Source organism: Phacochoerus africanus, chromosome 4, assembly GCF_016906955.1.
Source record: "Phacochoerus africanus isolate WHEZ1 chromosome 4, ROS_Pafr_v1, whole genome shotgun sequence".
NCBI lineage: Eukaryota > Metazoa > Chordata > Mammalia > Artiodactyla > Suidae > Phacochoerus > Phacochoerus africanus.
The window spans coordinates 84,102,698-84,163,645 of record NC_062547.1 but is presented as its reverse complement, the minus strand read 5'-3'; the positions used below and the strand labels follow the sequence as shown (position 1 = coordinate 84,163,645).

Here is a 60,948-nt window from a genome sequence, read left to right as displayed (position 1 = left end):
AGATAGAAACTGCTGATTTTTTTCCCAGCAAGCCTTGCACCTAGCTCCATAAACTTTAAAATAGAAACTGGGGCTTGGGAGTGGTGGTGGGGGATAAACACTGGGAAGGTAAAAGACATGATCTGTGATCAAAGACTGATTGTAATCTAATAGCTGGTGCATCTCGCCAGAAACTTGATAAGGGGGGCTGACGTTTCTGTCTGCTCAGCCCTGCTCAGGGTGTGTGTAGCGGGGGTGCAATTATAGGTCCTCACAGCCACCGTGATTGGTCGAAGGTGTGGGCACATGACCTCAACTAGGCCAATCAGAGTTCCTGGGACTTTTCAGATTCCTCCCAGGGGATGAGCACCTCTTCTTCTTCTTTGATCACAAAAAAGATCACCAAGGATATGGGCCTACTGGCCAAGGGCAGCTTTCTGCTCTTCCACCTGGACAAGTTTGTTCCAGCCAACGAAGTTAAGCTAATGTGCCAAAAAGGAACAGAGAAGAAATAGGGCAGGACAAAGAGAGTCCACAGGGTATTCAAGGCAGTGAATCCAGTCTTTGCTGAGACCAGCTCTACCCTGCCCTCTGGTCACAGCCTAGTTACATCTTTCCTTTTGTTTATGCAAGATTGAACTGGGTTTCTCTCCATTGTGTTCATGAATTCTAATTGATACATAATCAAAAGCTATCAAACAAAACATTAAAATAATTTTATGATGGAAAGTTGCAAACACCAAAGTAGAGAGAAAGGCGTCATGAGTTCCCACATTCCTCCATCCAGCCTCACAACTATTAACATTTTGACAATCTTGTTTCATCTGTATATTCCTTCATCCTTTTTTTCTTAGAAATATTTTAAAAGAAAATCCCAGACGTTGTGTTGTTTCACATAACCCCTGCACTCTACTATGCTTTATGCCTTGGTCCTGGTAAGATGTAGATAAATGTGTATTTTGTTCTTATTTAAGCCACATGGAATTACTGTTTTTACAGATCAAAATATAGGTATTGGCAATAGTAGATGTCTTGACCTGATACCTCAATATGAATCTAACTGCTAACACTGACTCCATTTTCAAAATTTCCCAATTGTATCAAATATATCTTAGTATCCATCATTTGTTTAAATCAAGCTCCAGACAAGGTCCGCACATTGTTGGTTAAAATACCTTTTTAGTGTTCTCACTCTTATTTAGCACTCTTTTTTTTTTTTTTTTGCTTTTTAGGGCCGCAATGGAAACTCCTTTATTTACCACTCTTGAAGGAACCTAGAGAGGTGACATGGAATGGTTGGCAATCTTCAAACAGGAAGAGTCGGAACAATCAGGTCTCAGCTCCTTGTTTGTATTATGTAATATACATGTATGTTACATTAAATAATATACCACATACATGTGTGTATACATGTGGATGTGTCCACGTCTCACTATGCCAGGCATGTTGCTCTTTGCTTCGCATTTTTTCATTTACCCTTATGAGGGGATTACCAGTATCACCTTTCTTTCGTTTTGTGTTTTTTTTAATTTATTTGTAATTTTTTTGTTTTTTTGCTTTTTAGGGCCTCACCTGTGGCATATGGAAGTTCTCAGGCTTGAGGTCTAATCAGAGCTGCAGCTGCCAGCCTACGCCAGATCCAATCTGCATCTGTGACCTACACCACAGCTCACGGCAACGCCGGATCCCTTAACTCAATGAGCAAGGCCAGGGTGGAACCCACATCCTCATGGATACTAGTCAGGCACATAGCACAGAGCCACAACAGGAACTCCCATTATCTTTATTTTGTAAATGAGAAATCGCTCCAGCTGACTTGCTGAGCATCACTAGCTGGTAAGTGGCAGGGCTCAGGTTGGAATGCAAGCTGTGTGGCTCCAAAATCCAAGCCTTGGCCCCGGCATCTTACCTGTGCTTCATGCTCCAGTCCTAGTGAGCAGCAAAGTGTCAGACGCATGCCTATTATTATTTTATTCCTTAAAGCACTGAGATCTTGTAGGGAAAAAAGGCAACCAGAGCTGATGGAAGTCCACAGTGAGCCAGGGCTGAAGGACTGCATCCTTGCAGCCCCAGGGGAGTCAGGATTTGGGACCACCTGTTGCATTTCCTCTCACTAGTCACCCACTCACAGGCACTCCTGTTTGAATCCACCAGCTTCACTGCCGTGCACCTCCTCCCCCTCAAGTGACGTTCTCTGGCTTCCTTGCCTCACCTCCTTATTCCCAGTGGTCATTCTTCTTGGCCTTGTGTCTTATTTGCTTTGCTGAAGTCTCTCCTGCCTGCTTCCATCCCCGGCCTCCAACTCTTAAAATTACAGCATATGCAATTAGACTGATTTGACTCTGGTGGACCCTGAAGCTGATGGACCCAGTGTGGGTGTTTCAGACAAGAGCCCCCAGCCCCACCCCCACCCCGCCCGCTGGGTGATAATTCTCTCCATTTTGAATATATTATCCTTGGGGAAGCACAGCAGGCACACCATCTATGCGGGCTGCTTTGAACTTCTCCGTGGCCATCATGTGATCAAAAGGATGCCCGGTTCACTTCCCAGGGAGGTGGCTGCTTCGTGAGGACAACCAGAGTGGAGGGATAGGAGGACACAGCATCAGTGCTTCTCAGGCTTTTTTTCTTTATGGCTGCACCTGTGGCATAAGGAAGCTCACGGGCTAGAGGACACTTTGGAGCTGCCCCTGCCGGCCTATGCCACAGCCACAGGAACACAGGATCCTTAACCCACTGAGCGAGGCCAGAGATCAAACCCGCATCCTCAGAGATACTGTGTTGGGTTCCCGCTGAGCCACAACGGGAATTCCTCAAATTTTGATGTGCATACAAATCCCGTGTGGATCTCGTTAAAATGCAAATTCTAATTTGGCAGGCCTAGGGTAGGGTGCAAAATACTGCCTTTCTAACAAGCTAACAAGTGTTGCCAATGCTGCTGGTCGATGGACCACCCTTAGCGCAGCAAACATCTAGATACCGATTCTCAACACCAATTGCACATGAGAACTTCCTAAGGTGTTTCTAATTAAAGGAGAGCTAGATTCAGGGAGCTATAAAAGCTCCCCAGCAGATTCTAATGAACAGCCAGCATTGAACACCACCGCTCTGGAGGCTTAAGCAGCAGCAGGAGTTGGGTGGCCAGTTCGCTGAATCTTGGGCTAGATGGAAGAAGTGGGGTGACCCCAGGAAGGTGAGGCTTCTGAATTGTAAGGGTCCCCATCCTTGTGCTTCCCGCCTGTCCTTGCTGTCCCTTACCTTTTCTCTCCCTTTTGTTTTTCCCCCCATCAATCCATCTACTTTCTAAATCCTCATCTCAGTAAGAAAAAACTGAGCGAACTGAAAATCAACAACTCTTCTTAGGTCCCTCGAAGAATGGAGGTCCCAAGGCAGCCATCACCCTGAAAACTGGAGAGACAAGAAAATACAAAGAATCACAACTTACAAAGGAAGACACGTCCCTGGCTGGAGCCACTACCCGTGGAACCACTTGAATTGTAAGTGACAAATGGATGGAGGCTCAGGGTAGACTGGCTTGGAAGTTAATTCCAAGGGCAGGGGTAAGGATGGAGGGACTTCTGGGGGACTTCTACTCTTTTCTCTCTCTAAGCCCCACCAGAGTCTCAGAGCGAATTGGACATAAGTCCCCTCATGCTTCCAGCCAGTAGAGGGGAAAAGAAGGTGTGGCTTCCTGGAAATGAATCTTTCTGAAAAAGATGCTGGAATTAGAAAGCAACCTTTGGAGTTCTCGTCGTGGCGCAGTGGTTAACGATTCCGACTAGGAACCATGAGGTTTTGGGTTCGGTCCCTGCCCTTGCTCAGTGGGTTAACGATCCTGCGTTGCCGTGAGCTGTGGTGTATGTTGCAGATGCGGCTCGGATCCTGCGTTGCTGTGGCTCTGGCGCAGGCTGGTGGCTACAGCTCCGATTCAACCCCTAGCCTGGGAAACCTCCACATGCCGCAGGGGCGGCCCAAGAAATAGCAAAAAAAAAAAAAAAAAAAAAAAGCAACCTTTGAACTGAGCACCCAGTTTTTTATTATGTATACCCAATAGCACACAATCAGTGACAGGTTATTATATGCTAGATGCTAGGGATTGTGGATGAATAAGACTGGCTTCCTCTCCTCCAGGAGCAAGTGGGCTAGTGGGAGATGCACATGTGCAGTCAAGGATGCCAGAGATGGATCCTGCCCCTCACATCTCATCTCAGCTTCTTCCATACTAAGAGAACTCTCCTTTTCAGCTGAGCACACGCCCCCCATGTTACTGAAAACTGGGCTCGCTTCTTAGTGGGTGTCGAGCCAAAAGATACAACCAATCCAAAGATGGGATGAACGGAGGATTTATCATTACTTGAAGCAAGGAGAACCCTGGAGATCTTTTCCAAAGCAATGTCTCTCTGAACAGCAAAAATAGGGATGTTTAAAGCTAAGGGTACATGCATATTCATGAAGCGGCTTGAGCAGAGGAGAATTCGGAATAGAAGTGGGGCAAGAGTTCTCTTCTGGTGCAGCGGTTTAAGGATCCGGCACTGTCCCTGAGGCTGCTTGGCCACTGCTGTGGTTTGGGCTCCATCCCTGGCCTGGGAACTTCCATATACTGGGTGTAACCAAAAACAAAAGCAAACAGAAACCCAGAATAGAATGGGGCAAAGGTCAATAGAATCCAGGCTTTAGTTGATTGAAGTCAGGAGGTTAATGTTCCAGATTTCTCCATCTGGGTGGGGCCTTCGTTCCTGCAGAACTCGAAGATAGATGATTATAAATACCTCTTGAGGAGGACCTGAGACTCTGCTTTATCCCTGCACTTTTGCTTGATTGCCTTTTCTCTGTTCCTGCATTTCTTTGTTGCCTTAAGATCATTAATTAGTAAGATCCGTTCAAAGGCATGCAGTGTGGCCAGGCTTAGATCACAGAATGGCTTCTCTTTCTCAGGAAAGCCATTCCTGATTCTCTTTCTTTGGGACCCTCCTAACTCAGTGCTTACCTGCAAAATAAAGTTTTTTTCATTTTGTTTGTCCTTTTAGGACCGCACCTGTGGCATATGGAAGTTCCCAGGCTAGGGGTTGAATCGGAGCTGTAGCCACCAGCCTATACCACAGCCACAGCAATACCAGATCTGAGCTGCATCGGCAACCTACACCACAGCTCACAGCAACACCAGATCCTTAACCCACCGAGCGAGGCCAGGGGTCGAACCTGTGTCCTCGTGGATGCTGGTCAGATTGATTTTTTGCTAAGCCATGATGAGAACTCCCCGAATAAAGTTTATATTTCCCAGCCTCCCTGGCATTGTAGGTGTGGTCCTTTGACAGAGCACTGGCCAGTGGGATGTAGTGTCCTGACATTGAGCAGATGGCCAAGCCCTCACCCCAGTAACTGTAAATATGACCTCATTTGAAGAAAGGGTTTTGCAGAGGTGACTGAGTTAAGGATCTTGGGGTGAGATCAGTCGGGACATGAGGGGGCAGCAGCTCTCTGTCTCTGCTTTCCTCTTGTGTACTAGCTAGAAAGCAGATCAATAGCTGGATGAAGCAGACATGGTAGACAATAATAATTAAGGTGGAAGCCTTAACAGAAAGCTGGCTTCCTGATGACTGCAAAGTTGCCAAATTAAGTCATAAGGACCCTGCTGAGTCTCTCTGCCTTGGTGGGGAGGAGTCTTTCCCATTCACCTTGGAGCAGCTGAATAATGTCCAAAAAAAAGAAAAAGCTACAGTAACAGAACAAACTTTTTTTTTTTTTTTAAATTGAGGTATAGTTGGTTTATAATGTGTTAGTTTCAGGTGCATAGCACAGTGATTCAGAGAGAGAGATATATATTTTTTTTCCCCTTATAGGTTATTATAAAATATTGAGTACAGTTCTTTGTGCTATAAGTATGTCTTTGCTGGTTATCCTTTTTTTTTTTTTTTTTTGGTCTCTTTAGGGCCACACCCACTGCATATGGAGGTTCCCAGGCTAGGAGTCAAATCAGAGCTGTAGCTGCCGGCCTTCACCAGAGCCACAGCAACTCAGGATGTGAGCCTCATCTGTGACCTACACCACAGCTCATGGCAACACCAGATCCTTAACCCACTGAGCAAGGCCAGGGATCAAACCTGCATCCTCATGGATACTAATCAGATTTGCTAACCCCTGCGCCACGACAGGAACTCCAGATTCTTTGCCTTCCTAGTCCCAGGTATTTCCATCTGTTTTTTGTTTGTAGCCTCCTTCCTTATCTATGGACTCTTTCACTTAAAGATTTCTGTTAATTCCTGCCAAAGGTGGCAGATAGATTTTGAGCAAGGAAACTTGGGGTAAAGATGGGGGTTGGAGCTCTGCGAGCAGAGACCTGGAGCAGCCCCGGTCACAAGAGCAACAAACTGAGAGAGGAATAGCTGTCTAATTCCATGAAGCCTTTGTGATGTTGAAATCTCTGTCTCTCGTAGCAGCACCTTTATTGAACAAATATACCAGCTAACCACAATAAATCTGCTTCTTTTTAGGCCTCTTGTAACTATTCAAAAGAGAGAGCACTCTATCAGGCAAGTTCTATTTCACTTAGAATAAAATAACTCTTGGACGTGTGTGCTTGTCCAATCTCCCCGCAGGCCACCCTGCTCCGGCGGGCACAGGGTAGACAACAGCCTTGCACGTCCGTTCTTGGATTCCACAAACACCTCGTGAGGATCTTAACGAGCTCGGTGTGCAATGAGCACACAGTGGCAAAAACCAGCAGTAGAGCCTGCCTTACAGCCAGCTTTTCATTTTTTTTTTTTTCCTATTCTGCTTATAAGCCAATTTCTTTGTCAACTCAGAGCCTTGACCCATACTGTTGCCTCAGTCTAGGGCAAGGTCGTCCAATAGAACCTCCTGCAAGGATGGACTTGCTCTGTGTCCACTAGCCTTACATAACTATCAGGTACTTGAAATGTGGTTGGTGTGTCTGAGAAATGGAATGTTTTTTCTTTTTAAAAAACTTGTATTGAAGTATAGTTGATTTGCAATGTATTTCTGCTGTATGGCAAAGTGGTTCAATTACATAATATATATTATTTTTCACATTCTTTCTCATTGTGATTGATCACAGGATGTTGAATACAGTTCCCTGGGTTACACAGTAGGTTCTTAGGGTTTATCCATCCTATACATAATAGTTTGCATCTGCTAATCTCAAACTTCTGCTCCTTCCCTCTTCCACCTTGGCAGCCACAAGGGTGTTTTTTATATCGGTTGTGTCTATTTTTATTTTGTAGGTGTGTTGATTTGTGTCATATTTTAGATTCAACATATAAGTGATGTCATGGTATTTGTCCTTCTCTTCCTGACTTCACTTCACTTAGTATGATGCTCTCTAGATCCATCCATGTTGCTGCAAATGGCATTATTTCATTCTTTTTATGGTTGAGTACTATTCCATTGGATATATGTACCACATCTTCTTTATCCAGGCCTCTATCACTGGACATTTAGGTTGATTCTATGTCTTGGCTATTGTAAGTAGTGCTGCTGTGAACATAAAGATGCATGTACCTTTTCAAATTATAGTTTTGTTGGGGTATATATATGCCCAAGAGTGGGATCGTTACATCACGTGGTCATTCTGTTTTTAGTTTTTTGAGCAAACTCCACACTGTTTTCCATAGTGGCTGCACACATTTACACTCCCACTAAGAGTGTAAGAGGGTTCCCTTTTGAGAAACTGAATTTTTTTTTTTTTGTCTTTTTGCTATTTCTTGGGCCGCTCCCTCGGCATATGGAGGTTCCCAGGCTAGGGGTCCAATCGGAGCTGTAGCCACTGGCCTACGCCAGAGCCACAGCAACGCGGGATCCAAGCTGCGTCTGCAACCTACACCACAGCTCACGGCAACGCTGGATCCTTAACCCACTGAGCAAGGGCAGGGACCGAATCCGCAACGTCATGGTTCATAGTTGGATTCGTTAACCACTGCGCCACGACGGGAACTCCCTGAATTTTTAATTTTACTTAAATTTAAACTAATTTACATTTAAATAGCCACATGACTCTAGCTGCTTCTAGGATGGACAGTACAGATCTTGAGCCCCTCTACTCCCTGGGACACATGGCAGCTAACTCCTTCAGGTGGTTTTGGAAGGCAGTCATAAAGTTTTCCACACATCTCTAACTGAGAGATGGGGTCTCCCTCCCCTTTCCTTGAATCTGGTTGGACAGGTGACTGTATGACAGAAGGGGTTTTCATGTGACTTGTGAAGCTAGGTAAGAAGAGGCTTGCAGCTTCTGCCCTGGTCTCTCAAGGTCATGTTCCTGGGAGATGGGCTCTCCGGAAGCTCCATCACAGAGCCTAGTCATCACACTAGGAGAAGTTGAAGACATGCAGAGAGGCCCTGGGGAGCTATGTCATCTTTTGAGTCATCCCAGTCCGGGTACCTAACTTAGTACTATGGCTGCCATGATGAATAACCACCAACTTGGTGGCTTAAAACAACAGAAATCATTCCTTTGCAGTTCTGAAATCTGCCAGAAGTCTGAAATCAAGGTGTCAGCAGATATTGCCGCCTTCTGAGTCACTGAGAAGCCGTTCCATGTCTCTGTGCTAGTTTGCAGTGGTAGCTGGCAAGCCTTGACAGTCCCTGGCTTGTCAACACATCTCCCCAGTCTCTGCCTCCATCGTCACGTCACTCCCCCTCCTTTCTCTCCTTAACTCTCTCCTTTCTCTTATGAGGACACCAGTTACTGGGTTTAGGACCCACCCTAAATCCAGGATGATTGCATCTCAAGGTCCTTAACTGTAATCACATCTACTAAAAAGAGCCTTGTTCCAGATAGGTCATATTCACAAGTCCTGGGGATTAGGATTTGACATTTCTCTGCAGCTACCCTTCAGCCTAATACACCCCAGCCAGTGTGTGTAAGGAGCCTTAGAGATGATTCCAGCCCCACTGTTTGAGTTAGTCCCAGACCCTCACATTTTCCTGGCCGAGACCCTAAACATGGTAGAGCAGGAATAAGCCACGATCAACCATGTTTTGTTCAAAATCCCAACTTATAGAACTTTTGAACATAATAAAATATTCTAAGCCACTAAGTTTGAGGTGGTTTATCATACATTAATAGATAACTGGAGATTCCTATTCATCTTTTTTTTTTTTTTTTGGCCACATCCATGGCATGTGTGAAGTTCCCAGGCTAGGGGTCGAATTGGAGCTGCAGTTGCTGGCCACAGCCACAGCAACTCCAGATTTGAGCCTCATCTGTGACCTAAGCCACAGCTTGCAGCAAACCTAGATCCTTAAGCCACTGAGTGAGGCCAGGGATCAAACCTGCGTCCTCATGGATGCTAGTCAGGTTCGTTTTTGCTGAGCCACAACAGGCATTCCCCTATTCATCTTTTAAGTCCTGGATCAAATAACATTTCTTCAAAGAGGCCTGCCTGGATGCCTCCTCCAAGTCTCAATTACACTCCCCACTTTACTTTCCTTTCTGGCATATATCACAGTTATATATATCATGATATGTTTATTTTATTTTATTTGTTTATTTAGCGTCTTTGCTTTTTAGGGCCACACCTGAGGCATATGGAGGTTCCCAGACTAGGAATCAGAGCCACAGCTGCCAGCCTACACCACAGCACAGCAGCTTGGGGTCTGAGCCACATCTGTGAAGTATGCCACAGCTCACAGCAATGCTGGATCCGTGACCCACTGAGCAAGACCAGGGATCAAACCCGCATCCTTGTGGATACTAGTCATATTCATTTCCACTGCACCACAACCGGAATTCCCTATTTTTATTGTTGTTACATTTTTTTATTTTTTATTTATTTTTTGTGTGTCTCTTTAGGGCTGCACCCATGGCATATGGAGGTTCCCAGGCTAGGGGTCTAATCGGAGCTACAGCTGCTGGCCTGCGCCACAGCCACAGCAACGCAGGATCCGAACGGCGTCTGTGACCTACCCCACAGCTCACGGCAACACTGGATCCTCAACCCACTGAGTGAAGCCAGGGATCGAACGTGCAACCTCACGGTTCCTAGTCAGATTCGATTCCGCTGCGCCACGACAGGAACTCTGGAATTTCCTATTTTTAAATTTCTTTTTCTTTTTTAAATGTCTCCCCAACTAGACTTAAGTTCTGTGAGGCAGGGACCAACTTTGATTTCCTTCAGCCCTGTGTCCTCTGTGTAAGCCAGGCACACAGTAAACACCCAATAAAGACTTGCTTTCTGTGACTGAATCTACAACTGACATTTCTTTGTCTTCTGAAACTGAGGCAGCTCTAGGAAAACATTGCTTATTTTGCCTTTTGGCTCTCAGCAGATTAAATAAGCTAGAAGGCAGCAAGTGGGAAGCAAAATGTTCATTTTCCAAGGTTCAAACATCAGTTCTTGCTGTTTCATTTCTTCACATTTGAATAATGGCTGTTTTTTTTTTTTTTTTAATTGTGGTGAAAACAAATGAACCAAATGAACAAAAGGCAGAGCTGATCAGATAGCCAAGCTATGAGAGAACTCTGCAATTTTGAAAAAAACCCATCTGTAAGTTCACAGAATGAACCTTAAACAGTCCTTGTTTGTGAGTATGAACATTCTTGCATGAGACGACAGCTTAATCACACATCAAAAGGAAAAGACTCTTCCTGACATCTTCGTCATCATCCGTCGTGTTCTAGGAAATCCACGGGTACACATTTTTTTATTTTTTTCTTGTAACATTAAAAAAAAAAAACAGGACTTGGAACATTAAAAACAAAACAACAACAAAACAGAAAGGAAAAGCAAAACATACTAAGTAATACCAGGAATGGTCAGATAAAACTTGTAACCAGCTGTAACTTATAACCAGCTGTACAAAGGAGCATAGGAACAGAGCATACGGTAGATCAGAAGATGATGGGAATTTTAAAAACGGAGTACAAGCAATTGGCACTTACCTTTGTCACTGTGATACACATCACTATGGTGACTGGAAGGATTCCTGATGCTCCCAGGTACATCCAGCTTTCCCACTGTAGGTATTTTAATGTGACCTGCAAGACCCTACATGTGATCAGGTTCTGTGTTTTCTGATTCTGTGTTTTGTCTGTTTGCATCCATTAATCACAGTGCTAAACTAACACCCAAAGTTGCTTTTTTTTTTTAATTAAAGTATAGTTTATTTACCACATCGTGCCAGTTTCTACTATACAGCAAAGTGACCCAGTCATACATATACATACGTTTCCTTTCATATATTATCTTCCATCATGGTCTATTCCAAGAAACTGGATATAGTTCCCTGTGCTGTACAGTAAAACCTTACTGTTACCCATTCTAAATATGATAGTTTGCATCTACTAACCCCAAACTGCCACTCCCTCCCACTCTCTCCCACCTCCCCCTTGGCAACTACAAGTCTGTTTTCTATGTCGTGAATCTGTTCCTGTTTTGTAGATAAACTCATTTGTGCTATATTTTATTTTATTTATTTATTTATTTGTCTTTTTGCTATTTCTTTGGGCCGCTCCTGTGGCATATGAAGGTTCCCAGGCTAGGGGTCGAATTGGAGCTGTAGCCACTGGCCTACGCCAGAGCCATAGCAACGTAGGATCTGAGCTGCGTCTGCAACCTACACCACAGCTCACGGCAACGCCGGATCCTTAACCCACTGAGCAAGGGCAGGGACGGAACCCGAAACCTCATGGTTTCTAGACGGATTCGTTAACCACTGCGCCACGACGGGAACTCCCATTTGTGCTATATTTTAGATTCCACATTTAAGTGTTACCATATGGTATTTGTCTTTATCTTTCTGACTTAGTTTGCCATGAGACTCTCTAGTTGCACCCATGTTGCTGCAAATGACATTATTTTGTTCTTTTTTACAGCCAAATAGTATTCCATTGTATACATGTACCTCATCTCCTTAATGCATTCATCTCTCAGTGGACATTTAGGTTGTTTATTTGTCTTGGCTGTTGTGAATAGTGCTTCAGTGAACATAGGGGCACATGTATCTTTTCCAGTGAAAGTTTTGTTCAGATATATGCCCCGGTAGGATTGCTGGATCATATGGTAACTCTGTTTTATAGTTTTCTAAGGCACCTCCATACTGTTTTTCATAGTGGTTGTACCAATTTACATTCCCACCAGCAGTGTAGAAGTGTTCCCTTTTCTCCACACCCTCTCCGCATTTGTTATTCTTAGACTAATTAATGATAGCCATTCTGACCTGTGTGAGGTGGTACCTCATTGTAGTTTTGATTTGCATTTCTCTAAAAATTAGTAATGTTGAGCATTTTTTCATGTGCCTGTTGGCCATCTGTATATCTTCTTTGGAGAAATGTCTGTTCAGATCCTCTGCCCATTTTTCAGTTGAGTTGTTTGTTTTTTTGCTATGGAGTTGTATGGGTTATTTGCATATTTTGGAGATTAAGCCCTTGTTGGTTGCATCATTTGAAATTAATTTCTCCCATTCCGTAGGCTGTCTTTTTGTTTTTTGGTTTTTGGGGTTTTTTTTTTAAAGTTTCCTTTGCTGTACAAAAGCTTATAAGTTTGATTAGGTCTCATTGGTTTATTTTTGTTTTTATCTCTGTTGCCTTGGGAGACTGACCGAAGAAAACATTTATAGAATTGATGTCAGAGAACGTTTTGCCTATGTTCTCTTCTAGGAGTTTTATGGTGTCTTGACTATGTTTAAGTCTTTAAGCCATTTTGAGTTTTGTGCATGGTATTGAAACTGACAGTACTAATAGCCTAAACCTAGCCAGAACACAGACTGGGACTTGAACGCCGGGACTTGAATCCAGCCTAAACCCAGATTGGGACTTGAACCCATGGTTTTAAATTAGACTCACTCACCCTGTGTCTGGACTCTTTGAGGTTCAGGTTCTTCGTGTCTCCATGGAGAAGAAATTCAGCGAGAGACAAAGCGACAGGCAAGAAATAGATTTATTAAGATAGGATCCTTGTGAGAGGTGCCAGCGGGCAGGCATGGAAGCTCTGCCCGAAGGATCCTGTGGGCTACAGTTTTATCATCCAAGGGTAGTGGGAGTCAGAGAAGACTTCCTCTTCCTTTCTGGAAGTAGTAGTTCCTCCTTGGTATCCTGTAAGGTGTGTATTCAATCAAATCAGCAGAAGGGTGGTCCTCAAACTCTTGTCCTTGGTCAGAATCTGAATACAGGCCTCATCCCATCCCCCACCCAACGACCTGAGGCAGTTCTCTCGTCTCCACTAGTCAAGCAAGGCTGCCTTGTGCTGGTGGCTTTCTTGAGTGGTTATTAACTTAGAGTGATCTCCCAATGTCCCCTAAGTTTCCCCCTTTATCTGTGGTCCTTTCCTGGGACTCCTACAACTACCTGTGCCTATTCCATCCCTGTCAGTGTGAGGGTCTGTTCTAGTTTCATTCATTTACCGGCAGCTTCCAGTTTCCCCAGCACCACTTGCTGAAGACACTTTTTCCCACTTCATCGTCTTGCCTCTTTGGTTGAAGATGAATTGACTATAGGTGCTTGGGTTTACTTCTGGGCTCTCTCTTCTGTTCCATGGTCCATATGTCTATTTTTGTGCCAGCAATGTTATGGCAGCTGCCCAGCAGCTCCGTGGCCGCAGTGTATCAGCTCTAGCGACAGCCCTGTGGCTATAGTGTATCAGCTCCAGCAGCTCTTTTACCTGGCAAGAAACCAAGGCAGCACTTGGAGAGGTGGAGAACTCAGGTGTATTACGCCAGCAGGCTCAGAGGAGGAGGAGACCGCTCTCTGGAGCCTGAACCCCGAAAAAGGGTTTCACAAGGCTTCATAAGGCCAGCTCTTCTTTTTTTCATGAGTCTGTGCTTGGCTGGTCGGACCAGAGTGAGAACAGGCAGAGTCGTAATTGCGGAAGCAACTTTACAGAAGCAGATGTGGGGGGGAGGGGTGGTGAGGGGCAGTTGGCTGGACTTTGCTTAGTCATCATGGCCGAGGTCTCTGCTTTCTTTTTATCGGGACATTTTCTCCTACAGTGTCACACGGTCTTGATTACACACCTAAAGTTGTCTACACCTCACTGTGACCTGGAGACCACACTCTGAACCACCTCCTTATCTAACCCTCATACACCAAGCCAATATTTCCCCTGCCCTACGTCACCCCAGAGCCGGTGACCAAACAGCCAGGAACTACCTACATTATTCAAACTAGCCACACCTTTGCTCTTTGTTCTGCTGGGGCTTGACATCCCTGTAGAAACCTCAGTCAGGGCTCTGGCCTCAGCCTCTCCTCCACTTCTGTCGCCTGACCGGACCTGGTTCTTCCCCAGCTGGCCCTGCATGGGGTGGCATGCACCACCCCCCAGGAGCTGGAAGCAGTACATTCTTTTTTCTATGGCATTAGCATTTCCATGTCATCACTCGGTCACCTTCATCAGTTCAAATCCCATGGGTACAACTACAACGGATCAACCTTAAGGCCTTTGCAGTTTCTGCTTCCTCTGCCGGGAATACTCTTCCCCCTTAACCGTGTGGCTTCCTCTCTCACTTCACTGAAGTCTTGCTCAAATATCACCGCGTCCAAGCAGGCTTCCCTGACCACCTCATCGAACATACCAAACCCTCCCACCTCCAGATGCCTCTATCCCTTTGCCCTTTGCATGACTTTTTCTTTCTTTTTTTTTTTTTTTGGCTTTTTAGGGCCACACCCACGGCACCTGGAAGTTCCCAGGCTAGGGGTCGAATTGGAGCTGTAGCTGCCGGCCCACACCACAGCTATAGCAACGCAGGATCTGAGCCCCATCTGCAACCAATGCAGGATCTGAGCTGCATCTGTGACCTACACCACAGCTCATAGCAACGCCGGATCCTTAGCCCACTGAGCAAGGCCAAGGATCTAAACCAAATCATCCTGGATACTGGTCAGATTCATTTCTGCTGCTCCACAACAGGAACCCCATACTTTTTCTTAACAGCTTTCATCACCACCTGACTCTATATATATTTATTTATTTATTTATTTTCATCTGTACCACATGTCACATAAGTTCTGCTAGAGCAAGGTGTAGATTTTTGTTTTGTTAACAGCAAAGTTCCTACTACTTAGAAAAATGCCTAGAATGCGGCAGGTGGAAAATATTTCTTGATTAATGATTGAATTTTATTTTTCCAGAGCACCTGGCCTATTAATGAGTCCATGAATGGTCAAAGTCCTCTTCACACTGATAACTCTTTTGATAACTTGATTATCCAGAGATCCATGAGAAGCTTGTGCTCTGGATCAATAAGATATGAATTTCTAAAAGTGAGTAAGTGGTTCAAAAACATATCCTGGGTCATTCCAGAGATAAAATCCCATGTAAGTGGGTTTGTGGCATCAATACTGGGGATTAGGACAAGTGAGCAGTTACTATTCTGAGATTATCTGGCTCTCTGCCATGTCTCTGAAAATCTGCCTGTCATTGGTGTTGGGCTCTGTGACTTGGTTGGGGGGGCCAGGAGGTTGAAGAAAAACACTCTCCTTTATCATATAGGAGTAGCATCCTGCCCTCTCATGAGGTTGCAGCAGGGTCTAGGAAGCATCTTAGCAAAGGTTGGCCCAATCACCCTTCAGTGGGTGCCAGGGGCTTTTCCTACAGACAGAGCCTAAATTGCTTATCTCTACAGTAGCAGCTCTTCAGTCGTACATCCCCACTCAGTCCTAGGGTACACCCATCACTGGCAGTCTTCTCTCCCGATGGGCATAACCACTGCCAACATACTTCAGAGGAAAGCTGCAAATTACAAGGTGCCTATAATGTTGTATCTCAGATCAGTATACCTGTAGGTAAAGAAAAAGGAGGTCTAGGAGTTTCCTGGTGGCACAGCGGGTTAAGGATCTCGCATGGTCATTGCTGTGGCGAAGGTTCGATCCCTGGCCTGATAAAGTCTGCATGTCATGGTTGCAGCCAAAAAGAAGAAGAAAAAGTTTGGTCAATGATGACCAAAACTACAGATGCTTAAAACAAAGAAATAAGGGAGAGGAGGAAAGGGAGGAAGGCAGGAATTTTAGCTCTCTGAAAGACAAGGCAGCATGTGTTTCTCATTGATATGTCCCAGGGCCTCAGTGATAAAAGCCCCCAAATAACTTGCATGCAGACTGATCTCAGGCTGATCTGCTATTAACTCAGAACTACTTCCCTTTACTAACCCAAATGCTATCATGCAGAACTAATATTTATTCAATTTTTCTCTCCTCACGGAGTTGAATGGCATTATCAAAGGCTATTGACATGAAGAAAGAGAAAGGAGAATTGGAAAATAAAGAGTTTGTGGGTCTCTCAGACCGACAGGGGACAGCGCTCTAACAGGCGGAACTCGGCAAGCTCTGGTCCTGGTGGGTCCAGGTCAAGGTCTATTGGCACCCAGCCAGGCCATTTGTTTACATGCTATCTGTAGCTGCTCTGTAACCCAGGAGCTGACTGGTTGCAATAGAGATCGCCTGCAAAGCTGAAAACATTGAATATCTGGCCCTTGACAGAAAAAGTTTGTTGATCTTTGGTAGCTATTAAAGGAACAGGGTGACTCACCAGGCTATCATCACTGTCTGACGGAATTATTTCTGGGAACTATGAAATGCCCATTGCTTTGGCCTCCTGTTTATCAAGCAACCTTCTAAAGGTGATGAGACCTCTGGAGCATGTTTCTCTGTGAAAGAAAAGAGAATGTGTGGACGTGGTACATGAATTTCCATGCATCCTGGACAGTTGTCTTTCTCAGTATAAACTATCAAACTGGCCTTCAGGTGCAGTCGCTTATAAATTCACTTGGTAGATCAGTTTTCAGGGGGGCTTGTATCCCCCTCCTTTTTTTCTTTTAAATGAAAGCAAGTTTATCTAGAGATAAAATATTTCATAGGCAAAATGCAGAGGGTCTCAAGTGAGAGAGGCATAGCAGCCCTTTGTGTTAATTCCAGAGCAGCAGGGCTGGGGGGCCATCCTCTGGACTGAGCTGACCCCACAGAGCCCGAACCCCGTGCTCTGAGCTCACACAGTGTTCACACTCCCATTCCTTGGGGGATCAGGGAAGAATTGGTGCCAGGAATGGGTTTGGTATTTGTGAACTTCAATTTCTAGCCCTCTTTCCCTTGTAATTATTTTTTGTTTTGCTTTATTGAAGTTACAGGGTTACAACAAAAATGATCATCACCTCCTTCAAGGTCCTCCTGATGTCCTGTTCCCACTACCCATTTTCAAATCTTCTTATTGTTATTTTTTCATATTTGCTTTCCTAATTCTAAATAATATGCTAAATGCTCTTTGCAGGACAGTCATATCACATGAATAATGAGATCTCCTCCCTCCCTCCTTTTTCTCCAATTTTTTTTTTTAAACAATTTCTTGGAGTTGTCCTACTCCCTGACCTGCACTGAATGATCTCCGGGGCTGCTGGACAGCTGTAACCAGTGTAGCTTCCCTCAACACTGTTTCCTACCACTTCCTGTTTCCCCACTCCCCCAACCCTAGCTTTTTAGGGCCACACCCACAGCACTTGGATGTTCCCAGGCTAGGGATCCAATCGGATCTACAGCTGCCAGCTTACGCCACGGCCACAGCAACACAGGATCCAAGCTGCGTCCGCGACCTACACCACAGCTCACGGCAACGCCAGATCCTTAACCCACTGAGTGAGGCCAGGGATCGAACCCACAACCTCATGGTTCCTAGTCAGATTCGTTTGGGCTGTGCCACAACGGGAACTCCTGTTTCCCCATTTTCTAGCCCCGAGTCGTAAATGCAGCACCAGTCTTGGATCTGGTGTTGCCATAGCTGTGGCATAGGCTGTACCTACAGCTCCAACTCGACCCCTGGACTGAGAACTTCGCTATGCCATGTATACAGCTGTAAAAAGAAAAAAACAACAACACATCAAAAAAAAAAAACAAAAAACAAAAAACAGAGAGAGGGAGTTCCCTGGTGGTCTAGTGGTTAGGACTCACTGTTTTCACCACTGTGGCCCCGGTTCAATCCTCAGGTTGGGAACTGAGATCCCACTTCAGGCCACTGCATGCTGCAGAGAAATTAGGAAATATGTCAAACAGAATGAAAATCCACACATGAACATTTGTGGGACACAGCTCTAACAATGCTTTAAAGGAAATTTATAGCATTAAATACTTCTTTTTTTAAAAAACAAAGGTCTAAATCAGTGTTCTACATTTTCACTTTAAACTAGAAAAGGAGAGTTCCCTCATGGCTCAGCAGGTTAAAAACCCAGCATTGTCACTACTGTGGCTTGGGTTGCTGCTGTGGGATCCCTGCCTGGGAACTTCCACATGCCTCGGGTGTGGCAAAAAAGAGAGAGAGAGAGAAAGAAAGAAAAGGAAGGATAAATTAAATCCAAAATAAGCAGAGAAAAGGAAATGAGTCATCAATGAAATAAAAAGGACATGGGCAAAGAATAGAGAAAATCAATAGACCTAAAAAATTGGTTCTTTGAAAAGTTCATGAATGAGGCATTTCACAGCTGTTGAAAGGTAGGTTTCGAGGTATTTCTTAGTCTCGCCTTTGCATTTTTTAAAATCACCTGAGGAACTTAAAAAACCAAACAAAACCCTGATGCTGGGCTGTGCTTATGACCAATTACATTATCTCTCAGGATTCTAGGAATTGCTTTCCCAGTGATTCCAACATGTGGTCAGGTCTGAGGGCCAGTCTTGAGAGATGGAGCGAGGCCCTACCCTACCCCACGTGTGTCAGGACCCATTTGGGCTGGTCAGAATCTCTGGAGTAGAATCCTCCGATCTCTTTTTGTGTGTCTGGCGGCTGGTTTTCTAAGAGCCAAGCAGGAGGAGGAGGCTGGGGTCTCTGCATTTTGTGTGCACAACTCACCCGTTTCAAAACGGTGTCTCAGCCTTGCTTGACTCCCCTAAGCCAGTGCTCTCGGATTGGGTTTTTCCACCGAGTTGAGTCCCTGCCAGGTGGCAGAAGAAGCAGTCGTCTGCTGTGCTGGGGGAGGGAAGGAATCTGGGAGCCTCCCTGATTCCACGCAGTCAACCTATCTTCCGATGTTCAGCCCTAATTTGCACCCGTGCTTTCACTTTCCTAAGGCTTTTCACAGTTCTGAGCAAATGAACTTCTTTCCTTCTGGCTTCCCCAGCACAGGCTTGGGTTTTGTTTTCTTTGATCCGATAAGTCAGTTAACATGCATTCTTCTCTTTCCAGCTTCCCCAGACTTCTTTCTTCTGATCTATCTTGTGTCTTTCCATTCTCTTGGACCTTGTGATTTATGGCTCTTTTCCCCCCTCCTTTCCTGTCATTTCAGTGGGACTTCAGAAGATGGTGGAGACAAAAGTAGGTGCCTCATCTGTGAGGTTTAGTGAGAAATTTTCCAAAGCCTTTTTTTTTTCAATTGTGTGGGAGTGTAGTTGACTTACAAAGTTGTTAGTTTCAGCTGTACAGCAATCAGTTATATATCAAAGTCTTTTTTTAAAATCAGAGTGCATAATTACGACAATCACTTTCAATTTAATTACCTTCACAGGAGTGTAGAATGAGAGCGGTATTCGTATCTGGGGTTTAAGAGTGCTAGTACAGGTGTTCCCGGTGTGGCACAGCGGAAACGAATCTGACTAGGAACCATGGAGATGCAGGTTCAATCCCTGGCCTCACTCAGTGGGTTAAGGACCCTGCGTTGCCATGAGCTGTGGTGTAGGCTGGCAGCTGTAGCTCTGATTGGATCCCTAGCCTGGGAACCTCCATATGCCACAAGTGCAGCCCTAAAAAGAAAAAAAAAAAAAAAAAGAGTGCTAGGACAGTATAAGAGCATAGTTTTCCTGCTGGGATTTAAAATGTGTAATTTTTCTCAAGTCTCTATGTGACATGAAATTGGCACTCTAAATCCAGTGCTTTCAGAACTGATTGAAAAGATGATCATAATTTGCTGGGAGCAGTTGAATCTTCCTCACTGGAATTCCTTGGTGGCCTAGCAGTTAGGGACTTGGTGTTCTCACTGATGTGGCTTGGGTTCAATCCCTGGCCTGGGAACTTCTGCATGGCATGGGAAAGATAAAAAAAAAATGAAAAAACCTCCTCATTGACAGCCTCGTGTATTTTGTCCTTCCGTAAAGCCACTAGTGGTACTATTCCAATAGGTTGTATTGACCAGAGTAAAGATAGAATATTTAAGTTATCCTTTTCTCACTTGGAAGTTATAGTAGTCATGTCCCTTCCTGGGTGACAGAGAACATGTCCCTACTGCTCTACTCTCCGTAGGTTTTTGTTTGTTTTTTGTCTTTTTAGGGCCTCACCTGCAGCATATGGAGGGTCCCAGGCTAGGAGTCGAATTGAGGCTACAGCTCCCAGCCTGCACCACAGCCACAGCAACGCAGGATCCGAGCCACATCTACGGCCTACACCACAGCTCATGGTGATGCTGGATCCTGAACCCACTGAGAAAGGCCAGGGATCGAACCTGTGTCCTCATGGATACTAGTCGGGTTTGTTACCACTGAGCCATGACCAGAACTCCGTGTTTTCCAAAAATTAATCATTTCAGTAAATTTTCCCCAGGTCACTTTGACTTTCCAACATCCCCTGTGAGCCCAGATTTGAAATCCCTTTTCTCATAAAGGAAGAATAGTAAGTAGAAATCAGCCTCCCTCGGCTAGGAAGGTCTCTAAGGTATGTGTGCTTGCTCTGTGCTCTAGAAAAAGAACGTTAGCCACATAGATGAATGCTCTCTTCCTACTCTTGTTTGACACATAGGATATTGACAGCTCATGGAGCCAGAGAGGGTCTTAGTCACACATGATTTGGAGAAATACTCATGCTGTTATTCTACCTCAGCATTTTCAGGAGTTCCCATCATGGCTCAGCAGTAATGAACCCAACTAGTATCCATGAAGATGAGGGTTTGATCCCCGGCCTCGCTCAGTGGGTTAAGGATCCGGCATTGCTGTGAGCTGTGGTGGAATTCACAGGTGTGGCTCAGATTCCTCGCTGCTATAGCTGTGGCGTAGGCTGGTGGCTACAGCTCCGATTAGACCCCTAGCCCAGGAACTTTCATATGCCACGGATGCATATGAAAAAAAAAAAAAAAAAGAATTTTCATTCTTTTGGCCTTTGCTCAAAAATAGCCACATTTAAGGGATAAAATAAACTTTCAGCTCTTCATGAGTAAGCCCGATCTAAAACAAATTTAGTTTTAAGTTACCAAAAAAGACATGCCATTTAAAAAAAAAGTCAACTCACAGAAAACAACTGAATTTTGACACTTCACTTTTCACATGTGAATACCCTTGGAAACTGTCTGATGCTGTCCCAGGCATGCGAGCTCAGAGGGGCAGTTAACAGCGGCAAACACTGACCCTTGGAAGTAAATCTACACTTGAGAATTACTCTTGGAGCAAGTGAGGTCAGTTTCCTTTTCTTGCCTCAAGAGACCGGTGTTTAATGTTTGCTCTGTGACTCTAGGAGAAAATATCACCTTCCTTTCCTGTACCACAAGGCTCTGTTGCCTCATTTATAAAACATACAACCGTTCCTTTAGGTAACTCCACCAGTAAGCATTCAATTCCACTCTGCATTTCCCCCCTCTTTGTTTTAAGAAAATAAAATTTAGGAATTAAACATTGACACGGCAGACTGTAGTGTGGCACCCGGGAAAGAGCCCCACTTTGGGAGTCCGGATTTTGTGATTCTTGTCCTGATCTCCTGACAGGTGTGGGCAAGTCCCTCTACTTTTCTGGGCTTCTAGTTCTTTCACTTGTTTGAAAACTTTTTTTTTTTTTGTCTTTGTGCTATTTCTTTGGGCCGCTCCCGCGGCATATGGAGGTTCCCAGGCTAGGGGTCCAATTGGAGCTGTAGCCACTGGCCTACGCCAGAGCCACAGCAACGTGGGATCCAAGCCGCGTCTGCAACCTACACCACAGCTCACGGCAACGCCAGATCGTTAACCCACTGAGCAAGGGCAGGGACCGAACCCGCAACCTCATGGTTCCTAGTCGGATTCGTTAACCACTGCGCCACGACGGGAACTCCTGAAAACATTTTTTTTAAAATGAGTGGGGGAGGAGTTGGAGGGAAGACGTTAATGGCAAATCTCCAAGGTCCCTTCAAACTTTAACATGCTGTTCAAAAAAAAAAACTTTAATACACTGTAATTTGGAGTTCCCTGGTGGCTCAGTGGGTTAAGGACCTGGCATTGTCACTGCTATGGTGCAGGTTCAGTCCCTGGCTTGGGAACTTCTGCATGCCATGGACATGGCCAAAAAAAAAAACAAAACTAATTTTTGCTGTGTAAGCCAAGGAGTAGATAGATAGATAAGGATAGATAATAGTAGTAAATTTTGCTTCTGGCTGCAAATATGGGAAAAAATTACTTTGTCTTAATTATTTAGATTTTTTTTCATAATTATTTGGCGACAAAGAGCCATTGGTGAAGTGGCTGTTCAGGGATAGCATCTCTTCCCTGCCCACCCCACCCCCAGTTCTCTAGGGGCATAACTGACATAGAATAAACTCTACATAATTAAAATGTACAATTTGATGAATTTTGACCTTTGTGTATATCCATGCAACTATCACAACTCTCAAAAGTTTCCTCCTTCCTCTGTGTAACCCCTCCTTCCTGACTTCCTCACACTCCTCGGCAACCATTAATCCGCTCTGTCACTATGGATTAGTTTGTATTTTTTTGAATTTTATATAAAATAGAATCAAGGAATTGCCGTCGTGGCTCAGCAATAACAAACCCAACTAGTATCCATGAAGATGCAGGTTTGATCCCTGGCCTCGCTCAGTGGGTTAAGGATCTGGCATTGCCATGAGCTGTGGTGTAGGTCACAGACGCAGCTTGGATCTGGCGTTGCTGTGGCTGTGGTGTAGGCGAGCAGCTGCAGCTCTGATTCTACCCCTAGTCTGGAAACCTCCATATGCCTTGGGTGCTACCCTAATAAAAAAAGAATCAACCGTGTGTACTCTTTTTATCTGACTTCTTTCACTCAGCATAATTATTTTGAGCTCCATCTGTATTGTAACATCATATCAATAGTTCATTTCTCTTATTCTTGAGTAGTATTCTGTTACATGGATGTATCACAGGTTGTTATCCATTCACTTATTGAAGGGCATTTGGTTTGTTTCCAGTTTTTGACTATTACAAATAATGTTGCTATGAATGTTTGTGTAAAAATCTCTGTATGGACATATATTCCTTTTTCTCTTGGATAAATACCTAGAAATAGGATGGCTGGATAGTATGATAAGTAAATGTTTAATTTTCTTTCTTTCTTTCTTTTTTTTTTTTAAGGACGCTGGCGAGCCATTTGCAAGATAGTTACACCATTTTACCTTCCCACCAGCAGAGTTTGAGCATTCCAGTTCTTCATCCAACACTTGGTATGGTTACTTTTTAAAAAATCTTAGCCATTCTAATAGGTGTGTACTGGCATCACATTATGGTTTTAATTTGCATTTCCCTAACAATAGTCTATGTGTTTATTTCTGTATATTTTCTTGGTGAAGTGCCTGTCCGTCTAAAATGTTGCCCATTTCTTTATTGGATTTTCTTTTCCTATTATTGAGTTTTGAATGCTCTTTCGGTATTCTGGAAAAAAGTCTTAACAGATTTGTGGTTTGCAAATATCTTCTCCAGTTTATGGCTTATCTGTTCACTTTCCTGATAGTGTTGTTCAAAAAGGAGACATTTTTTATTTTGATGAAATTTAATTTATAAATTATTTCTTTTATAAATTTTGCTTTTATTTATTTATTTTTTGTTTTGATTTGGTTTTTTTGTGGGGTTTTTTTTGTCTTTTTTGCCGTTTCTTGGGCCACTCCCGCGGCATATGGAGATTCCCAGGCTAGGGGTCTAATCGGAGCTGTAGCCACAGGCCTACACCACAGCCACAGCAGCGCAGGATCCGAATCTGAGCCGCGTCTGCAACCTACAGCACAGCTCACGGCAACGCCTGATCTGCAACCCACTGAGCGAGGCCACGGGTCGAACCCGCAACCTCATGGTTTCAGGTCGAATTCGTTAACCACTGAGCTACGACAGGAACTCCAATGAATTTTGCTTTTAGTGTTGTATCTAGAAATCACAAAGACTTTCTACATTTTCTCCCAGACACTTTTTGTTTGCTTGTTTTTCCTGTCAGGAAGTTTGTTTGTTTGTTTGTTTTTAAATGTAGTTTTATATTTTACATTTAGGTCTATGATCTATTTTGAGTTAATTTTATATACAATATGAGGTAAATATAAAAAATTTTATTTTCTTTTGGCATATGGATATTCAATTGTTCTGGCATCATTTATTTAAAAAGAGTACCCTTCTACACTGAATTGCTTTCACAGCTTTGTGAAAAATAAGTTGTCAATACATGTGTGGGCTTATTTCTGGTCTTTTCATTCAGTTCCATTGGTCTCCTTGTCTACCTGTGTCATTATCACCCTGTTTTGATTACTGTAGCTTTATAAGGTCTTGAAATCAGGTGATTTAAGTCCTACAATTTTTATTCAAAGATTGTTGGCTATTTTTGGTGCTTTGCATTACGGTATGAATTTTAGAATCAGTTTGTTAATTTCTAAAAAAGCTTCCTGGGATTTTGGTTGACAATGAATCTATAGACTGTGGAGAATGGCATTGTAACTGTCTTCAGACCCATGAATGCAGGCTATCTGTCCTTTTGTATCTTTTAAGTTTTCTTTTGGAACTCCCTCTGTGGCTCAATGGGATCTTAGGATCACTGGGATGCAGGTTTGATCTGTAGCCCGGAGCAGTGGGTTAAGGATCTGGTGTTGCTTCAGCTGCAGCTTAGGTCACAACTGTGGTTTGGATATGATCCCTGCCTGGGAATTCCATATGCCACAAGGCAGCGGAAAAAGAAAAAAAAATTTTTTTTCCTTCAGTAATATTTTGCAGTATACAAATGTTGAACATTTTTGTTAGATTTATCAAGTATTTCATATATATATATATATTTTTGCTATTGTAACTGGTATTGTTTTTAAATTTTTCAAGAGCTGATTATCCATTGCTGATATATAAAAATATAATTGATTTTTATGGGTTGTACATATATGTCTTGCAACCTTGCCCAACTCCTTTATTTTAGTATCTTTTTTTTGAAGATTACACTGGGTTTTCTACAGATCATGTTATGTATAACTAGAGTTTTATTTCTTTCCAATCTGGATGCTTTTTATTTCCTTTCTTTTTTATTCATTTATTTTTTGCCCGTTTGCACAGCTCTCAAGGGCAATATTGAAATGAAGTGTTGAGAGTGGTCCCCTTTGTCCTGCTGTGGCCAAAACTCGTCCTCTGTCTACTGGTGCTGAAGAGAAATGCAGAGAACAGTTTGGGGCAAAGGAGAAAAAAATAGCTTTACTGCTTTGCCAGGCAAAGGAGGCTACAGGAGGCTACTGTCCTGAAGGCTGTGCCCTTCCTTGTCTCCGCATCCCCTGCCTTCCCTGATTAGCAACTGTTTGAACTGAGTTGCGAAGGGATGGAGGCTGAACGAGGCCCATTTCCTAAAAACAAGAAACCGGGATGGGCGCAGAAAGGCTTGTCCCCAGAAGCCCCACAGGGCCCAGCTTGGTTTCACTAGTCCTGATCTTAGGAAGAAAGTACTCAGTCATTCATCAAATATGATGTTTGCTGTACGTGTTTGTAAGAGTCTTTTGTCAGGTTAAGGAAAATTTCTATTCCTAGTTTGCTGAGGGTTTCTATCAGGAACAGATGCTGAATTTTGTTAAATGTTTTCTTCTGCATTGACTGTGGTGAGCAGTAAAGTTGCTTGGTTTTTAGTTTTGTCTATGTGATGAATTGCATTGATAGAGTTTTCAAATGTTAAACCAATCTTGCATTTCTAATATCTCTTTAGAATTTTTTTGCCTCTGTGTTCATGGGGGATGTTAGACTGTCGTTTTCTTGTCATGTTTTTACCTGGTTTTAGTCTCAGGGTAATGTGGTCTCATAAACTGAGTAGGTATTGTCCTCAACTTCAATGTTTGGGGAAGAGTTTCTGTAGGATTGAAACCATACTCCTGCTTGGGTGGGACTTGACCCCGGCCCAAACTCAGTTTGGGACCTGAACCCTCAGGCTGGGACTCGACCCCGTGATCCCTGATTTAGGAGGGGCCAGAACCCACTGTCTTTTCATTGAAACTGCTCACCTGGTTTCAGGACTTACTGAAGGTCAGATTCTTTTGTTTTTACGAAAAAAAGAATTGAGCGGAAAAAAGAATTGAGGGAAAGGCAAAGTGTCAGCCAAAGAGCGAGTTTATTAGCCTAGCCTCTGAGAGATTCAAGCAGGCAGGTGATAAGGCTCTGCCCTGAGGACAAAGAGTGCTTTATTTTTAGAAACAAAAGAAAAATGGGGAAAAGACCACTTTCTTCCTCATTCTTGAACAGACATCAAAGTTTATATCAGCAGTTCCTCCTTTGGCTCAGCATGGTGTAACCAGGACTGTCATGGCACTATTTATAGCACGTGTATATTTTAGCGAAAGAGAGCTAACATAGTAAAATACAGTAATTCATCTCAGATTTCAGGATAATGTTCCCTTTTACCCAGTTTTTCCCCTTTCACCTCTATCTATCCCTGTCTGCGTACATGCAAAAATGCTACTCCTCACACCGTCATGAAGTCGTGCTGACTTTGTGTAACAGGATTCAGACCCCATATCTATTGTCGTGTGTTTTAACTGTCAGGACTTGGGGCTTGAGTGTGTCTGGTGCTTAGATGCACCTGGTCTTCCTTTAAGATAGAGGAGATTGTTGCTAAGTTACTGGATTCTTCTCTTGGTCCTGAGCTTGCAGGAGTCTCCCAAACTCCCTTAAAACTCCCTTTCTGTCTTTAATCCCCTGGTGGGATTTTTAAACTATTTAATTATCCTACCATGTCCCTATCAGGATTAGTATTCTTAGAGTCACGTTAGAGTTCTGTAGGATTAAATATTCCTTAAATGCTTGGTAGAATTTATGAGCAAAGCCGTCTGGACCATGTTTAACTATAGATTCAGTTTCTTTAATAGATACAGGGCTAGTCAGGTTATCTTTTTTTTTTTTTTTTTGGCCATTTTTTGAAGCCTGTGAAATTTCCTGGGCCAGAGACTGAATCTGTGTCACAGTAGTGACAACACTGAATCCTTAACTGCTAGGCCACCAGGGAGCTCCTATCTGTTTTTGAGTGAGCTTTTTTGTGTATTTTTCAAAGAAACCATTTCAGCCATAAAATTATTCATAATATTCCACTATTATCCTTTTAATGTCTATAAAATCTGTGGTGATATTACTTTTATTATTCCCAACGTTAGTAACTTTGTCTTCTTTCTTTTTTTCCTATCAAAATCTATCAATGACATACATTGATCTTCCCAGAAGTTTGGCTTTTGGTTTCATTTATCTCTACGTTTTTTCTAGTTCATCGATTTCTGCTCTGACATTTATTTCCTTCCTTCTGCTTATTTTGGGTCTCACTGACTCTTTTTCTAGTTTGTTTTTTTTTTTAAGATGTAAGCTTAGATCACTGATTTGAAACCATTTGTTTAAAAATCTTCTTCTCTGTGAATATTAATACTAGTGCTCAGATTTTCCCCCTAAGTGCTATTTTATTGGCATCCTATATTTGATATGTTGGTTTTTTTTTTTTTAGTTCAAACTACTTTCTAATTCTCCTTTTGATCTCTTTGATTCTAGTTATTTAGAGAAGTGCTTAATTTCCAAATACTTTGTGATTTTCCAGAGATATTTCTGTTATTAATTTCTAATTTAATGTGGTCAGCATCACACCTTAATCCATTTTTTTTTTTCCCAAAGCCTTAGGGAATTTTCTTATTTACACCTGTTGGTCAGTACTGAGCTGAAACTCAGGAATAACCCTCTACAGATCTCTAGATTTCTTCTGTTTATATAGCTTTCTCATCTCTAGTCCCCTGTCCTGCAAACTGCCATTGTTGTTGTGGTCCATGCACGGGTTGGAAAAGAATTTCCAGAATCAGAGTGGAGTAAAAAATAAGATGAGTTTGAGATAAGAAACGCTGCGAGCACAGTGGGCTGACTTCCTGATGATGAGGGAAAGCTCATGCCTAGCACATGGTCCAGTCTGTTTTTATAGCCCAGGGACAAAGGCGAGAGGGGAGGTCTTAGGGTACATTTGCTCATTGGTGCAGGATGTATACTTTCCTCTAGGGTTGGGGAGAGAGGCAGGCCAAATACCTTTCCTTATATGGGGCAGGAGGGATGTAGGCCAGGCTGCACAGGAGGGGCTCAAGAACTCCGTAAAGATTGCAATGGGACCAAAGGAGCCGTTAGGGACTAGTAAATTTTATCCTGACAACATTGATATCCCGAGACTCCTTGAGTTTATCTCATGGGAGAGGCCTTGGAGTCACACAATTGTCTCCTCAGATTCTTAGCTCTGTCACCTCAATTTAGGAAATCCTCTGGGCTCTGCCTGGATTCCCCGTCCTCATTCCACAACCTGGAAACTCTTGTCAAGGCAAAAATCTGGGGCCATCAGAGGGCACTCATTTTTCCCCCCAGCTGCTTACGTGTCACCGTTTTTCACTGCCCGATATCCCAGTGTCTTGCAACCTGTTATTTCATATATTTTGTCCTCCCTCTTTTATGTCCATTTCAGGGAAAAGGGTAAACCCGATCCCTGTTACTGCACCATAGCCAGAAGCAGAGGTCCTTGGGGGCAGGATGGTTAGCTTCTTTATCTTCTTCTTGAAGCTTCCCCTCCTGCTTGGAGCCTAATGATCCTAAAATGACTCTGTCACTTAGCCTTATCTTTATATTTAAGGTACAATTTAATGCCAGCCATGCTGGTCCATTTCATTACAAGGGCAAATATTTTCCCGAAAAATCCCTAGCAAATTTACCCTTCTATCTCACTGGCCGTAATGAGGCCATTCTTGTCTGTGAGCCTGAGAAAGCAGGAAATAGAGTACATGCATTGATAACTAGCAGGTTCTGGCACTGAAACAACTACCAGTGTCTTCCACAGAAAGTAGCGTCAGCATCATTGCCCTGAACATAGTCCACAGAGACTTTTTCTGACAATTAGCTGCTTTCCAACCTGTCTATATCTGATAAAAAGTTCTTGTGTCCTGGGGGCCCGGAGTGACATTCTAGTGCTCTCTAAGGGCAGTTTCTTACCTCTCTAAGGGCAGAGGTCTTTGAAGCTCTAAAATATCAGACCAAGGAGTTACCATTGTGGCTCAGTGGGTTGAGAACCAAAAGTAGTGTCCATGAGGATGCAAGTTTGATCCCTGGCCTTGCTCTGTGAATTAAGGATCTGGTGTTGCCACACGCTGTGTCATAGGTCACAGATGCAGCTCAGATCCTGTGTATCCATGGCTGCGGCTGTGGCGAAGGCTGGCAGTTACAGCTCCAGTTTGACTCCTAGCCTGGTAACTTCCATATATGCCACAGATGCAGCTATTAAAAAAAAAAAGATCAGACCAAGGAGAAACCATCAATTAAACTGCTAATTGTACAAGCCTCTGTAGTGAGGTTTTCTGTTACTTCTTTCTAAATAAGTTAAAATAGCAAGTGGACATACTCTCCAAGTGAAATCTGTTTCACTAACTTCAAAGTTGACTTCGGGAGATTTCTTACAGCCCACCTAAGGATCCATTGTTTTGTCTGTTCTGTTTGGTTTGGCTCAGAGGTGGTGAGGGAGAGTGGAGAGCTGGTAGCTCCCAGACTTCTTCCAGCAGTCATGACACAGAAGTGCCAAGTTCTATAACATATTGATGAAGCAATTCAGAAGCCTGCAAGCCTGCTTTGGAGGCATTTTATTTGGCCAGGGAGGCATCCTTCTGTGCAGCTGCTTGGGTTTTCACATTTGGGTCACTGGCAGAGCCTCCAGGAACCTAGATGTTAACTTTACCAAAGAAAAGAAAAAGCAATGATTTTTACACCAACATTTTAAGTTCTAAGATTGACTTAAATGTGTCAGGAAAAAGGGAGAATGGTTCTTATCTTCACTTAGTAAAGATGGATTTGACCTCCTTCACAGTGTAGTCAGGTAAAGATACTTATTAAGTGAAGAGAGTCAGATATTCTCTCTTCCCTGGATATTCAAACTAATTCTCCTTGGAGCTTAAATTTTTTTTATGTTTGTTTGTTTTGTTTCATGAAACAGTTGGATGAGTTTTCAGCAAAATGGGCTGCTTAGGCCAACCTGGCTGAGAAAGATTCTTGAGCCTAGAGTGTCCTAAGGTTTGGGTGGTTAAGCATGATCTCTGCAACTGAGCAGGGTCTTTGGAGGAAAGGCCTGGGAGGGGTACTTGGCTTAGGAGAAGATTGGAGGAGAGAGCTCTAGCTTGGAGGGTAGTACCTGGCTAGAGAAGGGGAAAAATAGGACCAGAGGAGAATTAACAAGCGCTCCATAGAACATTTCTTCTTATATGAATAAGGGTGGGCTAAGTTATGCTGCAGTGACAAACAATTCCAAAATCTCAACGGACTTAATACAACCAAAATTTACTGCCCTGTCATGCAAAATCCTTTGTGGGCCCAGGCAGCTCTCTAGGACAGTTGTCCTCTGCATGGTGACTGAGTTGTCCAGGCTGTTTCAACCTTTTGGATGTTCTGTCTCAACTTAAGGCCTTCTCCGTGGTTACCTGAATGGGGCAAGAAAGAGCAGGAAGAATCACAGATAAGTGTTTGATTATCTCAGCCTGGAAATGATGTGTGTGCCATTCCATTGGCCATCGCACCTAGGCACATGGCCCTGTCCAACAGCAAAGATGACACAGACTGAGAAGTGCAGTCTTTCATATGCCTGGATAGGAAAGGAGCCACATAGTGGGAGACACAGTGATGTCAAATAGACTAATTTGGAAAACTTCTCTTAGGGAAGAATTCTATGCCAAGTTGGCCCCTAGTTCAGAATTTCTTTCCAGAAGGGCTTCAGGAGCAGCCTTATGGTTGGAAGAGGTGTTAGGGGACTTATTTTGAAACTGCATGTACATAGCAATTCAATTCTATAGATTGAATATTTATTTCAGGCAACTTTGGAGGATGCTGATGGAGGCTGTCAGTGAGCAGAACCTCCCCACCACCACCTCTTTCCCTTTCTCCTGGCTTGTCACTCACAGTGCCCGAGCTGCAAGTGCTTGAATGCAAGTGTGATGCAGTGAGCATGGGCACCTTTGGTCCTAGCCAAAACCCCCAAAGGGTGGGCCAGCGATGGGCCTTCATGGGCAAAGAGGCCCGAGGAAATGGTACAGGCCCCTATGAGACACTGGCTGCCACAACCTGGCACCTCGGTCTGTGCTGATACCTTGTTCCAACCTGTGTTTCCTACAAGGATCAGCCCTTGCACACCTTGCCATTCCAGTAATGCGTCTTCTCAGAAGAGGCCACTGGAAAAGTACAATCAATAGATTAGATTACCACTGCCGCACTTGGAGCTCACCTCCTGTTAGGAGTGGAGCTGTGCTTTTGTATCTGAAAGAGCAGAAGGGCTGAGTAGCCCTCAGCAGGGATGTGACAGCGAAGCACTCAACCCAATCAATGAACCGGGAAAAGGGCGCCCAGGAAGACCTGCAGCCAAACGATTCATAGCCCCTCCATGCTGGGAGGCTCTTATCTGTCTAGGGTATCAAATCAAATCACAGAGGGCCTGGTGACTCTGAGGGTTTTTATCATCTGAGACGGACACGTTGGCTCTCCAGGTGGCATCTTCAGCTAGTTTCCAACCCTCTAAATATGGCGACCAGATATTGGTGTGGTGCTTTGTCTTCTCAAGGCTCAGTTTGCTTTGCACATCCAACTGGGATGTTTTTCAGGTCTGCCTAAGAGAAATTAAGAGCAAATAAATTTACCTTTTGTGTTTCTTTTGCGCTGGTCCTCAGATAAGCAGATCTTCTCCCTTCCTCTAAGCTGACGTACCCAGCACAACCCTCTCTGGTTATCATTCCTAGTCTTGAAATTTTCTCTTTAAACATCTCCATCTTAGTGCTTACTTCACCAGCACAGATACTAAAACTGGAAGAATATAGAGAAGATTAGCCCGGTCTCTGAGCAAGGCTGACATGCAAATTCGTGAAGCGTTCCATATTTTTTCAGTTAAAGGATACACAAAACAATCAGATGTAAAATAACGGTACCAAAACCAGAAATCATGAGGTTAGGAGAGTACAAATTCAGGATATTTAAAATGCATTTGAAATTAAGAGATCAGCAGCTTAAAACAATCATAAATGTAGGCTGCTGTGCAAAAAGCTCACAATAAGTGCAAACCACACATCTGTAATATTGGGAGTTCCTTGGTGGCCTAGCAGTTAAGCATCCAGAATTGTCTCTGCGGTGACTCAGGTTCAATCCTGGCCCGGGAACTTTTGGATGCTGCAAGTGTGGCCAAAAACAAACAAACAAACAAACAACTATATATATCTATAATAAATATATACACACACACACACAAGAGTGCAAATATATACCAAAGATAGTCATCAAATCACAAGAGAAGAGTAGAAATATTTCTGACTTAGTTTCATTCCCTCGTCTGTATCTGTTAATCTGAAAATTATTCTGGCAAGTGGATGATAATTAACAAGTTTTCTGCCTCATCAGTGAGTTAATTATTCAACTCAATTTTAATTCTTCAAATATATTGATCGATCCCATTTATCTATGTTCCCCCCATATTTATATGTATTTAAAATATAAACCATTTTAAAAACAAAATGTGAGGTGTAAAATATTCTGTTGGTGCCCTGGCCGGGGGGGCGGGGGGGGGGTGTAGAAAGGAAAACCAGAGAAATGTTCTTGTCAGGATTCTCCATCTATTGCAGTATCAAATATGATTCCTTAAACTCATCTGTGCCATAAATGACTCCCGCCTCCTCTGCAGCTACAGGAGGAGACCCAGCTCCATCTTTTTCCAAACCTCTTTTTGTTCATTAAGAGGAGGTGCATCTTAAAGCCACATTCTGGAATTCCACTAATTTTCAAAACAATAATCAGGCCTAAAAACTTACTCTCCTGGTTAAGAAAAAAAATGGAGAAAGGAATGAGAAGAGCTTTACCTAAAGGCAATTAAACAGGAGCATAAAGCATGAACCATTCCCAGTGCTAGTGACCAAGGTGCAAAAGACCCCAAACACAAGAACTGGTTCAATAAAGAAGAGTCGGTGGGCTGTGAAGCAAAAGTAATTCAAAAGAATCTTTAGACTGGATGTGGAAGATTGAAATTCAAACTTTGATTATGGTACCAACAACAAAAAAAAAAACTAGTGGATGAGTATATATGCTCCATATACATATAATATATATGCTATTAACTTTACTAAGAAAAAATTCACTTAATGTATTTTTATTTTACCTCAAAAGTTGTAGGAGTTCCCGTCGTGGCGCAGTGGTTAACGAATCCGACTAGGAACCATGAGGTTGCGGGTTCGGTCCCTGCCCTTGCTCAGTGGGTTAACGATCCGGCGTTGCCGTGAGCTGTGGTGTAGGTTGTAGACATGGCTCGGATCCCGCGTTGCTGTGGCTCTGGCGTAGGCCGGTGGCTACAGCTCCGATTCAGCCCCTAGCCTGGGAACCTCCATATGCCGAGGGAGCGGCCCAAGAAATAGCAACAACAACAACAAAGACAAAAGCCAAAAAAAAAAAAAAAAAAAAGTTGTTGTAAACAGTGATGCATCTTCCATTGATAGTGTCTCAGAATTGAGAGACTATGGTATTTCTTTTTGCAGAGAATGTTGTTCCCCAATCACTAGCCATCAGGATCCAATGGGTCCTAGTTCTAAAAAACTGTCGCTGTTTCTCGGGAGTTCTTGTTGTGGTGCAGCAGAAACGAATACGACTAGGAACCATGAGGTTGCGGGTTCGATCCCTGGCCTCACTCAGTGGGTTAAGGATCCAGCATTGCCGTGAGCTGTGGTATAGGTCACAGATGCGGCTGGATCCTACGCTGCTGTGGCTCTGACATAGGCCAGCAGCTGTAGCTCCAATTCAACCCCTAGCCTGGGAACCTCCATATGCCATGAGTACAGCCCTAAAAAGCAAAAAAAAAACAAAAAACAAGAAAAACAACTGTGGCCATTTCTCAAGTTAGACAAGAGAAAATAAATGACTATGGCCTGAGGAAATTTCGCAGTTAGAAATATGTACCACAATCACTAAGCCATATTACTAATTTTAGTAGAATTATCTCAGGACAAGGCACATGCTTTCTAATAATTAAAAACAAATAGTCTTCAAGTAAATTGGAGCACTGCGGAATCTTCGAGTCTAAAAGACCTGAGAAGGGTTCGCTTCCTAATTCCTCTATCCTTTCTATAAAGCCCCTGAGTGTTGTAATAATGTCTACATAGATGCTAGTTGCCTGCAATTTTCTTAATAGGCTATGCAGGGCAGTATGCATTTCAGCTCAGAAAAAAATAAATAAATAAGGCCCGAACTCTCTATATCAGTTATATCAGTTGTGATTATGTCTGACTGTGAATCACAGAGACCTAAAATAAAATATCGCTGTAAAGAAGGCAGATAGAAAGTGTCCGTGTTATTTGGCAACCTGGCTCTGTAAAGTCCTCATGGATCCAGGATGCTTCCATCTTTTTTCTTATAACCAATGTTGGTGGCTGGAGCTCCAGCCATCACATCTGCATTCCAGTTCGCAGGGCAGAAGACAAATAAAGAAGAGATGAGCAAAAGGCACATGGCATCTTTTGCTCAAAGAACATTCCCAGAAGCTGCCGAAAGATGTTTGAACATATATCTGTTGACCAGGATTTAATCACATGGTTGTGTGGAGCTTCATGGGACAAAGAGAAATATTTTTATTCTGATGGGCTGGAGTGCAGCTGAAAATGGGAACTCCATTAATATGAAGGAAGGGAAGAATGAATAGTGAAAGGAAAATAGCATTCCCTGCAAACCTTTAGCTAACCCTATTAAAATTGGTGGTTTGTTTGGTAATTGAAAAAGTCGGGGAGTTCCCATTGTGGCTCATTGGGTTAAGGACCCAATATAGTTTCCCTGAGGATGAGGGTTCAATCCCAGGGCTTGCTCAGTGGGTTGAGGATCTGGCATTGCAGCAAGCTGCAGTGTAGATCCCGATACATCTTGGATCTGGTGTTGCCGTGACTGTGGCGTAGGTTCCAGATGCAGCTCTGATTGGACCCTACCCTGGGAACCTCTGTACCCCACAGGTGTGGCCACAAAAAGAAAAAAGAAAGAAAAGTCAGTTAAAGCAGAGAATTACAAAAAAAAGACATACACATCAATGATGTTTATTATAAATATTCCTTGCAACTTCTACCACATCAAATATGTCCATTCATCACTTTATTTAACTATGAGACTGCTGATGAGAATCAGTCTTGCATTTCCTTTTTTTTTTCTGTCTTTTTGCCTTTATTAGAGCCGTTCCCTCAGCATATGAGGTTCCCAGGCTAGGGGCTCTAATCGGAGCTGTAGCCGCCAGCTTACACCACAGCCACAGCAACGTGGGATCCTTAACCCACTGAGCAAGGCCAGGGATGGAACCTGAAATCTCATGGTTCCTAGTCGGATTCGTTAACCACTGAGCCATGACAGGAACTCCAGTCTTGTATTTTCTAAGTAGCTTTCCCTTTGCCTTCTTGAAAGAGAGGCAGAGAAACAAACAACCCAATCAAAAAATGGGCAAAAGATCTAAATAGACATTTCCCCAAAGAAGACATACAGACGGCCAGTAAGCACATGGAAAGATGTTTGACATCACTGATTATTAGAGAAACACAAATCAAAACTACGAACTATCACCTCACACCAGTCAGAATGGCCATCATTAAAAAGCCTATAGGAGTTCCCGGGGTGGCGCAGTGGTTAACGAATCCGACTAGGAACCATGAGGTTGCGGGTTCGATCCCTGCCATTGCTCAGTGGGTTAAAGATCCGGCATTGCCGTGAGCTGTGGTGTAGGTTGCAGACGAGGCTCGGATCCAGCATTGCTGTGGCTCTGGCGTAGGCCAGTGGCTACAGCTCCGATTGGACCCCTAGCCTGGGAACCTCCATATGCCATGGGAGTGGCCCAAGAAATGGCAAAAAGCGAAAAAAAAAACAAAAAAAAAGCCTACAAAGAGGAGTTCCTGCTGTGGCACAGTTAGTTAAGGATCCAGTGTTGCCGCTGCTGTGACTCAGATTCAGTCCCTGGCCCAGGAGCTTCTATATGCCTCGGGTGTGGCCATAATAGGAAAAAAAAAAAAAAAAAAAAGCCTACAAATAACAAATGCTGACTAGAAAGAGTATGGATAAAAAGGAGCTCTCTACTCATGTTGCAACAGAAGAAAGGCTGGGGGAGAAATGTAATTGTAATGTATACATGTAAGGATAACCTGACCCCCTTGCTATACAGTGGGAAAATTAAATAAAAAAAAAAAAAAAAAAAAAGGAGCTCTCCTACTGTTGGTGGGAATGTAAATTGGTGTAGCCACTAAGGAAAACAGTATGGAGGTTCCTCAAAAAAACTAACAATAGAATTACCCTATGACTTAACAATCCCACTTCTGGGCATATATCCGGACAAAACCTATCATTCAAAAAGATGATGCACCTCTATGTTCATAGCAGCCCTGTTTATAATAGGGCCTATTGTTACATGGTAACAACCTAAATGCCCATCCACAGATGAATGGACAAAGAGGATGTGGTGTAAATATACAAGGAAGTATTAGCCATACAAAGGAATGAAATAATGCCATTTGCAACAATGTGGATGGACCTAGAGATTGTCATACTAAATGAGGTAAGCCAAAGACAAATGCCAGATGCTATCACTTATATGTGGAATCTAAAATATGACACACATGAACATATCTATGAAGCAAAAACAGATTCTCAGACATAGAGAACAGACTTGTTGTTGCCAAGGGGGTAGGTGAGGGAGGGATGGATTGGGAGTTTGGGGTTAATAGGTGCAGACTATTACATATGGAAGGGATAAACGATAAGGACCTACTGCATAGCATAGGGAACTGTGTTCAATATCCGAGGTAACTTATAATGGAAAAGAATATCACCTATGATGGAGCATGATGGAGGATAATGTGAGAAAAAGAATGTATATATTTGTGTGACTGGGTCACTTTGCTGTACAGGAGAAAATTGACAGAACACTGTAAACCCCCTATAATGGAAAAAAAAATCATTTAAAAAATAATGGAAAAAAATACCAAAAAAGGACGTATATATACCTATAACTGATTCCCTTCTCTGTACAGCAGGTATTAACACAACACTGTAAATCAACTATACTTTAATTAAAAAATAGTAAAGAAATAAGTCAAAACATAAAGAAATAAAGACAAATCTGGAAGGAAGGAAAAAAAAGAAAAGAAAAGAAAAGAAAAAGAAAAAAAGGCAGAGAGCTTCCAGGTTGGCGAGCACATGGAACTTTGGGGAGAGTATTGAGCTTGGAAAGGACATGGAAGCTCCATGCCCTGTCCCCACACCTTGTCCATCTGGCCATTCCTGAGTTACATCCTCTCATACTAAACCTGCAGTCTAATCTTTTACAACTGCTTCGTGTAACTGGAAAAAAACACCATAGACACCTTCAGCACCTCTCGATGCCTAAAAGCAGAAGGGGACATCTCACATATGCAGAAGGTTTTAAGTCTCATTTCATTTGTCTGATTGGAAGACTGAACTGTAAGAATCAAGATAGCTAGGACAAGGTAAATGAGCTGCGAGCAGTCCTTTGATCCTGGACAGCTGTAGCATTGGGGACAGGAACCCCTTTCTGACCCAGTGCGGGTGGGGGCATGCCATCAGCAACCTTACAGAAGACAAAAGCCAAAACCAAGATTTGATGGTGAAGATGGGGGAGTAGGGGCTGGCAATTGCATCCCGACTTGTTTAAAAAATGGGCTTTATGCTTTCCCGTCATGGCTCAGGGGTTAGCAAACCAGACTAGTATCCATGAGGATGCGGGTTCGATCCCTGGTCTTGCTCAGTAGGTTGGGGATCTGGCATTGCCATGAACTGTGGTGTAGGTCACAGAGGCACCTTGGATCCTGCATTGCTGTGGCTGTGGTGTGGGCTGGCAGCTGTAGTTCTGATTCAACCCCTACCCTGGGAACCTCCATATGCCATGGGTGTGGCCCTAAAAAATAAGAATAAAAATAAAAAATGGGCTTTGAAGTTGAAAAGAAGGACAACAGCTGATGCTGAGATCTACTAGTGACACACCTTAGCTGTGAAGGAACTCCATCCAAATATCTCAATTTTTGGAATCTGTTTCATGGATTATTCACCCATCCTATGTGAAATTACAAGTGTTTGAAGATTCATAAATACAAATTAGGGAATATATAAACCTTGATAATGGAGTTAAATGCTTATAAGCTAAAAATTGAAAGTGCATGGATATTCTGTTATTTCTTTGCTTTAAAAGTGTAACTGTCAGGCTTGTCTACATCTCCATGGATACAAAGTGTATTTAAATAATATATTGTACTTACTTTGGCAGCAAAAAGCAAATGGGTCTCTTTGAGGGGAAAAAGAGAAGCAAGAACCTAAAGATCTTGAACACACTAAGGACATGATTCTATAGATTTCTACAATACCCCCAATCCACAGTTGTCTCACCCTCACCTAATTCTATAGGATCTTTTTAATGATTTGGGTTTTGGGTTAATTTTTTGTCTTCTGTCTTTCCTAATGATTTAACTTAGCTTCCACAGAAACAACTCCCTTTTATACTCACATTGTCCGTATTTAAGTGATATGTCTAAGGAGAATGTCAAAATGGAACATTTCCGTTATCTTAATTTTGACCGAAGCCCCAAAACTGGGAACAAAGGGTATTAATTGTGCATTTATTTTATTTTATTTTTCTTTGATTTTTAGGCATTGCACTTGCAGCATATGGAAGTTCCCAGGCTAGGGGACACATTGGAGCTACAGCTACTGGGCTAGACCACAGCCACAGCAGCTCAGGATCTGAGCCACGTCTATGACCTACACCACAGCTCAGGGCAATGCCAGATCCCAGACCTACTGAGCGAGGCCAGGGATCAAACCCACATCCTTATGTATACTAGTTGGATTTGTTTCTGCTGTGCCATAACAGGAACTCCCATACATTTTAAAGAGAGGACCAAGACCGTTCTTGCAGGGTGTGCTAAGCTGTGTGGCCACCATAACTTAGCTCAACCCTAATATCCAGGCTTCACAAGAGGAAGATTCTATTGAAGAAGGTGGATAGAAGGAATTTCTTTGACACTAGGGTCAGGGAATTCTTCAAGTGAACTTCTAGAAGAGCATGATGTGAATCCTTGGAGCTAAGGATCCCCAAGACAGGAAGCTAGACTTGTGCCCAGAAAAGTTTAAAGGCAAGAAACTGCCCTTTGCTGCAGAAAGAGGAGAGTGTGCTTCAGTGATCATGAATGTACTTCCAACATCATGTGCTTCCACCAATGTCAGACAAGCATGTTTCCCAGTGGCCAGAGTGGGAACTTGATCATCTTGAAAGGGCCTTGCCCAAGACACCTGCCCACCAGGGCAATATACCCATCAGAAGTTGGGAGCTGAGTGGAGAGTCATAAATGGCGAATAAGAGAGTTGCCTGTACCAAGGAATGGTGAAGTGGGAGGTCCATGCAGCGCTGGTAATGGTGGAACCCACAAAAGCACCCCAGAGAGAAAGAGCAAACATCTGGGCATCTGCCCCTCAGGAGCACTGGTGCCAGACTCTAGTCACTGGTCACACGCATTCCTTTCCGCTTCTCTGCCCGCTTTCAACACTGTGTACCCAGAGGCAGTACAGTGAGTCGGGGAGGAGGCACGGATGAGTAAGACAGAGGAATAGGAAGAATCCAGCCATGCCTGTGATGGGATTCCGAGCCTCAGTCAGGCCCAAGCTGGAGGAAGAGGGGAGGCTTTGATGGTAAACGGGTCTGCGTTTTTGAATCAAGAGTGAGGTTATTTATTAAGGTCTGAAAGTGAGTAAGAATGCGAATGGGACCTGCTGGAGAGACCATCCAACAGCAGGAAGAAAAAAATTAGACACAGTATATTTGAGAAAGAAAAAGGTTGTTTTTTTGTATTTTGTGTTTGTTTTTTGTTTTACGATTGCACACACTGAATTCTTACCCAAGAGACTGTACATGTTTAAGGAGGTTACATAATGTTAATACTTAGTGCAGCAGGCACAAGCAGTTTTGGAAACAATTACAAATGACTGCTGGTAAGCTGCAGTTAAATTAGTGGGAGTGGATGACCTCAAGGGCTGTGGAGCGAGGCCAGGACACTCAGAGGGAAGTGTTTGACAGTGGGAACTGTGAGGGGTGAGCAGCTTATGTGAAGGGTGTAGATTTTACCATCCCCTCTTTTGAACTCTTGCTTCCATTTTTTTTTTTTTTAAATCTAAGTATAAGTTCCCACCGTGGTTCAGTGGAAATGAATCTGACCAGTATCCCTGAAGTTGCGGGTTCAATCCCTGGCCTCCCTCAGTGGGTTAAGGATCCGGCATTGCCGAGATCTGTGGTGTAGGTCGCAGATGTGGCTCGGATCCCGTGTTGCTGTGGCTGTGGTATAGGCCGGCAGCTGTAGCTCCAGTTGGACCCCTAGCCTGGGAACCTCCATATGCCCTGGAGAGTGGCCCTAAAAAGCAAAAAAAAATAAAAATAAAAATTTTTAAAAAATGAAATAAAATTGAAGTATAAGTTCCTGTCGTGGCTCAGTGGAAACAAATCTAACTAGTATCCATGAGGTTGCAGGTTCAATTCCTGGTCTTGCTCAGTGGCTTAAGGATTTGGCGTTGCTGTTGCTGTGGCACAGGCCAGCAGCTGCTGCTCCGATGCGACCCCTAGCCTGGGAACTTCCATATGCCGCAGGCATAGCCCTAAAAAGACAATAAATAAATAAATAATAAAATAAAATTGTCGGTGCTGTGCAATATTGTTTAAGTTACAGGTGTATAATGTAGTGGGTCATACTATTTAAAGCTTATATTCCACTTAGAGTTATAAAATATTTGCTATATTCCCCACGCTGTACGATGTTTCCTTGCAGCTTAATTTGTACCTGATAGTTTAAACTTCTTAACCCCCTGCCCCTGTATTGCCCTTTCCCTCTCATCTGTGAGTCTGCTTCTCCTTTGTTATATTCATTAGTTTGTTGTATTTTTTAGATTCCACTCATAACTGATATCATACAGTATTTATCTTTCTCTGTTTGACATGTTTCAGTGAAGATAATGCCCTCCAAATTCATCCATGTTGCTGCAAATGGCAAAATTCCATTCTTTTTATGGCTGCATAGTATTCCATTGTGTGTACATGCGTGTGTGTGTGTTTGTGTGTATGTGCATGTGTGGCACATCTTCTCTACCCATTTATCTGTCGATAGACACGTTGCTTCCATGTCTTAGCAATTGTACATAATGCTGCTATGCACATGGAGTGCAGGAATCTTTTCGAATTAGTGTTTTTATTTTCTTCAGATAATTACACAGCAGTGGAATTGCTGGGTCATATGGCAGTCCTATTTTTAACCTTTTGAGAAACTACCATACTGTTCTCCAAAGTAGCTGCACCAATTTACATTCCCACCAATAGTATACCAGGGTTTCCTTTTCTCCACAGCCTCACCAACTGTTGTTATTTGTGAAGTTTTTTGGGTTTTTTGTTGGTGGTGTTTTGATGATAGCCATTCTGACAGCGAACACTTGCTTTTCAGAGACAAGCCCACTTAGAATAAGTCCAACATAAAAAAAAAACATGAAAAAAGAAAAAAGGCAAACATAAAGTACTGGTGCTTCCATGCAATGAAATCCTAACACTTCAAAAAGGATTTAAGAGACGATTTCGATTATTAAAGTTGAGTGAGTAATAAGGGCATAACTCTCTCATTTATCCTCTTTTGTATATTTGAAACTTTTCGTGATAAAAAGATTTTGTAAGAAGTTGTCTATCATAATAGTTATTAACTCCTCTTGGATCCCTCCCTCCTTTGATGAAAGCTCAGGGCCCTCTCCACAGACAAATTTAGGTAGACCCATTCATAAAAAAATTTGCATACTGCTTGGAGATCCCACAAGAATCCCTGGTTTCTGCTCCTTCCTACTTAATTTACAAATAAGGACGCTAAGTTCTGGGAGGTGAGAGGATTTGCAAAAAGTGATGAGAGGAGTCCGTGGCTGGAGAGCTACTGCCTGCCTCTTGCAACAGCACATTCTCAAATCCTTCCACCAGAAAGACAGGGAACTCCCAGAATGGCGCACAGTGTCTTGGGGAGCATCTTCTCAAGGAGCTGCGGGGTATTTTTATCCATCTCATCTCCCTGACTCCCTTATTTCTATAAAGGAAGCCTCCATTGCTCTTGTCCCTTCCTCCTCCCCACTCTCCAGATCCCATCAATCACTAAGTCCCGTGTCCCTGGCTCTGCACCAGCTCATTACTGACCCCCCTTGCCTTTCTTGCTGGCCTCCCAAGTCCCAGCATTGCCTACTCTTTGGCAGCTACCTCCTCACTCACCTCCTGATCCAAAAGAGTCACCAGCTTCACCTCCCCAAAGCCTCCCTCTCACCATGCTTCTGCCTTGCTCAGAAACTAACTATAATCCCTTGCCCAAGTGAGGGTCCTGAAGCCCAGAGCATGACATGTCAAAACCAAGGCTACACAACTGGTGACAGGGACCTGGGAACTCCAGAACCCAGGCCGGCTCATTTCAAACGTAGATGCTAGATAACTGGCATCAGGACCAACTGTGGAGTTTGATGAGTGTTGATTTCTGGGACCCTTCCCCGGATGACTTGGAATCTCCAGGAATCTGTATTTTTAAAAAGCTCTGAAGATAAGTCCAAGGACCAGTTATATTTGGGAATGACTTCACTGTAGAAATACACATGGTGTTAGATAACCAATGGGTTGATTGAAAACCCATTCATAGGTTCTTATCCATGTATTGGTTATCTCATGCTGCATAGATTAGTAAGAGTCTGTTTAGACATTATTGCTACTTTATCATATGCATTGTTTGTCAAAATAAGCAGCCTGCATGTGATTGCAAATCCTAAACTTCAGAAAAGGATGCCAGTGACTGGTGTTCCTTTGTTTGAAAGGCTGCTGACATGGCTGGGCTGTTTGGCCATACTTTCTTCTTTGAGTTATACTTAGCAAGGGCTAAAGCAACAACCCATGTTTCATTGCCACCTCTGTAGAACTGCTAAGCCCACATCTGAATCCTGAGCTTTGTCCCTTAACAACAATTCCCTGTGAATCAGAACACATGGCCCTGAACCTCTTTCCACAGATGTTTTCCTAGCTAGACTCATCTTTCCCTTTTTCCAACATTCAGACCCTTCCAATGAAGGAAAAACCTAATAGCCTATACACCCATCCTACACCAACGTCCACAGACCATGAATTCCACCCCTAATATGTTCAAGGCTTCAGAGGAAGCTCAAGGGTTCAGGGAGGATAAAATAAGAAATAGGTGGGCAGACTGAAAATGAATGGAGTGCTGAAAGGGAGGCGGACACCCATCGCCTTCACCCTCTGGTTGAGAGCAACTTGTCCCCAGGCATGTTTGGTGCATCTTGGGTTCTCCGTGAGGCTGGTTGATCCAGCTGAACTGAATGACCAGTTAGATGCTTCAGCTAAACTCTGGGTCTCCTGGGCATGAGGAAGTTCTCTCCAACTTCCTCTCTCAGTGGTAGATTTCTGTCCTCACACCTGCATGACTAGCCTATCTGTGAAATAAGAGTAGGGATCTAGGGAGCCCAGCCCATCAACAAATAATTAAGGGAATCGACACAGCAGTAAATTACACAGGGCATAAGGGGACTTTCTTGTTTTTTTTTTTTGTTTTTCAAGGCCGCACCTATGGTATATGGAAGTTCCCTGGGTTGCCTTTGAGTTACAGCTGCCAGCCTACGCCACAGCCACTGCAACCCAGGATCCAAGCCACATCTTCCACCTACACCACAGCTCATGGCAACACTGGATCCTTTACCCACTGAATGAGGCCAGGGATTGAACCCACATCCTCATGAATGTTAGTCAGATTTGTTTCTGCTGAGCCACAAAGGGAACTCCATGAGGGAACATTTTGAAGTGATGGAAATATTCTGTATCTTGATTAAGGTAGTGGTCCCAAGCCACATCCACTTGTGAAAATTCATGGAACACTATCCTGGAAAAGAGTAAATTTTATTATTACTGTATCTCAAACTGCAATAAAACTGATTTGAAAATTTCCATTAATTAAACACAATTTAATTGAATACTTGTAAGATTAGAAAGTACCCAGAAAAGTTATGAAGAAGGTTAAGAGGGAAGCAAAAAATAATAAGATTATATTTTCTTTTAAACTATATATAGCAACTTCAACATATTTTGAATGATTCAAATAAATATCAGAAAGACAGACTAATCTTGAGATTAGTGTAAGATTAGTGTAAGAAATGTAATTACTTACACTTCTCTGTTTTCTTACTTTCTTGTTTGTCTTTCTTGCTCACTAAATTTTTGACTCTACTAGGATTGCGTGTTTTTTGTTTTTTGTGGTTTTTTTGGCACTAAAATCTCATCTGTTGCTTGCTCCATTTATGCACTTACTACCTGAGGCCCAGTCAGAATTGAATAAGTATTGAGGGGTACCATATGAAACTGCAGCTTCTAGAGATAAACAATAGCCGAATATTAGCCATTTCATCTGGCTCAGTCTAATATTTGTTGAACAGATGAAATTTCTCCCCATAAGGTATTGATTTCTAAAGAAATCATAGAAATGCACTCCCAGTATTATAAAATTGTTGCTACCAATGTTATAAAATTTGCTTTTGAACGTTTCTGATTCGTTTCTGCCAGAATTTTCATAGACTCCGAGATTTCCCAGAATTCCTTTCTTTTTTATCATGCACACCAGTGTCTTATATTGCTGGAGTTTTAGAAGTTTATCCCATCACAAACTCCACTGTCTCCAATGGCAACATAAGTCTATTTTCTGTCACTCTGTCATGCCTGAAATTGGAAAGCTGGCCACCGTTCTATACTGTCTATTGAATTCATCAAGGAAGTATTTAACGTCTGTCACAAGCCCGGCTGTGGTATTAGCTATCAGGATAAAAGATGAATAAAGCACAATGTTCACTATCTAGGAGCTCAAAGTCCAGTAGCAAGTTAATATTTGACACAAATTTATCTTTCCAGGCATCAGGAGAAAGAAGGTGATAAGTTCCATAAATGAGGCATAAGGTGTTACAGGATAGCCTCATGGGAGAAAGCATTTAGATCCCTATATCACAGACAATATGAAGTCCATGTGTAATAAAGATAGACATATATTTAAATGTGGCCATGCACGTCTTAAGAGAAAATAGAATGCCTTCATAATTTAGGTCTTCTCCAGGAAGCCATGACAAAATCCGAAAGTATTAAATGAAAAAAAATTAACGTAAAACACTTAAAATTTCTTTGCAATGAAGGGCAAAATTCAGAGACAAATGACAGTTCTTTGACCCAGCAAATTTGTTTCAAGGAATCTATCCCATAAATACATTGCACAGATATATGTGACGTTTACTCATTTTCAGTGTTGTTGATAATATAACTGGAAACCACCCGAGCATCCAGCATACACTAGGACATCCCCACAATAGAGTGCTGGGTGGCTGGAAAACAGAATGAGGAAGACCCCTATGTACTGACAGGAGCCATCACCCGTAGATCTACAGTGTATCTTAAGGGAAACGTCAAGTGAAAAACTAAGGTCAGAGCATTTTTTTTAATCATTTGTTACATTTTATATAAGAAAAGGAGAGAAAAGACTCTAGAGGCATTTTTGCTTCATTTTTAAAGAACAAGGAAAATGCTTTCCTATAGGGGATGGGAAGGAACAAAATGAAGGAATAGAGGTGGGAATGAGACTTCGCTGTATTTACCATTTTTTTTTAATTGAAGTATGGTTGATTTACAATATTGTGTTTATTTCTGCTGGACAGCCGAGTGATTTAGTTAAACGTTCTTTTTCATATTCTTTTCTGTTAGGATTACTCTCAAGATACTCAATGTAGTTCCCAGGAGGACTTCGTTGTTTACCCCTTCCCTATGTAATAGTTAGCCTCTGCTAACCCCAACTCCCAACCCTTCCCTCCCCCACCCCCTTGGCAACCGCAAGTCTGTTCTCTATGTCCACGAGTCTGCTTCTTTTTCATAGATAGGCTCCTTTGGGTCATATTTTAGACATATAAGTGATGTCATATGGTATTTGTCTTTCTCTGACTGACATATTTCACTTGTATGATAATCTCTAGGTTCATCCATGTTGCTGCAAGTGGCATTTTTTCATTCTTTTTTATAGCTGGGTAATATTCTGTTGTGTATATATACCATGTGGTTGTAATCCGTTCCTCTGTGGTGGACATTTAGGTTATTTCCATGTGTTGGCTATTGTAAATTGTGCTGCTATGAACACAGGGGTGCGTGTATCTTTTTGAATTATGTGTTTACCTTTCTTACAATTTTGACTTGGGAATCATAAAATAATAGTATCAAATTTTAATTAAAAATTTTAATTAAAATTTTGATTTAATTAAATTAATTTAATTTAAATTTAAATTTTTAAGTAAATTAATTTAAAATTTTAATTTAATTAAATTAATTAAAATTTTAATTTAAACTTTTAATTAAAAAAAACTAAAGAGATAAATGACATTCTAGGGAAACTACATAAAGGATTAATAGCCATGTTTGGCCTGAATGTTTGTGTCATGGATGCTGTTGACTATGTTGTTGTCCCCTTCAAGATTCCTATGTTGAAATCCTGAGCTCAGTGTGATGGTATTAGGAAGTATAGGAAATAATTAAGTCATGAGGGTGGAGCCCTCATGATGGGATTAGCGCCCTTATAGAAAGAGACACTGGAGCTTGTGCACTCTTTCTCTCCTTCCCCCCTTCTATCCCTCTCTCCCTCCTCTCTTTCTCTTTCTCTCCCTCTCTTCCTCCCTTCTCCCTCTTTCCCTCTCTGCCATGCAAGGACACAATGAGAAGCCAGCCATCTGCAAACCAGGAAGCAGACCTCACCAGACACTGGATCTGCCAGCACCTTGATCTTGGACCTCTTAGCCTCCAAAACTGTAAGAAATGAATATTTGTTGTTGAGGCCATCCCATCTGGTCTTTTTTTTTTTTTTTTTTTGGTCTTTTTAGTGCCACACCCACAGCATATGAAGGTTCCCAGGCTAGGGGTCGAATCAGCACTGTAGCTGTTGGCGTACCCCAGAGCCACAGCAGCACAGGATCCCAGCCACATCTGTGACCTACACCACAGCTCACTGCAACACTGGATCCTTAACCCACTAAGCGAGGCCAGGGATCAAACCCGCATCCTCATGGATGTTAGTTGGGTTCTCTAACCATGATGGGAACTCCGAGGCATCCCATCTTATAGCAGCTCAAACTAAGAGAAGCCATATAAATAAATGTTTTCCACAAATCAATAAGAAATTTAAATCTAATAGAAAAATTAGCCAAGACCCTTCTGTGTGTTTCCTCTCAATACTCTACTTCTGGCATTTCTGATTACCAAAAATGTGGAAGTTTTTTCCTACACCAAGAAATCCTACAACACCAGCCAGGTGTTCTACAATATAACTCAATCCTGACACTATCTACCTGAAGATAACATCAGATCCCATAAGGTAAGTGTTTAGTCCCACAAAACTGGCCCCCCCACACACAAACTTCAGATGCTATTCACAAGTCCAGTTTGGTGATTCAGTCTCCAGCCCTCTAATCATAAGGTTGGTTCCCCTGACAACAAGCCCACATCCTATAGGCCTTCCTAAATCATCCTTTTTTTTTGGTGGGGGGGCCATGATCATCCCCAAGCAGAAGTTCCCAGGCCAGGGATCAAACTCACGCCACAGCAGTGACAATGCCAGGTCTTTAACCACTCAGCCACCAGGGAACTCTGAAAAGGCACCCTATTAACATGAAGGGTGGATGAAAGGGGCTTGTTATGAATAACAAAGGCATTTTTACTGCTCTTATTACTTAGGAAATTCCAAATGTTTTAGGCACTCTGTGCCAGAAATGAACACCAAATTTATTATGTCATAGTATCACAGATATGAACAGATAGTTTATAGAAGAAAAACAAATAGCAATTAATACACACAACACTACTATTCTCAGTAGGAACCAAAAAAAATTCTAATTAAAACAATAAATATTTTTCAAAGTTCCCGCTGTGGCACAATGGGATCCAGTGTCTTGGGGGCATTGGAACGTGGGTTGGATCCCCAGCCAGCACAGTGGGTTAAGGATCCACTGTTGTGGCTGCCACAGCTTATGTCACAACTGTGGCTCAGATTTGATCCCTGGCCCAGGAATTCCATGTGCTATGGGGTAGCAAAACAAACAGACAAAAAAAAAAACTTTATTTTTCATGTGCTTCATTATTGTAAATTTAAAAGGTTGATAATATCAGTGAAGAATGAGAAGACAGGGAAACAGGAACCTTACAACTGTTGGTATAAGTATAAATTGATAGAGCCTTATGGGAATATCTTCAAAATTCCAAATCTAGGAATTTACACCAAGCACACCCTCACAATGAACAGCAAGAAATATCTGCCAGGTGCCCTTGTGGTACAGCAGGTTAAAGATCTGGTGGCTCTGCTGTGGCTCGGGTCACTGTCATGGTATGGGATTGATCCCTAGCCCAGGGAACATCTACATGCTGCAGGAGTGGCTAGAAAAAAAAAAAAAGAAGAAAAGAAAGAATATACAGCAGTAGGAGTTCCCGTCGTGGCGCAGTGGTTAACGAATCCGACTAGGAACCATGAGGTTGCGGGTTCGGTCCCTGCCCTTGCTCAGTGGGTTAAGGATCCAGCGTTGCCGTGAGCTGTGGTGTAGGTTGCAGACGCTGCTCGGATCCCGTGTTGCTGTGACTCTGGCGTAGGCCGGTGGCTACAGCTCCGATTCAACCCCTAGCCTGGGAACCTCCATATGCCGCGGGAGCGGCCCAAGAAATAGCAACAACAACAACAACAAAAAGCCAAAAAAAAAAAAAAAAAAAGAATATACAGCAATAGTGTTTGTTTCAGCAATGCTTGTAATAGTAAAAATTGGAAACAACCTAAATGTTTAATATATTATGAACAGCCATACAGTGGAACACTAGGTGATTATTATAAGGATGGTGGAGCTCTAGGAGTTCCCTGGTGGCCTAGTGGTTAAAGATTTGGCATGGCTACTGCTGTGGCTCAGGTTGGATCCCTGGCTGGGGAATTTCCACATCCTGCAGATGTGGCAAAAAAAAAAAAAAAAAAAAAAAGAACGGAGTGGCTCTGTATGTATTGACATAGAAAGATATTTAAGATATGTTATCAAGTACACAAAGCAAATTACAGTAAATTAGGATCACATTTATATGAACCAAAGCATTAATGATTTTATTCTATGTGTGTATAGGTATATGTACACATGAATATATGTGTATACACACATGTATATGGCAAAATCTGGTATCAGAGGCACCAAACATTAATCATGGTTATTTGGGGGGTTGTATAGCCTGTAATTCCACGTCATTAATTTCTTTTCAACAAACCTGTTGTATTCCTTTAAAACCATAAAAAATATTTTAGGAGTTCCTGTTGTGGCACAGTGGAAACAAATCTGACTAGTATCCATGACAGTGCCAGTTTGATCCCCGGCCTCGCTCAGTGGGTTGGGGATCCAGCATTGTCGGGAGCTCTGGTGTAGGCTGGGAGCTGCAGCTCCAATTTGACCCTTAGCCTGGAAACTTCCATATGCTGTGGGTGCAGCCTTAAAAAGAAAAAAAAAATTTTTTTTTAAACTCCAGTTGGAAAGATTAGAGTCCACCCCATGGGAGAGCTGACATTTCATGCCATCAAAAACTCTGAGCTGAAGAAAACTTTAAAAAGTCATCTATTCTTGTGGTTTTCAAATGCAAGTTTTATTCTAACTGCATCAGAAGCACCAGGGGAACTTTTTCTAAGAGGCTTTTTTTTTTTTTTTAAACAAAAAAACAAAACATATTCTGCAGGTGTGGCCAAAAAAAAAAAAAAATGGGGATGGATTCCTGGTCTTCATTTTCCAGAGCTTGTGATTGAGAATTTTTGAGGTGAGGCTAAGAAACCCATATTTTATTTTTATTTATTTTTTATTTTTTTGTCTTTTTGCCATTTCTTGGGCCACTCCCACAGCATATGGAGGTTCCCAGGCTAGGGGTCGAATCGGAGCTATAGCCACCGGCCTTCGCCAGAGCCACAGCAACGCGGGATCCGAGCCACATCTGCAACCTACACCTCAGCTCACGGCAACGCCGGATCCTTAACCCACTGAGCAAGGCCAGGGATTGAACCCAAAACCTCATGGTTCCTAGTCGGATTCATTAACCACTGAGCCACAACGGGAACTCCAAGAAACCCATATTTTAAAAACAACCTCCAGGTGACCCTGGTACCAAGCCAGGCTTAAGAACCATTTATTTCAACCTCCTACCCCATCCAGTAACCTTCCTCTGGGAACCTTAGTGTAGATTCCTTCAGAGATGAATAATTTTTATATCTGAGAGAACCTTCTAGAAAGAAGAGGCTATGTTTCATTCACCAGGTATAGGTGGGTCTTCCTTGCCCCCGCAAGATCTGGGGCAAAGGGGTTTAAAGCCTAACAATTTTATTGCGTGTTCAAGTTCAGAGTCTTCCTCAAGACATCAGCAAGTTTCAGAAAGGGGGGCAGACACCTTCCATTGTCACAGGGGTTTTGCCTCCATGTCATGCTCTAGGCTCCTGTGTCTTCACATAGTGTCTTAGTCTTGTTCAAGCCCTTCCTCTATGAGCACCGAGTTTGGGTCTGGGGCACCGGATGGCATTTATAAGACAGCTGGCAACGGCAAATCCACCAGCTCCTTTGCTATCACTTTCCCTCCCCCTCTGCTCCAGGCCCGAAGATTTCAGTCTTCCCTCCCCCCCCAAAGTTTTCCCCACAGTTACAACCAAGATTCAACCCCTCGCCTCATTCAATTTCCTGCTCAAATGTCATTTTCTCAGAAAGGCCTTTCCCAACCACTCTGTCACCCATTGCTCTCCTTGGCTTTGCTTTTCCTCAGGGCACTTCCCATAGGCTGACGTGCTTTATGTTTGTTTGTGTGCTGGTCTACTGTCAGCTCCCCTCTGGAATGTGTGCCCCATGGGGTCAGCACTCCATCTGTCTGCTGTATGCACTGCCCTGTCCCCAGTGGCTATGACAGCACCTAGCACAGAAGTTTGAGCACCCAAAACAGTATACTAGAGTTCCAGTTTTGGCTCAGTAGGAACAAACCCCACTAGCATCCATGAGGACGTGGGTTCTATCCCTGGCCTCATTCAGTGGGTTAAGGATCCAGCATTGCTGTGAACTATGGTGTAGGCCAGGAGCTGCAGCTGCAATCCAACTCTAGCCTGGGAACTTCCATATGCCACAGGTGTGGCCCTAAAAAGACACACACACACACACAAAACTATATATATATACACTTTTTTTTATGGCCGCATCCACAGCATGTGGAGGTTCCCAGGCTATGTGCCAAATTGGAGCTGTAGCCACCAGCCCACGCCAGAGCCACAGCAACACCAGATTGGAGCTGTGTCTGTGACCTACACCACAGCTCATGGCAACACCAGATCCTTAACCCACTGAGTGAGGCCAGGGATTGAACCCACAATCTCATGGTTCCTAGTCAGATTCATTTCTGCTGTGCCACAGCAGGAACTCCCAACAACTATATATTGATTGGAGTTCTTTTGTGGTGCAGTAGGTTAAGGATCCGGCATTGTCATTGCAGTGGGTTGGGTCGATACTGTGGCACAGGTTCCATCCCAGGCACAGAAATTGCTTCCAAATGCTGTAGGTGTAGCCAAAAATATATATGAAAAGATAGATAGAAGGTAGATAGATAGAAGGTAGGTAGTTGGGTAGGTAGATAGAAGGTAGGTAGGTATATAGCAGGTAGATTGATTGATTAATGAGGGAGGCGAGGAAGGAAGGAAGGGACATTGTGTTTGTCCCAAATGCATCCTGTCCTCCTGGATCTGCCTCTATGCCATTCCCCCTGCTTCCCTCTTCTTGCTGGCTTTTCTTCTCCCCCTCTCCCTTTTCTATTTATTCCTCCTTCTCAGAAACACAACAGATTCCTCTTCTTGCTTCTCTTTTTTTCAAAAATAGACTTTATTGCTTAGAGCGGTTTTGGGTTCACAACAAAATCGAGCTCCAGTTTCAGAGATTTTTTCCCCCCACCCCCTGCGCCTACGTGCAGTTTCCCTACTGTCAACATCCCTGTCCCCTTGCCTCCCGATAGGCGTTTCCCTCACCTCCTCTAATCCTTTAAAATCTGATCACATTTCTGCTCCAGCAATCTCCCCAGCACAAATAAGATGTATCAAGGCATTTCCTCCAATTATAGACGATTTTCTCCATGAGAAATTCTGTGCCAGAGATAAAGAAATGATGTTTATATTCATAGTCATTGAAAATCCCTTCCTCCGTAACTGCCACTGGATGACCTCAATCTGTCCTTTAGAAGCAGAAGAGAGCATGTCTATGGTCTGTCGCATGGCCACCCTGGTTGAAGATGCTGCTTCTGTCTAAATTCCATGGTTGCCCATTCCTGGTTCCTTATTGTTATGGTTCTGTATGTGACTTGCTATCCAGAACTTTTATCCATTTTTCTGATAACTCTGTACCTGGAATCCTCTGGCTCCCAATGCCCTTCTTAAAAGGTAGCAGACATACCTGAACACGCCCCAGGTGTAGCTTAAGCTGTGCCAGAGGACACTGGGGTTATTACTTTCAAAGATGTGGCTATGATACTCCTTTAATGTACAAGCTGACTGGGAGCCAAAAATGTGCCTCTGCTTCTCCTGACCTATCCTATCCCAGATAGTTGGGATTTTATCGACATGCGTATTTGGGTCAGAGATTAAACAAAGATTCAGATAAAAGCGTGGAAATCATGCTTCTCATCTCCCTCAAATGATCATCACCCAGTTCTAACATCAGTGCCCAGATACAGCCCAATGGGAAATGCAAAGCTTTGTTTTCCAGGAGTTCCCGTCGTGGCGCAGTGGTTAACGAATCCGACTAGGAACCATGAGGTCGCGGGTTCGGTCCCTGGCCTTGTTCAGTGGGTTAAGGATCCGGCGTTGCCGTGAGCTGTGGTGTAGGTTGCAGACGCGGCTCGGATCCCGAGTTGCTGTGACTCTGGCGTAGGCCAGTGGCTACAGCTCCGATTCAATCCCTAGCCTGGGAACCTCCATATGCCGAGGGAGCGGCCCAAGAAATAGCAACAACAACAAAAAAGACAAAAGACAAAAAAAAAAGCTTTGTTTTCCAGATGCAGCAGCTGTCTATTCCTCCAGCAGTGGTGCTTTCAGAGGAAGCTACTGTCCCCAAAGAATCCTCTGATTAAACTCCCCAAATGAAACCTCTCCTGAGAATACACATCAAATATGCTAGCAGTTGCTTTCAATAATTTAATTGGAGCAGTATACTGCTAGTCTCCAAAAATAACTTCTTTCTGAGTCAGGCTCCCTTCATTTCTTCTTTGAGGTAAGTTTGAGATGCCTAAAATCATATTCACTTAGTCTGGACTTCATTGTCATCAACTGGTATAGCTCACTTTTTAAACATTTATTAAGTTTTTGGCTGCAGCATATGAAAGTTCCTGGTCCCGGGAGTGAACTCAGGCCAGGAATTGAATCCATGCCACAGTAGTAACCAGAGCCACAACAATGACAACACCAGATTCTTAACCCCCTGAGCCACTAGGGAACACCTGGTATAGCCTTTTTTTTTTTTTTTTTTTTCAGTGCCACACACACAGCATGTGGAAGTTCCCAGGCTAGGGGCTGAATTGGAGCTACACCTGACCTACACCATAGCTACAACAACACAGGATCTGAGCCACATCTGCAACCTACACCACAGCTCACAGCAGCATCGGATCCCTGACCCAGGGAGTGAGGCCAGGGATTGAACCTGCATCCTAATGGATACTAGTTGGATTCATTTCTGCTGTGCCTCAGTAGGAACTCCCTGGTATAGCTCATTTAAATGCATGTCTGTGAAGGCTGTTTGGAGCAAAAATCTGGACTCATCTATCATTCTAGATGGTCTTTGTAGTGGAGACAAACTGGAGCATGGGCTGAGAAGGCAGATTTTACCCAGAGCGGGCTTCGCTTGACAAAGGCCACGGATTAGGCTTTCCCACCCCACCCCCCATCTAACTTTATGCAAATGCAAATCCAAACAAGCTTTCCCTCAATAAACGCAGACACTGTCAGTCAAGGGTGATTTTGCTTTGGCTTCTTTAGAGTTAAATGGATTATATAAAAGACCTTTAGATGACACTTCCAGCTTTGAAATCTAAAAATGTATGATTCTGGAAAAAAGTGTCAGTCTTTTGGAAATTATTCGCATGAGGCTTAACTCTGCATAAGGAGCTTTGAGAATATAGAAGGGGATTGTGCATGTTCATGTCAGAACCTTTCACTTGGGGGTAACTTGAAAGACAGGTGGAAATAAAAGTAAAGATAAACAATAAAGAAGTATATAATACCTCCTCTCCATGTGCCCCTCCCCCCAAAAAAACCTTTCAGAAAAGTAAGTTTGCTTAAATGGCGTTGGACAGGGCATGAGAAGGCAAAAGGAAAATTGTATCTTGTGAGGCAGAGAAATTGTTCTATAATAGCTCTGTATTGTTAACAAAGTTTAGTGAATAGTGTTTAAGTAACAGGAGTAACAAATGAGTCACCATAATCATTACTCTTTGATACTTAGGGGGTGCCAGCAGAGAGCTTTGTACCAGAAAACTACACAGTATCACTTTTCTCAAGGAGAGAATTTATAGCGTTATCTACCAGAAAAGGCAGAGTGGGTACAATCTGTGAAATTCTGTTCATTGAGGGCACTAAAATTCCTCCTGATTATGGGCCAGTTTGTTTGCAAAGAAGCACTAGTAAACTTTGTCCTGAACAAATTCCACAGTTACTATCTCTACCTTGTGATCCTTCATCTTCTTGGAATTTTCATCTCCTACCAGGCCAAGGGACATGGGTTTACAGGGCAGGAAGCTGTCAGGGCCTGGTTCTCCCTCTTCCCAAGTTGGCCATCACCATGGCTTAAGTTGAATTCTAGGGATGCTAATGCTGCAAAGACCTGCCCCCGTGATGCACATGGGTACCAGACAGACACAGATGCTGGCTGTAGGGGCACTGCTAGCTCTGAGCAACCTTTTAAGAATGGAGTCCAAGGTTGGAGTTCCTGTCGTGGCTCAGTGGAAATGAATCTGACTAGCATCCGTGAGGACACAGGTTCGATCCCTGGCCTTGCTCACTGGGTTAAGGATCCGGCATTACCGTGAGCTGTGGTATAGGTTGCACAGGCGGCTCAGATCCCGTGTGTTGCTGTGGCTTATGCTGGCAGCTGTAGCTTCAATTCGACCCTTAGCCTGGGAACTTCCATATGCTATGAGTGTGGCCCTTTAAAAAAAAAAAAAAAAAAAAAAGGAGTTCCAGTTGTGGCATGTCTGTATAGTTACTTCCTGTGTGTTGGGTCCCATGTCAGCTGAAGGCTCCACAAGAGCGAGGCCACATCCAGTGTTGATCACCTCTCTATCCCCAGGGCCTTGTTCTGCATGTGGCACCTTGTTGGTGCCCAGTTACAAATATCATTGAATGAATGATTGAAAGGACAAATGGAAGGTGGGGAGAAACTTGTGACCTCAATGTACCAAGGATGTATATTATCACCATGAGCTCTAAATCTCATGGTTTTGCCCTTTACATATATACTGTCTTAGTCTATTGAGGTGGCTAATAACAAAATACCATAGACTGGGTGACTTATAAACAGCAGAAAGGTATCGCTCACAGTTCTGGGGTCTGGAAATCCAAGATCATGGTGCCAGCATGGTCAGGTTCCAGTGAGGGGCCTCTTCTTGGTTGCAGACTGCCAGCTTCTCATTGTGTCCTCACATGGCAGAAGAGGCTAGGGGGCTCTCTGGGGTCTCTCTTATAAGGACCCTAATCCCAATCATGAGAGCTCCATCCTCAGGACCTAATCACCTCTCAAACACCCAATTTCCTAATACCATCACCTTGGGAGTTAGGATTTCAACATGAGAATTTAGGGGAATGCAAACATTCAAACTTTAGCATGTAATGGACCCACAGTAGCCAATTTATGAGAGCTTGATTATGCTTTTTCAACTTTTTTGATGGTGCAAAGATGACATGCCTTCAATAGAAACTAAACTTCACATTTTGAATTTTGATCTTTTCTTGGGTTGGTGATATGTGTTGTGATACCCTGGCATGATGATTAAACAAGTGATACTCTTAAAACCATTCTGTGCACACACAACCATTCTGTTTTTGTCTTTAGTACAGTATTCAATAAGTTACATGAGTTGTTTAATACTTTATTATAAAATAGGATTTAAGGTAGATAATTTTGCCCAACTAATGTTGTGTTCTGAGAATGCTATGATGTTCAGTAGGTTAGTATTAAATGCATTTTCAACTCACAATATTTCCAACTTATAATGGGTTTGTCAGGATATAACCCCATCATAAAGTCAAGGGATACTAACTATGGAAGTGGTGGAAAAAGAGAAGTGGTCTGTATACCTTACAGGTAAGAAGTTCAACCCCCAGGTCAGACTCTATTGGTCTGAAATGCAGTTTAGTCCCTTGCTAACTATACAACCTGGGGCAAGTTACATCAACTCTGCTTCTTTGGTTTTCCAATATGTAAAATGGGGTTGAGATTGGTACTTAATCCTATCACCCATGGAGCTACATGAGATAATGCTGGAACATCATAGGCACATAGTAAGTGCTCAGTAAATGTTAGCTACTGTTATTATTATAGGAAAGACCCCAGATCCTCGAAGCCCTCTTCCTCCTGATCACTGTAAATTGTGTAGATGCATGGAACTTCATCTGGCAGCCTGAAGATATTTTAGAATGGGCCTACAGTTTATAATGAGAATTTTCTCGTATCAGTAATCTATGGAAGCTACTGAGGAGTGAGATTTAAGAAAGAAAGGTTTTTTTGGTTTTGTTTTGTTTTTGTTTTTAGGGCCGCACCTGTGGCATATGTAAGTTTGCAGGCTAGGGGTTGAACTGGAGCTGCAGCTGCCAGCCTACGCCACAGCCACAGCAGCATGGTGTCTGAGCTTCTATGAGACCTACTCCACAGCACATGGCACCACTGGATCCTTAGCCCACCAAATGAGACCAGGGATTGAACATGCATCCTCATGGATACTAGACAGGCTCGTAACCCACTGAGCCACAATGGGAACTCCCAAGAAAGCAAAGTATTTTTGTTATATTTTATTTGTCATTTAAAAAAGTTTACTGGAGTATACTGGACTTCCAATGTTGTGTTAGCTTCAGGTGTACAGCAAGGTGAATCAGTTATACATATATCCATTCTTTTTCAGATTATTTTCCCGTAGGCCATGAGAGAATATTGAGTAGATTGACCTGTACTATATAGTAGGTCCTTATTACTTATCAATTTTGTATGTAGTAGTATGTATACACCACTCCCAGCCTCCCAATTTATCCCTCCCTCCATCATTTCCCCCTGGTAACCATAAATTTGGTTTCAAAATCTTTGAGTCTGTTTTGTGAATAAGTTCTTTTTATCATTTTTATTAGATTCCACATGTTTGCAATCTCATGAGACATTTGTCTTTCTCTGACTTACTTCGCTTAGTATAATAATCTCTAGGTTCATCCATATTGCTGCAAGTGGCATTATCTTGTTCTTTTTTATGGTTGAGTAATATTCCATTGTACATATGTACCACATCCTCTTTATCCAGTCCTCTGATGATGAGCACTTAGATTGCTTCCATGTCTTGGCTATTATAAATAGGGCTGCAATAAACATTGAAGTGTATGTATCTTTTTGAATTATGGTTTTCTCTGGATGTATGCCCAGGAGTGAGATTTCTGGATCATATGGTAGTTCTATATTTTATTTTTCAAGGAAACTCCATATTGTTTTCTATAGTGGTTGCACCAATTTACATTCCTAGCAACAGTGTAGGAAGGTTCCCTTTTCTCCATACCCTCTCCAGCATTCATTGTTTGTAGACTGATGATGGTCATTCTAACTGGTTTGAGGTGAAACCTCATTCTAGTTTTGATTTGCATTTCTCTAATAATTAGTAATGATGAGTGTCTTTTCATTTGCTTTTTGGCCAGCTGTCTGTCAGGAAAGGTTTTTTTTTTTTTTTTTTGTCTTTTTGCTATTTCTTGGGCTGCTCCCTCGGCATATGGAGGTTCCCAGGCTAGGGGTCGAATCGGAGCTATAGCCACCGGCCTACGCCAGAGCCACAGCAACGCAGGATCCGAGCCGTGTCTACAACCCACACCACAGCTCACGGCAACGCCGGATCGTTAACCCACTGAGCAAGGGCAGGGACCGAACCCGCAACCTCATGGTTCCTTGTCGGATTCGTTAACCACTGCGCTACGACGGGAACTCCAGGAAAGGTATTTTTAACATGTAGTCCCAAGGAAAGTACCTATAAACTTGGGGTAAAAAAAGAAGATATATTCAAAACATCCCCAGATAAATTTTCAGGAGAAAAATATGACATGTCTAGGAGTTCCTGTCATGACTCAGTGGTTAACGAATCTGACTAGGAACCATGAGGTTGCAGTTTCGATCCCTGGCCTTGCTCAGTGGGTTGAGGATCCGGCATTGCCGTGAGCTGTGGTGTAGGTTGCAGATGTGGCTTGGATCCCACGTTGCTGTGGCTGTGGTGTAGGCCAGTGGCTACAGCTCCGATTTGACCCCTAGCCTGAGAACCTCCATATGCTGCAGGAGCGGCCCAAGAAATAGTAAAAAGACAAAAAAGAAAAAAAAATATATATATGGCATGTCTAGAATACAAAAGCCATTTTGGGGTGACCTCAATTCCTCCCATTGTCCATTTCCCGGGGGCTCTTAGCCTGTGAGGAAGATGGGATCTGGGCCAATGTCCCCCATCTTGCTTGCTGAGTGGGTCTTACTCCCTATTAATGAAGGAGGACTCCCAGAGGGATGGTCACTTCAGCTCAAGTGCAGTGCTGAGATGTTGGAACAATCCCTGAATTCTGACCCTATCTCCATTTGGGCCTGTTTTTAGCCCAAGGTGCCCCAGCCATGACGTCATAAACCTGTGGGAATTCTCACCCACTCCTGGTGAAAGCACGCACTGCTGACAAATCACATTTGTCCTGAGTTCCCTGGATTGGCTGCATCCTTACACCTGAATGGTGGGTGTGCTTGCTCTCTCTCCCCTTTTATTTATTTATTTATTTATTTATTTATTTATTTATTTATTTATTGTCTTTTTGCCATTTCTTGGGCCGCTCCCACGGCATATGGAGGTTCCCAGGCTAGGGGTCTCATCGGAGCTGTAGCCGCCGGCCTACACCACAGCCACAGCAACGTGGGATCCGAGCCGCATCTGCAACCTCCACCACAGCTCACGGCAATGCCAGATCCTCAACCCACTGAGGAAGGCCAGGGATCGAACCTGCAACCTCGTGGTTCCTAGTCAGATTCGTTAACCACTGAGCCATGACGGGAACTCCTTTTTTTTTTTTTTAACTTTGAATAAGTAGGAGGCCCAGTACTGAGCACAGCTAGTGATAGACACAGGAGTCATTCATTCCAGTGAATAGGCAGGATTCCAGGATTCCATCTACCTTTTTTGTGTAAATATGAGCAGAATCAGTGTGATATTCAAAGACTCACAGAATGAAAAATATAACCAAAGAGAATTATTGAGATAGATCCAAAATGCTGACTTGCCCCAGAACAGATACCTGATTAGTTCATGCAAAAATGCAAATATTCCAAAAAAGGAAAATAAATAATAATCCTAACTTACATTTATTGAGCAGTTCCCATGCACCAGGCACTGTGCTAAATGCTTTACACAAATCATCTCACATAACCTTTACAACAGACCCATGACCATTGTCATTTTACAGACAAGGAGACAGGGGCACAAAAGGCTTGAGCCTGTGTGCTGAAGGTCATACAGTGGTCAGTGAAGGTGCCAAGATGGAAAACCCGGGCAGCCTGGCCTCAAAGTCCACCCTCTCTTCTATTACCCTGAACAATCTCCCCAGCTGCTTCTGTAATATTCATTCATCCTCCAACAGTTTATGCCACATGCTATGGAGAAATTCCCACAGGTTTATGACTTCATGGCTGGGGCATCTTGACTAAAAACAGGCTCTTTCAGACACAGATTGGGCCTTCAAAGAGCCAGCCTTCACGAAGAGATGTTAAGTCCTATGCAGAAATGTTAAGAAGCATTTAAATAGAACTTCCTATGTTCCAGGTACTACTTGAAGCACTTTATGTGTATTAACTCACTTAAGCCTCAAAGTAAGCTTTGTGCTGGATACTATCATGATCTACTTATTAGAAATGATGCAACTGCTAAGTGCCTAAGACCACACAGTTAGGGATAAGGCTTGTATTTGAACCCAAGTTCTTAAAGGCATAAAACTGTTGAGCAGACAGAAATAAGGATTAAGCCAGGGGTGTACAATGCAGATGTGGCCACTTAGCACTTAGTCATCTTCCAAGTGTGTTTGTTCAGCCAATGGTAGATTCACCCAGCACTTTCTTCATTCTTCCTACTGTGCTTCACTTTAATTTATTCAAGGAATGTTTCCTGAGCACCTGCAGCATGCAAGCCCATGGAAAGTCTGCCAGGACAGAATGATAAAACATCCAAGGAAACAGAGAAAGGAAGAGGAGCTTTCAAGCCAGACTAAGGAGGTTAAAGTGGTTTGGCACAGGATTCTCAAGGATGGGTGGGAAAAGGCCAAGCTGACCAAAGGAAAGGCATTCTAGGCAAAGGGATAATCATATCAAGATCCAGAGGAGTTCCCTGGTGGCTCAGCGGGCTAAGGATCTGGCATTGTCACTGCAGTGGTTCAGGTCACTGCTGTGGTGTAGGTTTGATCCCTGGCCCCAGAACTTTCTCATGACATGGGTGCAGCCAAATAAATAAATAAATAAATAAATAAATAT

The 60,948-nt window shown here is 43.0% G+C and overlaps 1 long non-coding RNA gene and 1 other non-coding gene across 2 annotated transcripts; both read left to right on the top strand.

Annotated features, from left to right (window-relative positions):
• The first annotated feature begins 3,014 nt into the window (after positions 1 to 3,014).
• Positions 3,015 to 23,257, top strand: LOC125124321 (uncharacterized). The gene is made up of 3 exons (XR_007134262.1): positions 3,015 to 3,172; positions 3,343 to 3,476; positions 23,176 to 23,257. It is a non-coding gene; the product is annotated as an uncharacterized LOC125124321 (long non-coding RNA).
• An 8,585-nt stretch (positions 23,258 to 31,842) lies between these two features.
• On the top strand, positions 31,843 to 31,949 carry LOC125126653 (U6 spliceosomal RNA). The gene has a single exon (XR_007134747.1). It is a non-coding gene; the product is annotated as a U6 spliceosomal RNA (small nuclear RNA).
• The last annotated feature ends 28,999 nt before the right edge of the window (positions 31,950 to 60,948 follow it).